Source organism: Glycine max, chromosome 10, assembly GCF_000004515.6.
Source record: "Glycine max cultivar Williams 82 chromosome 10, Glycine_max_v4.0, whole genome shotgun sequence".
Classification (NCBI taxonomy): Eukaryota; Viridiplantae; Streptophyta; class Magnoliopsida; order Fabales; family Fabaceae; genus Glycine; species Glycine max.
Window position 1 is genome coordinate 2,516,079 of NC_038246.2, and position 55,677 is coordinate 2,571,755.

The following is a 55,677-nucleotide window of genomic DNA, read 5'->3' on the forward strand; positions in this document are numbered from 1 at the left end:
AAATTTATCATTCCTATAGTTATTTTTCAAAAATTACCCCACCCCTGTAAATTTGTCCAAAAAAACTCTCCACAAAGGAGGCAAGCCTGCCATAAACATCCCACAGGCAGGCTCAGTGCACCACGATTAGAATAAATATATTAATATATTTCTTCCTAAAATAGGTGTACATCAAAATTTTCTAATAACAACAAATAGTAGTATGCACAATTGACATTATTAGAAGTCAAAAGTTCCGTGAGCAATCCCACCTAATGATCCCTCAAGATTTTTAGTGCCGGAGATTAAAAAAGTTTCATGATTCAAAATAGACGTGCTAGCTGTACTTTTGTGTGTTTGTATGCACAAGGAGTTAATTAAGCCAATTTTTCTAAACTCATACTCATCTTTAAATTCAAACAAATTCAGCGATATATATATGATCATAAAGGACTATTAGATTGTTTTTTTTATCTGCAAATCAATTTGTATTAATAAAGAAATTGGTACCAGCAGTATTAAATACAGAGCTAGCTAGTTGCTGCCTTGGTTAGACTTAATTTACCACTAGTAAGCAATAAATAAAGATAAACCATCCTCCCAATACAAAAGTAGCCCATGTATCCACCCAAACCCAAAAATAACTTCCCTATGTCTCTGAGTTTTATGCGCATCAAGTGGGTTTTATTATTTTCCATGCACAATATTCTGAATACATGCTCCTGTTTGTGCTGGCCATGCCACTGCGTGAACGCTGGGACTCCCTCCCCTGTAATGTTTTTCAACCAGAACAGGTGAAAGGACTACTATACTGTGACTTCGAGATTTTAAAAAATAGTACTTTCCCTTATATTGTAGGTTACCTTTCCCCAATCTTAGACTCCATATGAAAGATCATTCAAAGTATATAAATAGATTTTAAAAATTTTAATTTTGGAAACCAAAATTTTACAGAGTCCCTGAATTTAAATTCTGAAACACGAACCAAAATGGGGAAAAAGTACCATTTGAATGTCATGGGAATAAGTGTAACAATAGGAGTATTAAAAAAGAAAATAGGTGGTGCATGTGGTTTAAAAACATTGTGTTAATAGACCTTTTAGCTAGTTTATAATGAAATACTCATTATATCATTTTAAAACCTTAGTAAGAAAAACAAACCTTTTTTACCAAACTTTTGAGCAAATGTGATTAGGTCTGATAAGAAAATCTACAATAAATATGTAGACCAAACTGATGCCTTATAATTTAAAATCAATTATCTTTTTTTTCTTCTCAAAAATCAGATAAAGTGTAGACTTTATAAACACTTGAGTGATTTGACACGTTTCCACCTAAGCCACACGAATGAACACAATTCATATTGAACTTTTTAATTTCTTTTTAAGACAAATAATTGTTTGACTTTTTCCCACGGGATTTATCCTAGGAATTAAAATCAAAAGTCAAACATAAAATTATATATATATATATATATATATATAATTATTTAAAACGTCTTTAATATATACAATCCTGCATAGATAAAAATGTAAACTAATGGTGTAAAAAAATGTAAATTAACGTATAGAAAAAATCATGTGGTTTGATTGTAATCTGGATTTAATGTAATACTATTTAAGATAATTATATTTTAAAGCAAAAAATTATTAGTTGAAACAAATACTATAGTTATTAAAATTAATGTAATCATCTCAAACAATATTTATTCTAAATGAATTTAAAATTTATTAACTGACAATGTAAAAAGTTTTATATTATCCACCGGTAAAAAATTTATAATTAATATAATTTATTATTATAAAATTTAACAAACATTGCCTTTTCAAACAAAAACAAAAAAAAGTTAATATATATATATATATATATATATATATATATATATAATTATTTATGATTGAATTCTTTACGGACTCCCTCTAAAATATAAGTTTAATCAATTTGATGTAAAAAAAAAAAGTAAAAAATAAGATAGTGTATGAATCTAAAATTAATTAATGATTTTCATTCTGTATTTAAATATTTCCTCAAAAATAAATTCTAAAAAATATAAAGAAAGAAAAATGGCCGTTATCACATAAAAAACTGTCTCCTTTTTTCAAAAATTCATTTTCTTTCTCGTTTTTTTTATTTCACTTCCAGTAATTTATCTAAATCAAAAACTTAAATCAAATTGTTGACTTTTTCAAAACTATATGTAAGCAGTTTAATTAATTAATTGTTTTGATCAAACTCCGATTTCACCGGCCATTTTCGTAAGTAAAGTTAAACTGAATAAACTCAGCCTGATCGATCAAGATCCTTAATTCAGCCATTCTTTGTAATCGGAAAGGTCAAATTTGACTACTCACAAATCATTCACGGAAAGTCACTACGCTGCAAAACAGGAGTAGTAGTATTTGTTTTTGAATTTTGAGCACTGAATACATATCACACGCTTGCATGTTTTTTTCTTGGCTACGTACATTAAAAAAATACAAGAAAACAACTAAGAAATGGACAGTTTTTGTCTCGTAAGAAAGCTTCAGAGTTCAGACTTCACAGATTGTGTAGTAGTAGAAGGGACCAGATTCCTGATGGCGCATCCATGGCTGCCAAAATAGTATATACTATCTCGCAACGTATACGTGCCTCATTCCAGACGCTTGCATGTTTCACTAGACATGATCAGCAGTCACACCATAAATATGAAGATAATGCCAACGTTACTTCTATATCCACCACGTACTCAGATAAGGTTGGTCAACGACACACACACAACAGCTACATAATGTCATGGAAACCACATATCATCAATACATTAATTAATGCTAATGTATATATTTACTTCTTTAATTTCTTTTATATTTGGCTTATAAAAAAAACATCAATCTACCTACCTTTTTTACTCTTTTTTTTTTCTTCATAGTATTTTGTTTTATATCTTTACAAATATGACCTTTTGTTTTTAATTTATTCCACACATTATTTTAAATAAATAAAAAAATTATAACCAATAAAGTCCACCACACTATTACAACCATTATGTTACCAATCAATACTATTATTAATATGAACATATAATTATAATTATTGTCTTCATCATTATTGTCACTGTCATCACATGATAGTGAGGTGATATGATGATAATAACAACAATAATCATAGAAATAATACTAATAATAATAATAATAACAATAAAAATTTGAATAACAACGCTAAATGTAACAATAATAATGATCTCATAAGATGAGCTTCTAATTAGACTTTAATTCTAGTTGCAAATTTTTAAATTATGATTGAAGGATTAATTAATTAATTAAAAGATTTTAGTTCTGAATATTGTAGTGAAATTTATTGATATCATTTCTCAATTGACCGGCTAGCTAGCACAAGTAAGAAAAATAATATTATTTCCTTTGTGAAACTATTCCAAATATGGGTGAATACATGTGAGTGTAAAGAGAGATTAAAAAACTCACATAAAATCTAAAATGAATTTTTTTTATGTGGTCAAATGAGATTAAGTTGTTCAATGACATGAAAAAGGTGGATTAAGTTTTTTTGTGTGTATATATACCATGAATATATATGAGATTTGGTCCCTTTTAAGGAGTGGAGATTACAGTATAAACTAAGGTTATTTGTAAATAAGTTTTTAGTATTTATAGGAGAAAAAAATTAAAAGAATTTTTTTATCTGATAATTAAATTTTGTTATATGAACTAAAACCATATATGCAAGTTAAATGATTTTAGCGTCATAAAGTTGATTTCAGCTTATAAATAAGTTTATTTTAGCTTAAAAGAAAATCTTTTTTTATTTTTTATTAATTCTTCTATAAATATTCAGGGAGAGAAGTTTATTTAAACATGACTTAAGAATAAATGAAGAGGAGATAAAATGAGTGTAGAATAGTATTTGCACTCATTAAATTTATAAAAAAAAATGGTGAGATTTTCAATTATGTTTTAAAATATAATATGAAATAAACCATATTCAACTTGTATTACCATATTTTAATTTAATAATATAATTAAGACTTAAATATGTTTAAGGTTCTTTAAGTTTTATTTTAAATTTTTAATAATTTTTTATTATTGTAATCTTGAAGATATTATATAAGATTTTTGTTTTCGAGTCTGTATCATCAATTAAGTGATAATTTGTTATCTTACAAATTCTTTTTTTTTTACAAAAGTTTAATATATCAGATACTTACAGCCATGAAAAAATTTATAAGGGCTCAAAATAAAATTAATTATTTATTAGAAATTTTAAATATATTTAAACCTATAAGTAAAATATTTACCGGATAGAGGGATGGTTTAGAAAAGGAAAGAAAAAATCTAATAATTCAACATATATATTCCTTAATTTTGTTATTCGACTATTAATATTAATAGTCTGTTTGCATACATATAATTACTTCTTCCAGATCATACGCTTAAATTATTTAAGTTTGTCGAAAAAGCTGACCAAGAACATCCTCCCGTGACTAATGTGACAACGTATATAAATTTTTAATAGGCCTGCTTTAATTTCAACTTTTGTGATATTATGAAGCGGAGAAGGAAAAGTGAGAGCTTGCATGATCGCATAAAAAATGGGACCAGATGAAGATTATTAATTAGTTTTGAATAATTAATCTGAGCGCATATATGCCATATATATACATAGTCCAAACTTTACTGCAGAATTAATGAAATTAACAAAATTCTGTGTTAGATGCACAGCACTGTGTCAAGGTCACAGTAGATAAAGCTATTGATACGAGTAATATAAATTTTTAAACTCGATAAGTATGAAAGTAAACATGCAGTACAACGACGTCAATGTCAATGTTAAATATGTGAATTCTACAAGACTAGAAGCTTTGATGTGTGGTCCGTACTAGATGGTCCTGCATTCTGCTTTGTAAGTACGGTATGTATGAATAATTGAAATTAAATGGATATGGTCGGTGATTTCATTCCGGTTCAGCTCAGTGGCCCAGCTGCCACTCTTGGTGCTGCAACTAATTCTAGTTCTACCGGAGCTTCACCCAGCGGCTAGGATTCACTTCCCTAGTACAAACAATTCTGTACCCACATTTTCTTTTCCAGTTACCGATATAGCTAGTCTGATATCAATGCACCATGCACGTTAATATACTATTAGTATATCATTAATATTTTATATACTTTTCTTTATAACAGCAAACAAACTCATATTCATTAATTAAGGAAGAGGAAAGGGTACCCTTTCCCTTGCACAACTAATAAAAATACACTAGTTCTGTAGTGCATTTATATCCTCTGACCCATTTGAACCCATTCAATCCCCTAACATATGCTTAACTCAAAATTTAAATTAAGAGAAATAAATTTATATTTTTTTTATTGAATAATCATCTGTTTAGATACAAATTTGTTGTAACAGAAATAAGCAACAATAATTAACTTCCTCCGTAATAACCTAACGTAGCAATAACAAGCTACTAACCTAACAACTATTAAATAACAGAAAATAAAATAACTAATCCTAAAAACTTAATCAAATAATTAATAAAAAATAACAAACTAACGCGTGTAAATGCTGATATACATCCAACGATAAAGACAACAGTATGTATATAAAATTAGGTACGTACCCATCCATAAATACGGTGTTGTTGCTCCATATATAATCTGGAATGAATTTGTCATGTTATCTGAAATATATACTTAATTATCAGTTAATTGAATCAGTGTGTTGTAAGGGAATGGTGGACTAATTATGCAATATGTCAATGTGTTTATAAGTTTTTAATGGACCGATATTCAATATGTCAACAAATTCTTCATTCTTCATACATGATATTAAGGTATATATTATGTTCAAGTTCTTTATCATATGTATAAAATACAAAGAATTAACATGAATATTTTTACAATTTTTTTATATCTACACTTATTTGTCATATATATTACTAGTAATTAATTCTTATAATAATTAAAAAAAATTACCCATGCATTGCACGGTCCAAAAACCAATTATTTAAAACAAAGAGAAGAAAACCAAAAAGTTTCGGGTGATCATAGATAATATCACAGATCTTCATAATATAGGTCGAGATCTTTTATCTATTAATTACTTCATACTTGATTTATTAGTCTTCAGAACTTATATACCTGTTTGATTATGATCCAATTTTATTTTTTTAAAAAAACTATTCTAGCTATAAGAATAAATGTTAGTGACACGCACACATTTAATACTCTTTTTCATTAGTATTCTCTCTCTGACTGGTTTAAATATTTTGTGTGGCTCACATTAGTTTGATAACGAAGCCCACTAATTAACAAGAAACAATACCCCTGTTTAAAAAAACAAGAAAAATTAAATATGTTTGGTAAGTATTAATTTGAAAACAAGTTTAGACTTTAGAGATAAAAAATAAAATCAAACTGTTTGGTAAATTTACTTTGAGAACATGTTTTTTTTTTCGTTTAGTTTGTTGACATCTCTCTATTTTTCCTACAATATATATATATATATATATATCTTTGTTTGCTCTACAACATATCTTTTTTTTTTTACTAATTTAATTTTTACAACTCAGCTTTCAATCTCTATTCATCCTGTCTTACAATTGTACGTATTAATTGTTCTCACGTTTAAGTGATACTTTTTTGCCCATCATAAATAACATTCAAAACATTAATCGCATATAATAAACAAATATTGCAAAAAATTGTATAGTTGGACTTATTGCATTTTCTAACCATTTAAATTTTATAATACTACATATCATTGTAAACCAGTAGTTGGTGCGCATGTCTATGCCAAGGTCCTAATTTTTCTACAAGGGAGATGTATGGAGATCATAATCTGAATTGATAATGACGCACGTATTCTAGATCTCAGTTTTAATTTTCTACACCAGTAGCATCAATAAGGGTTTATAAAGAGAACTATATATATATAATATTTATTTGCAATAAGATAGGAAAATCATGAAAAAGGTAAAAGGAAATCTCACCTAGCAAATAACTATAGCTACTTCATATGGGGACTTTGACGACAATTTCTTGATACAATTTTATAAACTGCGTGAATTGTTCCATCCATATCTTGTCATTCCCTTTAATTTGTTGCTTTAAAAAAATATATATATATATATTGTGGTTGGAAAGAAACAGGAGACATTGAAAGGGGTATGATACGCTTTAGAACACACCATCACGCTTTCTTCAAATTCTTTACTAATTCTTGAGGCCTTTCGTTCTGAAACAACTTCAGTTATGTTCCTAGTTTATTGTCACTTGTCACATTAATTGTACTAAACTATAACCCACCACCACCACCACCACCACCACCTGTGACTGGAAAAAATCGAAAGGGATGTGATCGATATCAGTACAAATCCACGCATCACAAATGCAATTTGAGTTGAGCAATGGTCCAACCGTCCAATCCCATACATAATTAGAAATCCTGTTTGGATTTTCTGAAGAGGGCATCACCTGCAATTCTGCAATGTGCAATCTCTAACCATGCTGATTTATTGACCCCACCGAATTATTATAATGCTAGACATTTTTCCCTTTAATATATGTTCCATATCTCATAATAACACCTAGTTCCATAATAATTATTTATGGTTTGCAAAAGTTTAGGTGAGGGTTCGGGGGGCAGGCTTATGACAAATATCAATGTTTAAAGAATGTTTAATTAAATAAGTATTTGTAGATTATTCATTAACAATATTCTCGCATCCATAACGCAATTAAATTTACGTTATTTTGAAATACAAATATATTCGTTACCAATTAGATCATTTTTTATCGGCAGTAAAAATAAATTTAAAGTTTAATGTCAGTCAATCATAAATCTTTATTGGTATATATACTTTTTTAAAAAAATATTTTTAAATTAATAAAATTATCACATATAATAATTATCTAAAATTATTGTATATTATTAATACACAACGTATTCTTAAGTTTAGAATAAAAGATTATCGATTATATCTTGGTGTAAACCGAAACTAATCATTTTATCTTGTCCTCAAATTAATGGTTTATATTTGTACAGAAGAGATCTAAGCTTGTTCTATATTAATCTAGTTGAAAACTAATTCTTTGATACCTCTTAAGTGCTTACATCTCAAAGAGAGAAAATAAGAGAAGAGTGTTTACATCTCAAGAGAGAAAATAAGAGAAGAATGATAAGTTATTAATTTAATTAATGATTTGTAGTAATAGAAAAAATAGATATATCAATAAAGTACTTGTAATTTATGAGTGCCTAAATTCATCATACTAATTAATTTGCTGACTAATTCCTAAAACAGGAATTTGGTTCAAAATGAGAACCAGAATTGTACTACTATGTTAACAACCACAACCATAAAAGTTGTTATTTCGACCCACCTAACGCCACATATAGTGCTTTCTCACTGACGTAGCATTCGTAGTGATGATGATAGCCATAGCCCATAGTATAGTGGACGGTGGCTTTCAAGCTTTTGAATTTTTTTTTTATTTTTACTATTTTAAAATTCAGAATAACTATTATTTTCCGTCTTTTAATTAATTTACAAGTGAATTTTCAATACTAAAGTAATGGTTCATACTTCTTAATCTAACAACTATTTTGATACATTATTATTTTTTATTTTACGAAAATTACAAACAACAAAGATTAATTAAAAATTAGAAGACATATAAACAAGTTGCATAGAAAAATAATACGGTAGATTTTACAAAAGTTTAAACTGTTTGACACTTCTTATTTACTTTCACACATAAATACAACAAAAATGTGTATTATCTTGAAAATGATTACAAGTATGACAACTTAACATAAGTTGTCTATCACATTAATACAAATCGGAATACCTAAGAGTTATATAAGAAATGATAAATTAATTTTCACAAGAGTTCCTCTCAGTGTCACCACAAGCACACTTGTTCTTCTCTCTTGGACTTTGATGCGGGATACTTCAACATGTTACAGGACCTCTTTTATATAGTAATAAAATGGATAAATGTCAATCAAATGCCTCTCACATTTTCAATACCTTTCAAAATTTTCCATCTCTCCTTTCAGAAAAGGATGTAAACTTTCATGAGCCAATTAAACTTTTCCAGCAAATTTATATCACCGAGACAGCTCCAAGTTATATATCATAGAAAAGAAGCCAATGTTTGTGTAGCTGTTATCAACTCGTAGTTTCCATCTCCCCAATACACAAAACACAAAAGACATAATTTTGTTGCTTTTGCGTTCCAAGTATCGGAACGAGAAAAATCCGTTGCAACGTGTGCTCAAACATGTCCTTCCATGTTTAACATAACAAGTGAATTACTATGATTACAGCAACTTCTTCAACCTTTTTAAGTTTCAGTTCCCTTACAACATATCTACTATATAATTAGCAACTAATTCCACTTCAAATAAGAGATCCAACACACATTATTGATATCGATTGTCATTTAAGTAGCTGACAGATGTCTTAACAAAAATCTTGACTCGGTCAAAATAAGAGATCAAAACACATTATTGATATCGATTACCTAATTATTTTTTTTAATCATGTATTCTTTCTTTCTTTTTTATTCACTATTAGTTTCTAAACATTATTCGAGTGTCCGTGTATGTGAAGGTCAAAATATGGGCCATTTGCCCATTTTGTAGCTTGAAGCACGCCATAAGAGCATTGTTTGCCCAAAATGGGCTAAAATGTTGGCGTATAAAATAAAAGACTTTTGCTGTTTCCACTAGTTTATTTTTGCTAAGTTCACTTCCCTTCCCCTTTTCTTAAATTCAAATTCACTTAAAAAGCCATGGGTTCGTGACAAAAAAAAATGCCCGAGGTTAATAACAGACAAAAAAACACCGGTTTAATAAAGACTTACATGGGTGTCATGATGCCAAATTTGTTAGTATTTTAATGAAGACTCAATGGTACCAATAATATTATGAGAATTAATACCTAGTAGCATTTGTGGAGTATGAATATGCAAATAATTGTCTTGGATTATTACGACTGAAAGTGTGTCTCACTTTCCTGTCCCACGAATCAAAAGCTTCCACGTCAATTATAAGTACACGTGGATTTGAGATCCTTTTCGTGATGGTTTTTTTCACACTGTTAAACCACACGCCTATCTCTACCCTCTGATGCATCTGTGCTTCGCTGCTGCGTGTGAAGGGCTTAACTCTAGTTTCACGATGAAGAAACCAAAAGAGCCCAGTGTTGGAAGTCAATCTCTGAATCGCTTAACTCCAGTGTCACGATGAAGGAATTCTAGATTTCAACTTCCAGATTTTGAATTTAATCAATCCAGAGCTATGAAACACCGATACAAACATGGACACGTGGACACCTGTAATATCCAAAATATAGGATGTAATATGAGTGTGTGTTGGTGCCGGCACTGCCGGACACGACAAAAAACAGGAGTGTCTATGTTTTATAGATCCAGAGTTTTAGAATTCGAATTGCAATGCAGGAAGAAGAAATTTTTTTTGGAACGTGGACACTGTGTTTAGCAAGAAATTAGAAAAATACAACAATGCACACACGACAACGTCGAGAAGAGAAAAGGGGGGCCATTGAGAGACATGCAATTTTGGGGACATAGTGTCATACAGTTTGGTTCAGTATCTACGTTTACATTTTTTAATTTGTGGGACAGGAAAGTGAGACACACTAGGGGATAGGTGATTTCAATCCTCTTACAACGATCTAGGTAGTTCCTCTGTCTAACTTGAAAAATTGTTGTGGGGGAGATTTTTATTGGTTGATTTAAAATATTTACAATCCTTAGTGTTTTGGGACGTTTGTTTCGTGAATTAAATTATATGTTCGGGAATTATATTTATGGTGTATGGTTATGAGGAATATTATTTTCATTAAAGATGTACGGTAAATACTCATCATTTCTTTAAATAATTTTAAATTTGTTTGAATTAAAAAAAAAGAGATAAAATAAGGTTAAAGTGGGGGTAGTTATTTTGCATTCCCATACAAAAATTGTAGGATTTTCATCCTTTTATATAAAAAAGAAAGAGGAGAAAACATGTGTATTTTGTATCAAATATGAGAATACTACATTCTCAAATTCACATTTTCATGAGTAATTGTGTAAGATATGTTCTAAAAATAATTTTTTATAAATAAATATTAATGGTTAATTTATTAATGAAGATTTCAAATCCATCACTTATTATTCTCTTTGTATTTTGTTTATCGTTAAACCAAACTTATATCTACATCATTCAAAGGAGTGAGTGTCTCTTTGCATAAAGAGGTATTGTCTTTTTATTGGTTTTAAAGTTCTTGTAACCTTATTAGTTTAGGGTCATGGGGTTTCTTGTCTCGTGAATTTTTCTCAGTACTTTAAAAAAAAAACAAACAAATTAGATTATTATTCCCTTTGACCAAAGTTTAGTTATAACTTATGTGGTCCCCCTATGAAAGCATTTTTCAAGACCTTGTATTTATGGTTGATTCGTCCTAAGTTTGAATAGTTATTTTTGTGTTTTTCTGAATTCTAATGCTCGATGACATTGAAATGTTAAAAAAAGAAGCATGCAAGATAGGGTAAAGTGTTTGAGAATATTTTCTATTGTAAGAAGATCACGTTATAGAAACTAGGGGTAGGACAGAATATTCTTGGTTTGGACTAGGGTATTTTTGAATAATTTTTTTCAGAAAGCACTTTTTAAAAAAATTAAATGGGTTCCCTCCCGACTAATTCTCAAGTTTAATACTTTTGCATTCATGCTATAAATAGCAAAGTAGCCACAAACAACAATCTAATTAGTTAAGTAACGGCTTTAATTAGCTTATAAACATAATCAAGTCCAAAAGACGTCCCAGCCAGGAGTGAAATGAATAATACAAAAATACGATTTTGCGACTAATAATACGTGTGTATCCATTTATTTTAAACAATTCATCCATTCTTCTCATTGCCTCTATTTCTCTCATCTTACCATAATATAAATCCTATAAAATTTATATATTATTTTTTCTATTTTGATTTTTTTTTCTTAACTTAAGATTCATCAGAAAAAAAATCATAACTAATTCAAAATTTGACTTGTAGATAAAATTTAAGCCAAGTATTTTCACCAAAGATTTCAACACTTTTTTGTTTTGTAATATTAATGTTGAACTCGGATTCCTTGCCCACCCACCCACGCCCGTAAATATATTATATGCTTTTATTTAAATTCATTGCATTAAGTAAGATGATGAATGATGATAATTTATTGGAGCGCGGCAAAAGAAAAGAAAAGAAAAGGAAAGCCGAAAAGAAATAAATTAAATTCAAATAAGAACAGGAACATAAGACTAAGAGGGGGGTCAAAGTTAAAAGCGTATTCTGGGAAAATGACTCAACAGGAACACACAAAAGTAAAATAAGAGCACGGGCAAGTACGGTGGCCAAACTAACGCTCTCTCTCTCTCTCTGCACGCTTATATTCACTTCCTCTTCAATTCATTCACCTTCCTTACTTTTATTTTCTTTCTCTGCTCTCTCTTTAATTTGTCTCAACGTTGAAGTGAATTGCTTCAAGTCCAAAAATGGAGCAGTATGAAATTCTTGAACAGATTGGAAGAGGTTCCTTTGCTTCAGCTCTACTTGTCAGGCACAGGCACGAAAACAAAAGGTGAGCCCACTCACTCTTATCGTGTCTCTCTCATGTTTCCTTATTCTCACTCACACTCATGAATAACTTGCATATATATATATATATATATATATATATATATATATATATATATATATATATATATATATATATATATATATTTTCATTATTATGTTGTTATTTTTTGTGTTTGTAAAATTAGGTATGTCCTTAAGAAGATACGTCTTGCCCGCCAGACTGATAGAACTCGTAGATCTGCTCACCAGGAGGTAATACTAACACTAACACCACCTTTTTAGGTTTTATTCTTTATATTATTCACTATTGCATTTCATTTTTAATATTTGTTGCTTTATGTTTTAAAATGTGGAATGGGGTGCTTACTTTTTTTTTCTATGCTAACTAAGGATTCTGAGATGCTTTGTTTATTCTTTGTTTTGCAATTTGCAGATGGAGCTTATCTCTAAAGTTCGCAATCCATTTATCGTAGAGTATAAAGATTCCTGGGTGGAAAAGGTCAGCTTTAAAGAACCAAAAAAAACATAAAAATCAAAACTTTTTCATTTTGTTGCCATTTTTTTTGTTTTGTAGTGTTTTTGGTTTATGCTTGACAAATGGGACTTATTTTGGACTGGAAAAGTTTAATGTTTTTTTTTTTTGCTTATCTCTTTACAAATGTTGAACTTTTATTATATTAATCAATGATGATGTTGATGTTGGAGCCTCTTTTTTTTTTTGTAACAGAGAATAGAAAATGGGTTTATGATTATTGATTAATTTTTAATTCTGAAATTTGCAAGCTGGTATCTGCTCTTCCAGGGTTGTTTTGTATGTATCGTCATTGGCTATTGTGAAGGAGGAGATATGTAAGTCATAATTTCATTTAAATATTAAATTAAGTGTTTGAGGAACTCAGAACATATGTCAAAACGTTTTATCTTTTAATTGTTACTAAGTTGCTCTTCTATAATTTCTTTGTTGTGCAGGGCCGAGGCAATTAAAAAGGCCAATGGCGTTTATTTTCCTGAAGAGGTTGGCCGCTCTTGCAGCAATTCTTTTTTATTTTGAGCCTGCCATGAATAACTTTCAATCTTTCATTCCTGTGTGGAAGTTTTATGGAAATTAACTAATTAATGTCTATCAATTTTTTGCATACAGAGGCTCTGTAAGTGGCTGGTTCAACTGCTGATGGCACTTGATTACTTGCATGCAAATCATATTCTTCATCGTGATGTCAAGGTGAATGATTTCTCTAAGTTCATTTACTGAAGATGTTATGTTGCTGAGTATATAAAATCTTTGATGACCTACTTTATATTGATGTTTTATCCATGTTGCTTTCAGTGTTCAAATATATTCTTGACAAAAGATCAAGATATACGTCTAGGTAATGGCTTTCTTCATTCTGTCCTCAAATTGCACTTGCACTTCATGAATGTGTTTGGAGCCTAAACATGTCTAAGTTGTTGTGCCTTGTTTTAGTATCCAATCCTTATGTTGTGTATGTTGGATGCAGGTGACTTTGGCCTTGCTAAAATGTTGACATGCGATGATCTTGCATCCTCAGTGAGTGTTATAGCCAAGATATTCTATTGATTACTCTCACCTGATATCTTACTGTGTGTTTTTGGTCTAAGCTTAGGTTGTGGGGACTCCAAGTTATATGTGCCCTGAGCTTCTTGCTGATATACCCTATGGCTCTAAGTCAGATATCTGGTCTTTGGGTAAGATAGATTATTTTTGTACTCATGAGATCACCTAGGCTTATTTACCCTTTCCTTTTCCCATCTTCCAGTATTTTTTTCATTTGCAATTGACGTTGGTTACATCTTATAATAATTGTCAGGATGCTGTGTGTATGAAATGGCTGCTCACAAGCCAGCTTTTAAAGCTCTTGTAAGTTTCTGTCTATGGCTGGCAGTTATTTGTTTTTTTTTTAATGTTTTTAATGAAATATTATTTGCAAAACTTTTTATATTAAGGAGGGAAATTTGATGGGGATACAAATATTATATTGCATCATTAATTTCCATGGTGATGTTTGAGCTATTACATTTTGGAACACAACATGAAATCAGTCCTTTTTTTCTCCGTCTTCTATTTGAGCAGGATATGCAAGCACTGATTAACAAAATAAACAAGTCGTTAGTGGCTCCACTACCAACAGTGTATTCTGGTTCTTTGTAAGTCTTCTATTTCCTAGTAATTTTTATTTCTTTAGACTTTTTATCGGTTAATTGGTAACATTGGAAAGTGCATTGGTCGTTATCAAGTAATAAGGTAAAAGTATGAAGTTCATTCCCATGAGGATTAGATCCAAGTACCAAATCACAAGTTATCTCTATTTGAATTGATAATTGGGAAAAAGGGATGCATTTCATTGAATGGTTGCAAAGAGAAGATAATATAATACAAAAACAGAACATAGAAAACAACAGGTCTCACAATCAGTGTAATAACAATTATTACCCCCAACGAGGGTTAGACTATGTTCGATAAAACTAGTTCAAAAGTTAGTTAAAAGCTAAAAATTGTTAAGCTAATTTATTAAATCATAAGTGTTTGGTAGAATTATCTGTTAAAGTAGCTGAAAAATATAAAATGATAAAAATGGATATTTATATGATATTTTTTTTATAAATTTCAATTTTATTTTATGGGCAAAAATATATTTTGAGGTGTTATAATTTTAATTTTTTAATTAATTTTAAACTCTTATATTTTTTTTATTTATAGAAACATTATTTAATTAGATTTTTAGTTTCAATTGTTACATTTTTTCATATTATGTATTCTACTTACATTTTTCATATTCATAAAATATTTTTAATCAAGTTTAAAATAAAGTAAAAAAAAACATACACTTAAGTAGACATTATATTTTTATTATGTTCCTACAATCACTATTGAAAGAACAGTTTTTTGAGGATGATTGAGGAGGAAACGTTACTAAACATACACAAGTTAATGTACTAATATGCTTGACATGATACACAACAATTTTATAAAAAATTATATTTACAAATATATGTGACACAGTTATAGCTAAATTTCACACTTATCATCTGTCTTTTGTCTCTTTTCTCCCCGTGACTATGTAACTGCTATGTTTCTGTCTATGCCTGCAGCAATTTAAATAATGTCTGTTTCTTATTTCAGTCGAGGGCTTGTTAAGAGTATGCTGCGGAAGAATCCTGAGCTTCGGCCAAGTGTATGTTTTCTCTTGCATATTTCTTTGCATTTGTCAAGATGTGATTGTGGATTGATTAATGAAAACTAGTCTATAAAAATAATGGTGTGCAGGTATGAGATATCATTGTCTGTACATTGCTGAGTGATAAATACAAGACAATTCTGTGGTCTCTTTTCTTTAGTTTTTGTTTTTGCAATTTTTAGGCTTTTAGCTTTCATGTTATGTGGTATAAGGTAGCGGAGCAATTCTTCTTGATTGATCCCTTAGTGTTTCTTTCCCAGCCTCTAATCATATATCGTAGTACCTTCTAGCTCCATGTAATGTATATTGTGTGAACCATTTTCTAGTTAAGTTACCTGAGGGTTGGCTTCTGGAAAATGTGAATGGGACGTGAAAAATGTATGGAACTTCAGGAACTTATGTTTATTTTACACTTCTGCTTAACATGCCTGTCAAGAGGCTTCTTATAGAACCACTTATTTGTTTTACGTTTTGAGCTTACCTTTGGATGCAGTAACTTTGTTAATTACGTAACCTTATATGTATTAAGGTAGTACCAGCCTTTAAGTTTGTTCCCTTCATCTATTCCTGTGCTGATCAATATTTTAATTCCTTATTTTTCTTATCTCTATCATTGTCATCATTATCAGCTTAATTCTCACTTCTGTTGTCCTATGAAGCACAGCCAAGAATTTATATTGAAATTTTAAGTGTTAAGACAATTTCATTTGAAACAAATTTCTTCCTTACATAATGTGAAGGCCACTGCTATAATTGCAAAAGTGTACTTGTTCTCCCCCCCCAACCAAATGTATAGTTAGTTATACAAATTATGCTCGGTTAACTTCATTTTGGTGGATTTATTCAACACAAATTAAGTGCAATTGTTTTGGCAGGCTGCAGAGTTACTAAATCATCCGCATCTTCAACCTTACATTCTTAAAATTCACTTGAAATTAAATAACCCCAGAAGAAGTACTTATCCATTCCAATGGTCTGACTCAAACTATGTAAGGAGGACTCAGTTTCTCGAGCCAGGATCTGTTTCTACTCTTTCTGACAGAGACAAACGATTGTCATTCAGCAATGACAGGGCCTTGAATCCTAGTATTTCTGGAACTGAGCTAGGTTCTGTGTGTTCTACTCAAAGAGCACTAGGATTCTCTACTTGTTCAAAAGAGAAGCACTATGAACTATCTGTTGGCCTTGTCCGTGAAGAATGCAATTTTAACAAATCAAGAGACACAAAGTCCTCAACTGTTGATAGATTGCCAAGATTGAGATCAGCTAAGGAATATGCCACTCCCCGACGGCAGACTATACCATCAAAGATATCCTATACTGGTTCCAAGCGTGAGTTAGTAAGTTCCAGTTCTACACTTCTCAATACATGCGTTTATCTTTATGACAATAAATAAGGAAACAGAAAAAATAATTTGACTGTACTGAGACGATTGAATTAACTTCTCAACCTGAATTATCATTTGAAGCATGTCAATGGTATCATATATGATTCATTTAGGTTCAACATGCATGCATGTGTGAATACATTATAAATATAGGTTCTTCTATATTATCAATGTCAAATGTCATTACATGATGATTTCGTATTAATTTCCAGTGGGGGCTTAATTTGTGGTGTGGTTTCCTTAGCCTCAATTAATGGAGCGTATGTATGTTATTGAAGAATCCAGGGTGTATATCAGTTTATTTGTTTGCTCATCATTTCAGCTTCCATCCACTCCAGCAGGGGGTAAATTCACCCCACCAACTAGAAGAGCTTCCCTTCCACTGCCTACCAGAACCATGTGCACAACCACCCCTTATAGAGCTAATGTTGGTCTTCTTCGAGGTGTGGACTCTCCTGATATTTCTGTCAATGCACCGCGAATTGACAAGATGGCTGAATTCCCTTTGGCCTCTTGTGAGGATTCTCTCTTCCCTGTCCGTGGAACTTCATCAACTTCCGCTCAGTGCTCTTCTGGTTCGCCAAAGAGTGCTGACTGCTTAATCACGAAGGACAAGTGTACAATCCAAGTTGTGGACAAGGCCAGTGTCCCTTCCAGTGGCAGTGATGCTTGTCCTGCTGCTCCAGTTTCACATGGCAATGAATGCTCTGAACATGCTGTTTCAAGCCACTCCTCTGCTGAGTCTAGCAGGCACAGGTTTGACACCTCGTCTTACCAGCAACGTGCAGAGGCATTGGAGGGTTTGCTCGAGTTCTCTGCACGGCTCCTGCAGCAACAGAGGTTTGAAGAACTTGGGGTGTTGTTGAAGCCATTTGGTCCCGAGAAGGTTTCCCCAAGAGAAACAGCTATCTGGTTGGCTAAGAGCTTCAAGGAAACTGTGGCCTAAGGTTTCCTGAAGCATTTTTAGATCGTTAACAACAGTGTAAATTTATATATAATTTGAACAGTAGCTTAGCTAGTTAGCTTCTAATTATTGTTCTAGTTGACATCATTAGCATTTTCTGATATGCTGCACTCCGCAGCGCTTGCACAAGTAGTTTGAAGTTAGTTTTCTTGCTAGTAAGATCAAAAAGAGAGGGGTCTTGTTGAAGAGTTTGGTTGAGTTCAGTGCACGGCTCCTACAACAGCAGCAGAGGTTTGGACTTCGAGGAGTCCTGGAGTGGTGTTGAAGCCATTCGGGCCTGAGATTTAACCGAGGGAAACAGCTTGTTGACTAAGGTACAAAGAAATTGTGGTCTAAGTATTTCGGACGCACTTTTATGATCATTAACAACACTGTAATCTAATGTAGAACTATATATGCTAAAATATGAAGAGTAGTTTAGCTTCTTTAATCGGATTTTGCTCTTAATCTTATTGATCTAGATGGTACCATCGGCATTTTTAAGATGTACGCTTTCCGCAGCACTTGCACAGATACTCCTAAGTCCTAAGACCTAAGTTAATGATTTTCTCACCAATGCTTTAGAATTATTTAAATAAAATTGAGACAAACCACCTTTGACTGTAAATATTCTTTTTGAATGCAACACTCATTCTTAAAAAAAAAAGAATTCAACACTCATGCAATGGTGTATTATCACCTCATGTAATAAATTTGACGAGTTTAAGTCACTTGAATAAATTACTTAATATACCATTTAATGCATAAACTAAAAACTTTTCTTATTTACTTTTTTGAAAGATAAGTTCCATTAATTTCCAATCATATACCTTAATACCTTACCAAAGAAGAACTCATGTAATTTTGTTATCAATAAAAATTTAGTGGACATATCCATTTTAAGTTACCCTCAAACGTAAACCCATTTTGTGAATATTCACATAACACTGGCCCACAGTATCATTGTCGTCCTCAAGCGTTCATACTTCATTCTATACTTCTCTCTCTCTCTCTCTCTGCAACTGCAAGAGATGATGGAGATGGAGGAAGCAGAGACGATCGATCTATACGAGCTTCAATATTCAGACTTATCTTCACCTTCAACTTCATCCATGGTCGATTCCATCATGGAAGCCCTAGAACCCACTGTCCCAGGCCTCCTCGCCGTCCCCATCGCTTCCAACCTCCGCTCACACCTTCTCTCTCTCTCTCGGAAACTCGCTCTTCTCGACCTCGACACCCGAAAACTCGTTCTCAAGGTAATTGCAACTTTATATCTATGTGGATTTTGATTCTGATTCAAATTCATTGTTACACATAACATCAATCTAGGGTTTAGGTTCAAAATTAATTCAGTTTTGTAGGGATTCTCATCGTGCTTGCATTGCGTGCTTTCCTTCCTAGGAGCATAACTTAGGTAGTGACGTTCCTTTAAGAAACCCTGACAGGAGTGTATCCCCCTTTGCCATGCAACTCAAATATGCAAAATCACAACATGTTCAACAAACGGTGAGTGAATGCTATGGCATGGAATTCGAGAATCTTGGAAGGTCTTTCAAAGAGCTAGGGTTTTGCATGATGGAGCTTGGGTTTTGTCTTGCTCGAATATGTGACAAGGCTATTGGTGGCAATGAGTTAGAGCAGAGTCTATTGGATTCATGTGCGGCTAAAGGGAGACTCATTCATCATCATTCACATTTAGATGCTCTCCTCCTTAAACAACATGAGAGGAGCAGGGCAACTAGCAAGAGACGTGGTAATAATGTCAAACCATTGGAAGGGTCAGAGTCGAATTCAATTGCCAGCAATGTGAATTCGGGTGGAAATCATTTGAATTTGTGGCAGCAGTGGCATTATGATTATGGTATATTCACTGTTCTTACAACTCCATTGTTTATTCTTCCATCATATTCAGAGACAAGCAAAACGGAAGATACATTTTCTGAGTCTTGTTTTGGTGAGTGTCCATCACCAACTGGGCATACATGCTTGCAGATATATGATCCCAATAAGTAAAGAAAGGGCCATCATGGTAAAGGCCCCTCCAGAAAGTTTTATCATTCAAGTTGGGGAAGCTTTGCTCGACCCTGTACTTTGTTCATAGACCTTCCAAGTTTGAAAATTTGAGCAGAGAAAATTTTGTTGTGTTTCTGCAGCCTGCATGGACTAAAACATTCTCTATCTCGGATTATCACCATGCAAACTCTACCTTCAATGGTCAACTTTTAGTGGCTACTGATGAGGAGCAAGAGCAGTCTGAGCGGGATAGTAATAATCTAAGTCAAGAAATTAAGAAAATAGTTCCCCCTCTTTCGTCACGGTTGAAGGAAGGTATGACTTTTGCCGAGTTCTCACGTGAAACAACAAAGCAGTTTTATGGTGGTAGCGGTTTGCAGTCAAATAGATGACTAGTTTCTTCGGGTTAGTCCTGCTTCAATGTATACCCCTGCCAAAGCAATATAGATTGATTAGTTAAACCTGACTCATTATGTATTTCGGTACCTTTTTTTTGGAATAATCATATTTTTGCAAAAAGAGATGCACTTCTGATACAGTATAAACTACATTTCATTTAGTGGAATGACAGTATATTTGGCGAGCTGTTTAACAGTAAAGAATTTTTGCCTGTTAGTTTTGAGAAAATACTTATTGTTTTCATTTATTATTCCATAAATTTTTTTTATAAGATGTTACTTTATTTGTTTTTTATAGGTTAATTTATTCATTTGAAATTGTCTCCATTTTAAGTATTAGTTTCTAGACGGCTTCTAGCATGCAAAAGCTTACTAGGTCCTGCACGATGCGAAAGTTTTTTCACCTGTCAGATCCATCTGTTCCTTAGCGCGAGATGTAGGATCCATTTTAATATGGATTTGCATTATTTCGGCCTTTTTTTTTCGTGTTATCGTTATATGCTTCTATTGGTTCAATTAATTTAACTTTGAAAGTATAATCAGTTAATTGTTAGACATATGAGCAGTATTTTGAAATAGTTGACATTGTTAGAAAAAAAATGAATAAAAATAAATAATAAGAATATATAATAGGCTTAAATAATAATTTGCTGTCTAAATCATTTAAAATACGTCAATTGTATCCTCAAACTTTTAAATGCTTTAATCTGGTCTTAAAATTTTAAGACATGCCTCAATTGTATCCTCAAACTATTTAAAATTTTATATTTTCTCATATTTAACTAATTATATACAATTTATGAAATTATATTTAAAATGTAATTGAAATTTGTTTTTTCATCACAAAGATAAAGAAGGATATTTTCATTTATTTTAATAAATTTAATAAAAAAATTATCCTCGGAGTATATAACAACTCATGCATCCTTGCTTAATCAACTTAGTTTGACTCCATTCACAATATATATTTTATTTGTATTAAATATATTTACATTTAAACATATTTTATTATAAATTCTAACTATTTTTATTTAATTGAATTGCTTAATTTTTTTTTACTTTTTTTCATAGTCTTTAATATATTTATAATTAAATTTATATAATTTTTTTGTTTATATTTATTTTGTTAAATATATATTATAATTAAATGTATTTATTTATAAATAATAATTTTATTTTAAATTAATTTAACTATTTTTAAACTATTGTTGTGATAATTGTAAAGAAACAATTAAATATATTTACTTATAAATTATAAAGAAATAATTAATTTAAGTTAATTTATGTAGTATAACAGTAGAAATTTGTGATTACTTGATGAAATAAAATGGAAACCAACCAATCCGGTTGATTCGTAAGTCGTCACGATACTAATCCATGGCTTTGGTTCCTTGTGCGGGTGGTCACAAAATGACAAAGCATCCAACGTAATGAATATGAGTCTCTACTCCTATGCGTGGATAGGATACAGTACGGTAATGGATAAGAGAGTCTACTCCTAGTGCTAAGCCACAGATGAATCCAACGGGTGATAAAAATTTTGCACCGTACATGACTTAGTAAGCATTAATCTTTAAACCTTTTTGTAGCTATTTTACATTGCCAAAAAAATTTCTCTATTATTGGCTTCAAGAACTTAACTTTTATTTATGTGTATTATAGACTAAAGCTTAAACTGTGAATAACTATAGACATAGACATTAAGTGAATAGTTTAACTCTCTTTTTTAAAATTTAAACATAAAAATGTTGAAACAAAATTTTGGGCTATTTTCAATTCAATATTTCCTTCATTCTTTGTCTTATCCACCCCTTTGTCTGTTTCATACTTAGATTGAGGAGGAAACAATCACTTTAATCTATGGAAGTGGTGGACACTAGGTTATGTTGATTCCAGTGGTTACCTACATCTACATGTGCAATTCTCCAATTTTGTTCCTACTAAAAAAGAAAAAGAAAACAGCAGAAAAAGTGTCCTGATCATGGAACTGAAAAAATGTTTTTTTATCTTGCAGCTGCTAGCCGATAAACAATGGAGATGAATCTAATGCCTTCACTCTTTCGGCCTTTTCCGCGCTCACATTTTTGTCAGGATATGCCTGCCAGGGAAGGTTCGCTTCTCGGTCTTCCAAAGCTTTGGCTTAAACCAATAGAAAAACCGGCATTCTACATTCACCAGAGGAACGCTATACGCATATATAAATGCCTCTTTTTTTCTACTTGCTAAGTTTTTTTTTAATCAGCAAATTGAATACTATCTCCTCCTCCGATCTTATTTATAAGAAATAAGTTCTAATCTATTTTACGGTATAACTTGTTTCTTATGTATAGGATCAAATGTGTTATAACTTATATATATATATATATATATAAAAGAAGAAAGTTAGTTAGTATATAATAGGAATAGGTACTTATCATGAAAAGTATTACAATGAACACTCCCAGAACAACCTATTAAGGTTATGACATTTAAATGATGCAACCATAAATATTCACATAAATATTTGGATACAAGATTAAAAGTTTTTTTTTTTACAGTTTTTTAGAATTTTTCTATTGAAAAACTATATATTTTCAGTAGAAAACCTGTCAAAAACACATTTTTTTTTATCCAAACGGGCCTTAATAACCCTGTTGCTACTTGCTACGTAACTCGTATAATCACTTTATCAATGTGTAGTTGTGTTAAAATCCTTTGGATAAGCATCACATTTTGTGCAACTGACCTGGAAACAAATGTGATTGTGTTAAAATCCTCTGGTAAAAAAAATTAATACTTGTGGCGGAAAGAGTAAAGAAAAGAAAAAAGGGAGCCTATGCCTATCTATGCTTTCGTTAGTACAACGAGTTTGCCACTTACGTAGGTCTCGCTTTTTCATTTCTTAGTGGTCTTAAAGGGGTAACCAAAGTTGACTTAAAAAAGAAAATTTGAGTAGGAATAGTTTTCTGAAAATAACCTGAAGTGCAATTGAAATTCAAGGGGAACAATTGTCAATGAGAAATCGAGGCAAAAGGAACAAAATTTCCACCTTTTGTCAGTGATGAAGGAAGTGATTATAAAACCAAAAAGCTAAGGCTGTTTCTCACTGCCTTTTTCTTTTCTCCTTTGTTCAGAAAATTATGAGAGTCCATGGTGCTGAAAATTTGAGAAAACAGAAGCTGATGATGAGTGATGACGTCTCTGTGCACGCGCATTTTAGCACAGGTTCTCTTCTAGAGCAGAACACAGCTTTTGTGCCCAACACAACACTGGAGAAAAATGTTTCTGCTAAAACTTATTTTGTTTGGACTTCCTAACCTGTCGGCCGTGGGCGTTGCCAACTCCTACGACAACAAGGAACACCCATGTTGACATTTTGACATTTTCCTCTCTTCATGTCTGAGATGCAGACACTGTTTCCTCCTTCAAGAATAAGTACTTGTCATAAAATGGTCCTATGTATTACTCTTGAAACTAACGGGTATATTTGCTAATATTATCCAGAACCAGATGAAACTCATTTATAGTCTCATTTCTACTTTTCTGACTAGATTTGAATCTTCAGAATTTCAAATTGTTCTGAAAGGAAACAACTTCACGCTCCCAAACAATGAATAATATATATATATATAACATTCGACTAGATTCCTAACCCTTAATTTGTAATCTTATATTACCTCCGTTTTTTTTATAACATCCAACAATCCAACTTTTTAAATTTGTTTGTTTTTATATATAAATATCTCTAATTAAATTAAAGAATATATATTTAGAAGAATGGAAAATATTAATGATAATGATATTTTTAGAAAAATATATAAATTTAGAATAAATTTATTGTTATGAATTAAATTAATTATTTTTCTTAATCTTAATAAATTAAGTAATGATAAATGTTAACTAATATTCTTAAAACATTAATTAAGAAATTTTAAAAAAATTATTATTAAAATTTGCAAAATTATGTTAGGGACACAAAGTCCTTAAGCAAGCAAATTATAATCACCTCTCAGATGAACAGTGTTAAGTGACAGTTTCCATTTAATATTGAATGACCAAATTATCCTTTAACCTAAATCATTCCCTCACCTTTGGCTTCCACGGCGAGCCCTTGGTGACCCGGCTGCATCGTCGAGGCCACGCACCACGAGAGGACTATGGAGACCAGCGTACTCGTCATCTCTGTTTGCGGCTCCGACTCTATACCAATCACGCACCATAACCCCAACCCGATTTTCAGATCTGTGTTTTTTCTCTCAAGTCTGGGTTTGTTGATTGGTTTGTTCAATTTTGCGATGTTGGTTCATGGATATGGTACCAGAGGATATATTGGAGAAGGTGGCTGTAACCAAGCTGAAATTGGACAAGGATCGCAAGGCAAAGGGTCGTGTCGCCACCGACAAGGAGAAGGGTACCAAGTTCACTCTCGTAGACATCATGTATGGATTTTGTTTTCTTATGTTAATCAAACAATATTTTATCCTTTTAATTTCAATGCGATTAATATTTACCGTCCCTTTTGTAATAGTATTCCATTACTGTGTTTGCATTTTTGTTTTATAATTACGCCGTTAACGAAGTGCTCATAGGCTGACAATAAAAAATTAACGAAGATGGAGGCATTTTTGGGATTTTCTTTTTTAAAAAAAGTTGTGCCTATCACGTGATCATAAAAGTTAACGGAATTAACTGCGTTTATGAAAGACTGGGTGCCATAACAGAAATGGATGCATAATCAAATTAAACCTTAAGGGAGGTTACAATAATTTGTTATAAATACTATTAATATTATATGTCGGGTCCATTACTATTGTCACGTGAATTGTTATACTTAAACCATGAGTGATGATGAGTCTTATTTATTATTAGTGCTGGGTAATGATAGTTGAATCAGTCACTAATTATAGCTCAATAAAATGTTCAACACTAATTTTTCAACTTAAAAAGTAATTTTTTGCCACTTCTCTTCGTGATATCAATTTAATAATGTTAGGATCTACAAAAAAGATCGTGTTAAAATGACATTGTCACCCAATTCTCCCTACGCCCTAGTCTCTGATATCGAGCACATAGCAGAAAACAGTACTTTATTTCCAGTATGCACTTCACAGCAAAGTACTTCACAATTCACATGGTGTTTGACCAATTTTCACTGCTCTTAACCCACTTTATCACCTGCTGAGTGCTGACCAGACATTGCCCTCAGGTCATTAGCATTATTATTAGTATAATTATAATAAAGTGTTTGAGTTGAGAAAATTTTAAAATTTGAACAGGAAAAAAAAATAATATTACTATTTTTTATTTTTTATTTTCTCTTCATCAAATAAACAAATATCACCATTTTTATATTCTGTTTTAAGTGTTGGGTGGTGAAGAGATGATAAAGAAATGAAAGGAGGGCCACCAGAAAATAATAGATTAATAAAAGTGATTTTTTAAATTATTGTATTGATGTTAAATATTTATCAATTTTATTCACAACTAATTTTTGTAAAAAAATTGACTAAGCTATTTTTAGTGAAAGTTTTCCTCCTTATTACTTTTTTCATCAATAAGACTTGAATTTGAAATTTTACTTAATAAAATTAAATTTAATATTACTCAAACCAATAACTTATTGGTAAGAGTAAATTTGCTTGATATATACTCTATGGAATAAGGTAAAAAAAAAAAAAAAAGGTAGATATCACTCAAATTTATTTTCATGTAAAAATCAGGAGAGATAACAAATAATGTATATCAAATATATTTATAATTAATTTTTTATGATCGTAATTAATTTTGCATAACATTGTGTTATCGGATATCAAACACTTGCTTGTCAGATGAACTTGTAATTTGTGTATCTCTAATTTTGACTCAGTTTTTATCAACTTGTAATTTATGTGTCTCTTGTTATGATTCAATCTTTATTATTTTTTTATAACACAAATTTCTATCAACCTCATTATTTGTCTCACTATTTGAGTATGTTTTAGTGTTTTATGTCTATTTTTTCTTTATTTCTCTTAAACTAAAAACATTTATCAGTGTATTTTTCACTTATTTTATTCACATATTTCTCTCTTCTTTATCTCCATATGTTGATTTATTACCCCTTTTTTCTCGTATCAAACAGAGCGTTAATTTCTCTCTCTCTCTCTCTCTATTATCAAACCATTGAGCAATTGCATTGTCCATTGAGAACTGATTAAGTGGTTCGTAGAACTAAGAACAAATTCTTGGTTTGAAATAACATTAGAGTGGGTTGTTTTAGCAACCATGTTATAAAAACCATTATTGTACAAGTTCTTAACAATAATAGTGTGTTTAAATGTGGATTTCTGAAAAACTTGGGAGTTACTTTTACGTTAGATAATGTGAATTTTAGATAAATTTAGATATGTGATGCTCAACCAAACACTTGCTAAAATATTACAAACTACTTTTCTACCACAAAGTATACAGATCCATTTTAACTTGTTAAATAATTTTTATCATTATTAGAGTAAAGCATTACTAAATTTTTTAATCTGATGTGTATAATAAGACACACTGAAGATGACTGAAGAACATAAAGAAAAATGCACCATTAGACAAACCATCCTCAAAGATTCTACTATATATACCCCTTCACTTCAGGATGTCAACTTACCTCTCAAAGCTACAAACTTTGAAGATCACACACAGACACAGTTGTTCAACCCTGACACATGGAACCCAACCTCACAATGAAGTTTCGCAGAAATGAAAACCTTCCAACCAATGGCAAACATTTGCCAGAGAGCCCTCGAGTACCAATGGAGTTTCTGTCTAGATCATGGAGTGCTTCTTCTCTTGAGGTCTCTAAAGCCCTTACACCTCCTTCTTCAATTTCAGACATACCTTCCAAGCCTCCTAATGCACCCTCTTCTGTCAGTGTCACTAACTCCATTTCCGAACAAGCTTCAGAGGAATTCTCAACCATGTGTGGCAACCAGTTCTCTTTTGCTTCCTCTGCCACCTCACAGCTTGTCCTTGACCGCATTATGTCACAGTCCGCTAGAGAGGTAGGTCTTCACCATGTCACATTGCTTCTCATACTATGTGCATGTTTGAAAATCCTTTACAAAATTATGTTTGAGGCAAAAGTAATTTTGTTAATGGATCAAAATTCTTACTTTTGCATTTATTTTGCTTTTCTCAGATGGATTTATATTAGAATGCCTGTCACAACATATCCAATTACAAACCAAACATGCACTATGTTTCTCTCATACAAAAACCACATTATTTTTCACATTTTTGTTTTTTCTTTGTATCTATGACTCCATATTGGTTTTAAAATAATGTAATGTGTGATGTGTGTTGGACAGGAAGTGTCTCCATTAACGTCAGGTAGACTGTCTCATAGCAGTGAACCTTTGAACGGTGGTGCTTCTTTAACCGGAACGGATAGTCCACCAATCTCTCCTTCTGCCGAGTTTGACGATGTTGTCAAGGTATTTCTCTGTTCCTTTCCCCCTTTCTTTTGGACCGAGGAAGGTTGGTGAAATGACTCTACTGTTGCACTCAACAGTGCTTTCTCACAAGTACAATAATAGTTTTTTGTAAGGTAACTATTGTATTACTTTTTTTTCTTGTTCCTCTTCCCAATCTCACTTTTGAATGTAGTATCTTGGTTCCTAAGTATGTATGTAGTATATTTCAGTAATTAAGTTTGAAATGTGTTTAATTTAAGTTAATCTTAAACATAGATTTAAAGAAGGTGGAGTTGATTTTGATAATATGCATGTGGGGCCATTGCTATAACTAGCCTATTGGGTTAGGAGGGTTATGATTATCATATTCACCTGTCACCATGAGGCAAAATATGTAAAAATAATTCACAAAAGAAATTAAGAAAGGAACTTGAGGGTCCCAACAGATTCATCTGTTACTCATGACTCTTTTTAGTTCCCATGGCTGCATTGAAGTAATATCTATCTATGTTCATAGCTATTCAAAAATAAATTCCACATTAATAATGGTGGCGTTTGGTGCTTACTGCTCATGGGTTTTCCGTGAGTGAGAGACTGAGAGCCACCTTCCCTTTATTTCTCCCCATTACCACACAAAAAAGAGGGAGCTAGAGCCTAAAGTTCTGGAGGGGTTGTGACTTTTCATTTAAAAAATCAACATTTTGAAACTTTGGAGATAACCTTTGGATGGGTCCTGGTGAGTGTTGAACTATTGAAGTGGGTAAATGACACGAGTTACTGTTACTGATATGGTTTCCAGTCAACTTACCCTACCTGCCTGATGATTGTCTCATAACAAGACAAAGATTTTGACTGATTTTGACTGTCCAGTGTACCTTATCTCAGCATTCACGCAAACAATCTTTTCATTTTGGAATTTTTCCTTGGTAGATAGAAAAAAGTTCAATTTGGCCTTTTTACTAGAAAGAAGAAATCAAAGCATAGAGTTGGCACAGGAAAAGACTAGTAGGATTTATTCTCGCAACTCGAAAATGTGTATTTTTTTGATCGGCAGAAAAATATGTGTATAGTTTTTTTTTTATCTTTATTACAGGAACTATGAAATGAAATGTTTCATAGAAATTGATATAAAAAAAATGAAAAAGAACACTAGCAGAAATAATTAGGAAAAGACATGCATGCCAGTGACTTATGAGTGGCAAGGTAAATAACCATGAATAATTGAATATTGTCAGCATTTTTTTCTTTTAGAGATGGAACAATTTTATGATGTTAAATTAATCCAAAGAAGTAATCATGCCAGTCTTAATTGCAGTTTTTTCGGGCAAACAATTCCATTCACCCCTTATTCAATGTTGGACGAGCCATGAGTGGTGCTACTACAGGCAATGCCACTCCTTCCTCCGGACCTAAAACAGTTGGAAGATGGTTGAAAGACAGAAGAGAAAAGAAGAAAGAAGAACACAGAGCCCACAATGCTCAACTGCATGCTGCAATTTCTGTTGCTGCGGTGGCAGCTGCAGTTGCAGCCGTCACCGCGGCAACAGCAGCCTCATCTGCAGCTAACAAGGATGAGAAGATGGCCATGGCTGTGGCTTCTGCGGCCACGTTAGTTGCTGCTCAGTGTGTTGAGGCTGCTGAAGCAATGGGAGCTGAGAGAGATCACCTTGCTTCTGTGGTTAGCTCTGCTGTCAATGTCCGTTCTCATGATGATATCACAACACTTACAGCTGCAGCTGCCACAGGTAGAGTTTATTACTATTATTATTAGGACAAAACTTTGATGCAGTGTCATGAGGAAGTACTTTTGGTGCGATTTTTCAATCAGAATTCAGGTTTCACCTCGAAAATCTGTTTACTTTTAATGAACCTTTATTAGGCAGATTACCTTGTTGAAACTCCAATTTTGATTGGAGTATCAAAAGAACATATAAAACTGCATTTAAGTTTTGTCCTTCTTATTATAACTATTGTTAAGAAAACATTAAGCTACTGCTCCTAAGTCCTAACCAAAGTTGATACAATATGAAAGATCTCTGAATAATCCCTTAGTCCCAGATGGAACATTACTTGTACACATGGATTGTGAGAGGTAGTAGCTAATTAGTAATAGTCATGTTAAGTATTTTTCTCTCTTTGTATAGCCACTTGAAGAATATGATCCTTTATATATGCAGCTTTACGAGGGGCTGCAACCTTGAAAGCAAGAGCATTGAAGGAGGTGTGGAATATTACTGCAGTGACCCCAATTGAGAGAGGCATAGGGATTGGAATATGTGGTAAAGGCAATAACAGTAATTCTAGCACCAGTGATAGTGGAGAGATTATCAATGGTGAAAATTTTTTGGGTGCCTGCAGCCAAGAGTTCCTAGCTAGGGGCACTGCATTACTCAAACGGACACGTAAAGGTAATTTCATTAACAAACGTAGCAATATATATTAACAGTTTGAATTTTTTCTCTCATTTGCAAAATGATTAAACTCCATCTTGGTAATAATCTGCAGGTGATCTTCACTGGAAAATAGTTTCAGTCTATATACATCGAACAGGCCAGGTACTTTTTCCATCAAGAATTCATAACATTTCTTCATTTCATTTCCATCCCCAAGCATTTTCAATTTCCCTTTGAATTTTATCGAAAAATATTCCACTAATTTGCTTCCATTCTTCGTCAAATCACATGATCCATTTAGCATTACTAGAATTTCTGTTCTTTATAATGAATTATATGAAATTTTAACTGATCGCATGTATGAAATACCTATTATGGAGAGGAATAAATAAAAAGAATTTTATATTCAGCTTCAAATGAAGGAATTTGCAACAAAACAAGTAGATAGAATCCAAATTCTAATATAAAAATGGAAATGAATTGAAAATTTTGACCCAGATTTCAAGAATTTTTTTTTTCATTCTAAGGAATATAAAAAAATGCATCCCTTTTCTATCATTATTATGATATTCCATATTACAATTCAATTGGGATACCAGAAAAAATGAATTCGAGGCAGGTGGAATTGGGTACATGTATTGTTCATTCATCATAAAGCTTGCAATCATTTCAGGTGATGCTGAAAATGAAGAGCAGACATGTTGCAGGAACCATTACCAAAAAGAAAAAGAGTAAGCTATTAGCCTAGCCTGCCATTAATTACATTTCTTTATTTTTGCTTGCCATAACAAAAATTCATAATTTGTGCTCTTAAATTGCAGATGTTGTGTTAGATGTGTGCACAAATTTACCAGCGTGGCCAGGAAGGCATCTGTTTGATGACAGTGAAGAAAGAAGGTATTTTGGATTGAAGACAGAAGCAAGGGGGATTGTGGAGTTCGAATGTAGAAATCAAAGAGAATATGATACTTGGACTCACGGGGTTTCTAGACTTCTTTCCATTGTTGCACGCAGACAAAACATAAATGGGGTTTGAGATGCACACCTAATACTCATTGCCAAGATAGTCTCTTGCTACTGCTTGATTATTTAAACTATGTATTTAGCTGTATTCCATTTTTATTCAGACACTAATGGATTTTGTAACTAAATAATGAACACACTATATTTTTCTCCCTTATGTGGCTAAATTTCAGTACGCTATGACCGCTGTTGTGCATTATCAATTCTTAAAGCCATTAAAATTTTATTAGTAAAAATTTAAATGAAAGTAGCAAAAATATTTAATATCATCAGAAGAATTATATTATTATTAAAATGAAAAAAAATAATTCCAAAATAGTATATTTGATAGTCAAACATTTACTATTTAATTACTTTAATGAACTGTAATACTTAATATATTTTAGTTTTTGGTTTAATGTCACTCTTATTGTAATATGTTTTACAATTAGTTACTGAAAGTTTTATTATAATCATTTATGTTTTTAAAATATATTATTTTGATCATTTTTATTATTTGTTGTTAGTAATGTTAGGATTCTGTTCACATCTAAATTTTAAAAAAATGTTAAAATGTGATATTTTAAAAAATAAAGAATCATAATAAAATTTTTAAAACTTAATATATTAAAATGAAATAATTATAAAAAATAATGAATCAATATAAAATAATTAAATTTATATAGTAATGATTAAAAATTGTTATTATCTTTCTTTTATTTTAAAAAATAACTAGAATAATAATAATAAATTAGTGAATGAAATTATTATTATTATTATTAAATAATTAAATTAAATAATGAAAATATGATAATAAAGGTGATTGTTGGTGATTTTAAATCCATCTTTTTTCTTTACTTAATAATTTTTTATTTTTTAAATAAAAAAATAATGACTATTTATAGTCATCATTAAGTTAACTTAATTATTTTAAAATTTAAAACATTAATATTTTTTAAAAAATTAAAAAATTGAAAAAATAACATATTTCAAAAACATAATAAAAATAAAATTTTAAAATTTAATATACAAAAATGAAATATGAATAAATATTAAGAAAAAAATTAATAATTAATATGGCTAATATTAATGCAAATACACATTATCTTAAATAAGAATAACTTAGAAATTATAACGAACATAATTTTGTTATTTTTTTTCATATCATAACCCAATGCCCCATATATTTATCTTGTATTATAATATAGACAATTTACCGACAAAAATCATAACCAGAAAATAAGGAATACAAATAACAATTTTTATAACTTAATGAACTAAAATAACATGAACATAATTAATTAAAAGTGACATTAATCTTTTTAAAATAATTAAATTTACATAAAACTGTTATTATCTTTATTTATTTTTAAAAAATAAATAACAATAAATTAATGAATGAAATTATAATCATTATTAAATTATTAAAATAAATAATAATAATAATAAAGGTGATTATTTGTGATTTCAAATTCATTTTTTTCATTTACTTAGTTATTTTTAATTTTTTAAAATAAAAAATAGTAATCATTTTTAACCTTCATTATATTAAGACAATTATTTTAAAATTTAATACACTAATGATACTAATGTTTTTAACAAAAGATTGAAAGAAAAAAAAAGACAAAAATATACATTTCAAAAACATAAAAAATAAAAATAAAAATTTTAAAACTTAATATACCTATAATAAATCAAAAGTGATATTAAGAAAAAAAAATTGATAATTAATATGGCTAATATTAATAGAAATACATATTATCTTGAACAAGAATAACTTAGAATCATAACAAACATAATTTCTTAACTTTTTTTCCATATCATGAGCCAATGCCCCATATATTATATCTTGTATTCTAATATAAACAATAAGGAACACAAATAAGAAAGGGAAAGTCGTGTTTATAATCAAGTACAAAATTTCATCGCTAATCTACTATTTATGAACAACTTTTGACAATAATCCATTGTATACTAGACACCTAGCAACAGAGCAAGCCCCAAAGATATACTAGTTGACAAGAATTTGTTTTCGGAACCCACTCTCGTCCCCCACAAAAAACAAATAATGTGCAGGCAAGGAACGGAATTGCATATGACACAATGATCTAACTATCAGCGGCTCTGAAAATAGTGAGCAGAGACAGGAAGAGGTTAATGATGTCCAGATACAAGGAGATCGAAGCCCAAATGTATTCATCGTACGAGTATCTCTTGATCAGGTTGTCTGTGTCATAGATGATGTAGCCGCAAAATATAATGGCTGCCAAGCAACCATAGATCATCACGGACAATTTACCCAGTGGAAACAGAACCTGCAAGAGAAAGAAAAGGATACAAGGATTAAACCGAAATAATTACAATAGCACAATACTACATGTGAAGCAACAGTGTTTGAAGATCATAATACCTGAATCAGAGCAAAGACCATAAGAACTAGCACTGCACCAAACAAGAAGGGTCCAAGGAAGTTGAAATCATGGCCTCTCCTTGCAGCCCAAAATGTGTAGAGTGTTAGAGCAATCACCACCACAGCAGTCAATATGACAGCTTCCAGAATAACTTTCTCTGTATCAAATTATCCAGTGCCATTGGAAAAATAATCAAAACCATACACAAGTCGGCAATTTTCACTGAAGAATGCAACTTAAGTTGAACGAAGTTGCACAAGCCAAAATATACAAGGGAGTAAAGTCTTAACACGTGACAACTTGTTGTTCTCAATTTGGATTTCAAGCGTGGTTTTATACTTTTATTTCCCATTGCAGAAACGGTAGTTACATCAGAAGCTGCCATGTAAGGGAATAATCCAATCTCCTCCCTCCATTGCACTCTCAATGGAAGGAAGGAATCAGTAGATCTAAACTTAGAACCCTAATGTAACCACAAAAATAAGTTTTACTTCCTCGCTTCCTTTTTAATTGTTGGATTTTTGGAGAATTTTTGTTTCTATTACCATCTATCATTTACAAAGTTGAAGATCACATCCTTTTATCAATTATAATCATACTTGTCTCCTAATTTTAATTAATTTAGGCATGCATTTATTTGAAGTGGAAAGAAAAATGGGTAAAACACAAAAGCCCAAAACTATTTTATTAGAATCAAGAAAGATTATTGCAATACTTGGTTTCTACATAAGAAACTTAGAAGACAGATATAAAAGAACAGAGGAAATAACATATTGCCTTAATATCCTCCCAGACCGGACACAAAAATCTCTCCAACGGAGCACCCACGCATTGGAATTTGGTCACAACCCACAATGATGGATTTACCCCGAAACCCCAAGTTCAATATCAAGAGTAATCCCAATTTCCTAAATTTAATTCTCCTTTGTCCATTGTCCCGAATTAGAATCATACACATCAAAGTCCAAATTATAACCAAGCAGACCAAACTAATAGTGTCTTTAATTCAAAGGAGAAAAGGAAAGGATGGGAGCTTTAGCCGATGGGAGGAAAAACCTGAACTATTATATACCTCTATAAATGGTAAGGAAAGTAATGAAAAATAAAATTGTGGAACAATGAAGTGTAGATTTTTAAATCAAACAAGGTAAAATTTAAAAACAATTCTCCCTCCTCTAGGACCAAACACAAAGGTGTTGCAAGTTGAACAACTAAAACAACATAAACCATAATTTATTTCAGTTCTATTTTTTCTTTAAAAAAAAAACACTAACAAACAAATTCTAAATTACCACAAAGAAAAAAAGAGGACACAGACGATGAATCTTACCGCTAGTAAAGGCGCAACTCAATCCAACGACAAAACCAAGAGACACGGTGAAAACTGCTAGGAGCAAGTAATTGACGGGATGCTTCTGGGAGTAGTAGTAAAGTGGACACAATGCTGCAATTGCACGCAAAACCAACACAAAAAAAGAAAGAGAAATCAGAGAAAAACTAAAGAGGAAGTAAGGAATGGAATCGGAATGAATTAGGTTAAGAGAGACGCACTGATGAAGGGGACAAAGATGAGGACGATGTAGAGAGCCAATCCGGCGCCGGTGGTGGCGAAGAAGACGCTGATTGGGCGGACGGTGACGACGACGGCGCCGACGACGATGGTTACGAGCAACTGTATGGCGATTATGGAGTATACTTTTCTGATGAAAGACCAGCGCAGTTCGGGGCTCTCAAGCATCATCGGATACAGCGGGCGAGAACCGCTTTCCAAATCGGTTTTTCCCAATGGTTGGTTCCACATCTTGTTGCTGCAGAGAGAAAGAAAGAAAGAAAGAAAGAAAGAAAGTTAATTAGAGCTTTTGGATCTTGCTTGCGTGGATAAATGAATGAGTTTAAGCGTGAGGCTCGTGTGGGAAAGGAAACTTCGTGAGACTTCGCATACCTTACACGAGTGGGGAATGTGAAACGTCGCCGTTTGTGTACGCGTTGGACACGTGGTGTGTTTTCTGGTTGACGCGTGTACGGATTGGAAACTCTAGATTTTTCCAACGGTGATTAGCCTGTAACTGATGAAACGGGGTCGAAGAGCAAAAACAAAAAAGAAACACTACAGCTAATATTTGAGTTACATTTTTTGTTGAGCATGAGATTATTCATGAATTATTGTAAATTTGTAAATTTTCTAATATTTGAGTTCTTTTTATACATATGATCACTGCAAGATAACGAGGATAAGTATTCTAGTATAGTTGAATAAGGGAGAGATGATTAGTTTACGTTAACGCCTAAAACTAAAAGTAGTTTTATACCTAACAAACATTCACTCATTCATTTCAAGTCTTAATAGGATTCAGATTCAGCATTTCATGTGCTTATATGGTCTACTTTACAGCTCTCAAGTTTGGATCTTATCCATCAGCACGTTTTTATTGGATTTAACACCAAGGACCCGTTGTAGCACAACCAAATTTCATTTCACATAAAGCAAAATTACCCTTGAAAAAAATGTATTCCAGTGTGTCATCAACATTTGTTGAATTTAATAATTATGCACAAATAAATGCATTGTCAACTCTTTAAGCGTGTACATAATTAGTACTATATGATAAACTTAAATTAAAATAATAAGAACAGTTATTATTAAGTTGAATGTAGGAGACAAAATAGCCTAGTTCAACAAAATACAAACTAAAAGCACAGCAAATAGCAAGCTCTAGAAAAGTGGTGTCAGATGGTCACAGCCAAATATGAGGTGGAGAATCGTCTAATCCAACGAATCATGACAATATCCAAAGTGAGAGAGGACACTTTAGATATGTCTAAACTTCTCCTGCCATTTCCATTTAATCATATCATATATCTAATTTAACATAAATTTGGTGTCTTACATCATTAGCAGGTCCTAATGAGAGTCGACTTGCACCTTAATTAGTCATCGATTTTGCAACTGGATCCACCACAAAGCTTAGCCAAAGTAATGGAAGACCCCAAGTTCAAGCAAAAGAAAGCACTAGAAGCATTGCGAACCAGACAAATTAAGGTGGGAAGATGTTCAAAGATGTTGTTCTCATATTTGATTTAAATAAATTTTCGGACTAAACCAGTTTTTAATTATCATAATTTAATAAGTAAATACTAATATAGGTTAGGTCAATCGTTTGCACCATACTTAGCCTATAAGTAAATGATGGATATTGTCTACCAATATTCTTTTTAAGACAAATTAATATATTCTCTGGCTGTAGTAACTATTGACTCTATATTTTAGTTTACTATTTTTTAACTGCTTTAACTGTTGTGGCTTTTATAACTCTGGGGTTACTGCTGTATAAATAGCCCCTTTCTGTTGTCATGCAAAGGAGAAAATTGACTCCTTAAAAGAATAACAATATAATTCATCTTCGCTGTGTATATGTAAATATATCTTTTTAGTTTGATCTTGTTTTGTTGTATCCTTGCAATAAGAACCAACATTGGCATTAGATCAAATTTATGTCTATTTTACTAAAGGTTTACAGTCTATATATTTTTCATTTAATGATATTTTGTAGCAAGAAAAAAAATTAAAAATTAATTAAGTTTATTTTTCATTTAATGAGATTCATGTGATTTTTTTAATCTGAATCAAAGATAAATACCAATGATTTTCAATAACTTACACACACCATGCTAATCAAATGAACTAAAATATATGATTAATATTTTTTTTTTGTATTTAAATAAACTGCCTAAAGAGATTAAATATGTCCAATTAGTTAAAATATTAAATATTCTACCATTTAATATAATAAAATTAATATTTTCATCTTGATTATAGGGATAAAAATGACATCCCAAACAACTATTAAATTGTTATGATGATAATTAAATGATTGGACACATATAATTAATAAGATGAAGTTAAGGTTGAACCGTTTTGATATTACATAAATTTGATCATTGATGAAAATAATTTTTACCATAATTTACTTATTTCTAAATCAAATTCTGAATTAGTCAAAATCTATTTTTTCTTATGACCGGATGATTAAGACAAAAATCATAACATAAAATCTCACTTGTCATAACTACTATGACATTTTTTCAAAAAAAAAAAACTACTATGAGATGAAACATAAAATCCAAAACAAACACGTGGACCACAAATTGTTACATTTACAATTCAAACATTAAAGGGACATGACCCAAATGACAATATGGGGTTGAGTGTCCCTTCACCTCTTAAAAAAGTATACTTTAAGATTAACAGAATTACTCAACATACTCACAAGTACCTCGAGTTGGAAAACCTGTGTTACGAACTAGGTTTTAAAAGCATAATATGTCAAAATAAATAACTTCACCCAAAAGTAGTGGTCAATCCAAATTGACTGTTCAAACATTAATTTAATGGGCTAGAAGTAAAAGCCAGATGGACCAATCCAATTTTCATATGAAGCTATAATTTTGCCGTCCTGGCGTAGCTCATCTAATTGGGCCAAACTGACCCATTTTTTTCATAAGTTTATATGTATTTTACATATAACATTCCTTTATACGACAACTTAATAAAATGATCAACTTAACACTTTGTTTGGTAATAAGGAAATAAACAGAGAAAAATAGAAAAGAGAGAAATATGTTAGAATTTGGAGTTGTTTGATTTGAAAGAAATAAAAGAAAAACAATATTATGAAGTTATTTGGTTTGAATAAAAGAAGAAACGAGAAATTAGATTATAAAAAATTATTTTACACCTTTCAAATTGAAATAATGACTTGTGTCATACTTTAACTGAAATATGAGACCAGATAAACATATGGAAGTCATTTAATAGATTATATGGATATGATAATCGATTAAATGGTTCTTTCAATATGTGAATATAATCAATGATGTGATGAATATGAATTCTTTAATTTTAAATTACAGTTATTACATCACAGCTAATCAATGATTTTGCTAGATATATAATCAATAATGCACTGAATATGAGTTCTACATCAATATGTAAGAAAAATATTGGTAAGTTTAATCAATTGTGCATCAAATGGCTTCTTCCAAGTAATCAATTATAGGCACATAATTGATTATTATGTGAATATAACTTATTAACAAGAATGTGATGAAGAAAGGTGAATATATGGTCGGAGATGTGAGTAGTGCAAGACTTCCCCATAAGACCAATGGTGCAACACTTCACAACGATGAGCATCAACACGAATAGAAAAAGATTGTTGTGGGAGTTACACAAATAAGAAGAAACAGTTTACTAAAGATATGTCACTCAATTAAGTGATCCAAAATTCAAATCTTGATTGATCCTTAGGTAAAAATAAATTATATTGAAAGAAAAATACTCATCTTATTATGCACTCATAGTTTTTGACAAGATTAATCATCACTTTTGACCGAAATTATTTCATACTAATATCATGATAAAAAAAATTACAAGAAAAGTACTTTTGTCATTAGTTAACTTGGTTAGTATTTCCAACCAATTTCTTCTTTGATTTGCAAAGAAACAAAAATCTTATAGGAACTATTATTTTTACAATTATTTCTTTAAATGGTACCAAATACCATAAATTTTGTTATGACTCCTATCTATACTCTTTCCCCTCTATTTCGAAGCAACCACATAAGGTAAAAAAGAAAAAAAAAACACTTAGTGCAGGATAGTTGAAGAATTGGAGTTAGTATTACATAGTTTTCAAGAATAGGGTTAATCCTATTCTTAAAAAAAAAAGTAGTTATAAAAAGCATATGACATAAAGTTAATTTTTTTAGATTTTATTTTTAATATTTAAAATAAAAATCAATTTAGTTTTCTAATGCATGTTCAGTCATTAAAATATTTTTTAAATTCAAAACAAACATATTGTAAAAAACAAATGAATTTCAAATTTTTGTCAAGGACTAACATAATTTTCCTTATGACTAAGTTAAGTATTTACAGAAATAAAAATATTTCAAAGTAAATCAGACAATTATTGTTTGGCTGAAAGAATTGAACAAGACATCATTTTCAGACGAGGAATATATGGGCGTTTGTCATTGGCATGGGAAAAGGACTGCGCAATATCTGTCATTCTCCTGTTATTTTCCTTTTTTATTTCAATTGTTTCATCACTTGTTTTTGTTTTTAGTTCTGTTTTTTTTATCCTTCAATCAACCAAGTTTAAACTTTGATTCCTATTGATTTTGGTAAGTTCAACTTCCAACCAACAGTAGCTGCAACTTCTATGGTCTCCAACTACAACGGAAAGAAGGGAAAAGTAATTCACTTTCCCTTTCACCAACCAAAGGAAAAAGTAAAAGTTAGTTAAAGTCGAAAATTTTCAGTTAGATTCCCCCTCACTTTGATTTGATCTCTATGCCCTTCATCTCATGCTCCGAACCTTTCATTTGGTTCTGCAGATTGAAGCCACAGGTGAAGTTTCTCTCTCTCTGGCATTTTGTGTGCTGATTTGGATGAACCAGCTACAATTCAAGTGGCCATTTTTTTTTTTGTGTTGAGATCTTTCTTAGCTATTTGACCGTTTTGTCTATATATTCCTTGTTTAATGCTGAAATGAAGAGAGTAGAGTAAAATTATTATTAAATGTTCCCCCTTTTTTCAGGAATATAAGTCTTGACTTAGATTTAGTTAATGGGTATGATCATTTTTTTTAGGAAAGACCGTTACTTTGAGATTGTTTGTTCTGTTGCTTCTAAAAGGGGAACAGTTAAAGGAAGAAAGGAAAAAAGAAAATAAGTGTTTTTTCTTTCTGGGGTTGGGAATTTTTGAGTTGAGGGTTGTGGAATGTGACCTGCAGGTTGAAGCTTCTCTCTTTTCTCTTTTGGTAGGTCTGCTCCTTTTCTTTGGCTTCAATTTGTAAAGGTTTGATTTTGAAGAGGAAGCATACAGTGGTATTATAGTGGAGATCTGGGACTTGTTTTGCCTCTTATGCCCTATGAGGACTTTCTTCACCGCAGAATCGTGTAAAGAAGCACACCATAGTGCTTTGAATCCACAGTCCTGGCTCCAAGTTGAAAGAGGGAAGCTTCCCAGATTGTCATCACAGTCCTCTTCTGCATCAATGTAAGTTTTTCTGGCCAACATTTTTTATTTTGAAGCTTTGCTTATTTTAGTCATTTCATTGAAGTGGTGTATACTGTTAACTGCCACAGAGAATCCCTAATCAAGGTCCCACAGTCACCGATACTCCCATTCTTCAAACCTGTTGATTATGTGGAAGTCTTAGCTCAAATCCATGAAGAACTTGAATCTTGTCCTCCACAGGAACAATCAAATCTGTTTTTGTTACAATACCAGGTCTTTAAGGGCCTGGGGGATGTCAAACTGATGCGTAGAAGCCTCCGGTCAGCTTGGCAGAGAGCAAACACTGTTCATGAGAAAATTATATTTGGGGCATGGCTGAAGTATGAGAAGCAAGGAGAAGAATTAGTTGCTCAGTTGCTCACAGCTTGTGGTAAATGTGAAAAGGAATTTGGACCCCTAGATGTAGAATCTCATATTCCTTTTGATAAAAATGTAAGTTCCCAAGATAGAGCTTTGATGAATGGGAACGATGCTTCAGAATATGTTATCTTTAAAATTGGAGATGAGAAGATAGTCTGTGATAGACAAAAGATTTCTGAACTTTCAGCACCATTCCATGCAATGCTAAAGGGTTGTTTCAGGGAATCACTTTCTGAGACTATAGATTTGTCTGAAAACAATCTCTCTCCTTCAGGTATGAGGGCAGTAAGTTATTTCAGCTTGACAGACAGTTTACTTGACGTCCCTCCAAATCTTTTGGTGGAAATATTAGCTTTTGCAAATAAGTATTGTTGCGAAGGACTAAAACAGGCTTGTGATAGAAGACTTGCATCCTTAGTTTCCTCCAGAGAAGATGCACTGGAACTCATGGAATATGCTGTTGATCAGAATTCAGCTGTCCTTGCGGCTTCTTGTTTACAAGTTCTTTTACGTAATATTCCCAAATGCTTGAGTGACAATCGGGTTGTGGAGTTATTTATTCATGCTAATAAACAGCAGTTGGCAGTCATGGTTGGGCCTGGTATATTTTCACTTTTCTGTTTCTTAAGTGAAGTTTCTATGAACCTTAATTCTAGTTCAGACACAACAGCTCATTTCCTGGAACGGTTAGTTGATTTTGCTGAAAATGACAAGCAGAGACTGCTGGCATTTCATCAATTGGGATGTGTAAGACTCTCAAGGAAAGAATATGATGAAGCCTATTGTCTTTTTGAGAGGGCTTTAAATGTAGGTCATATTTATTCTGTTGCGGGTTTAGCTAGACTGGACTCTATAAAGGGTGAGAAACTTTTATCTTATGAGAAGATCAGCTCAGTCATTTCTTCTGTTACTCCACTTGGATGGATGTACCAGGAAAGATCACTATACTGTGATGGTGATTTGAGGCGGAAAGACCTTGAGAAAGCAACTGAACTGGATCCTACTCTTATATATCCCTACATGTATAGGACTGCCTCTTTAATGAAGTCAGGGAATGTTCAAGTTGCACTGGCTGAAATCAACCGGATTCTTGGCTTCAAACTTTCATTAGAGTGCTTGGAACTGCGGTTTTTTATCTATCTGGTCCTTGAGGACTACAAAGCAGCGCTCCGAGATGTTCAAGCAATTCTTTCCCTGTGTCCATCTTATAAAATGTTTGAAGGGCGTGTAGCTGCATCTCAGCTCTGTACTCTTGTGCGTGAGCATGTCGAACATTGGACAACAGCAGATTGTTGGGCCCGATTATATGACTGTTGGTCTGCTGTTGATGATATTGAGTCTCTATCTGTTATCTACCAGATGCTTGAATCTGATGTAGCAAAAGGTGTTCTATACTTCAGACAGTCATTGCTTCTCCTCAGGTATATTAAGAATGTTTTGATAACTGTCCAGGCAAATGCAATGTGTCACTTCCTTGTTTTTTCTCTCTCCTCCTGTCCAGTAGCATTTTTGTTGTTCTTGTATAAATGATGGATATGATGTGAATAAAAGTTGCTTTTATCGTGATGAGCATGGGCCTGTACCCTATTTTATTGTAAAAAGATCTTGAATTCCACCTAACTCCACCTATGAACCATAGGAATCTGATATGGTAATTGGTGTCTCTCATGTACATATATTGAATCATAACTAAAAGAATAGATAAATGATGGCTGTTTTTAATTTTTCAAAGTGTATGTAGAATTCTTTGTCAATTTATAAGTCACTACATCTCTGTCAATAAACATAAAACTGCAAATTCTGCTGCTTCAAGATCCCTTTTTCTTTGTATTCTGATTCTAATACTGACTGGAACTTATGTATGCTGAGTCTATAAATCTGACATTTATTTGAAGGCTAAACTGTCCTGAGGCTGCCATGCGGAGTTTACAGTTAGCTTGGCAACATGTATCAAGTGAGCATGAAAGACTTGTATATGAGGGCTGGATCTTGTATGATACAGGTCATTGTGAGGAAGGGCTTCAAAAAGCTGAAGAGTCTATTAGTATTAAAAGGTCTTTTGAGGCCTACTTCCTGAAGGCCTATGCATTGGCCGACTCCAGTTTAGATTCATCATGTTCTTCAACTGTTATTTCTCTTCTGGAAGATGCCTTGAGGTGTCCTTCTGATAATCTGCGCAAAGGTCAGGTATAGTTCTTCAATTGTTCCGTGTGTTGGAAATATTTTACTGATCAACAAAACAAGTGGACCTTCACACGGGTTAATAACAAACATCGTATCCATATAAGTTTGCTACTTTGGATACAATTAGCCTTTTGTTTTACAATTGTTTTCTTCCACTTAATTTACCAGGCTCTAAACAATCTTGGAAGTGTTTATGTTGATTGTGGGAAATTGGAGTTAGCAGAAGATTGCTATATCAAGGCCCTTAAAATCCAGCACACCCGAGCCCATCAGGGTCTTGCTCGTGTTCATTTTCTAAAAAATGATAAGGCTGCCGCTTACAAGGAAATGACCAACCTTATTGAGAAGGCAAGAAACAATGCATCAGCATATGAGAAGAGGTCTGAGTATGGTGATCGTGAAATCACAAAGGCAGATCTGGAGATGGTGACTAGATTAGATCCACTTCGGGTGTATCCTTACAGATATCGAGCAGCAGGTTCATATTTTGCTTGTCTACTCACCCACAATTCTGTTGGTCTGCTATAAGCAACTTGCTTATATGTTATTTTTATAAATATTTGATATTGTATCTTAATATTGTCGTTGTTGTGGGTGCTATTGCAGTAGTCAATCTTACTCATATCGTCATATCACATTATGGTATTGCAGCTAGTACTCAATATTGTTGATAATTTGTATATGGTGTATGTGGTTGCAGTTCTGATGGACAGCCATAAGGAAGAGGAAGCCATTGCGGAACTCTCTAGAGCAATTGCATTCAAAGCTGATTTGCACCTCTTGCATCTACGTGCAGCATTCCATGAACACAAGGGGGATGTTTTAGGTGCACTAAGAGACTGTCGTGCTGCTCTCTCAGTGGATCCATTCCATCAAAAAATGTTAGAACTTCACTGTCGTGTCAATAGCCACGAGCCATGAGTCAAGACCATGAATTCTGCCAAATGAAAACATTAACGGTCACCAAAAGTGAATTTGTAAATGAAAAGTATAGTTAAATAAGATTTAACTATCCGAAGACTCTATTTTTAGGGGTGGCCGAAATTTTAACATTTATACATTCCTTTTTTTATATTTGCTAAATACACAGCTCCATATCTCACACATCTCAATGTCTCTTCACTTTTTTTTCTCATTTGGTAATCTAATTTCTTTTTTTAGAAGGTAATTTATTTTTCTTTTTCACTATCGATAGTGAAATTTTGAGCATATTTTTATCAACAAAACATAATCTTATAGGTTTTCAAGGAATAGGACATTTACTTCCTTTAAAGATCTTTTACCCTCCTTTATGGGTATTCAAGGAATATGGTTAACTTTTAAGCAAAATGAAGGAGTTAAGGAAGAAAAAATAATTAGTTATCAATAGGAAAAAAATGTAAATCAAAACTGCGAGAAAGTAAACTAAACCAATAAATATATTATAATTTTTTACATCAATAAATATATTCTAATTGACAATAAAACGATAGTAAAGAATGCAACGTAAAAATAAAGTGCATGGATATAAAATGCAAAAAAAGAAAAAAAAAACAGTGGTCGAAAATATTATAGTAACTCGTTTGTTTGCGAGTGTTAAAGAATGTAGGGTACTTACAAGTTACAAGTTCTGACCCATTTTTACAAGGTATAAAAAAGATATTTATAGAATACAAATTCTAATTAGTAATAACTATTGCAAATTTTTAACAGATCTTCATATTGAATGACTTTTGTCTCAAATCTTATGGTTGACGACTGTCTGGCTTGATGCTCCAAATCTTCACATTTCCAGTAGTTTTATCAAAATAAAACATCATTTCGACACTTGAAATAATGTTTTTTTTTTTCTGACGAAGCAAAACTCACATCACTTTGACACCTCAATAGCATAGAATTTTGATGCTTTCACTAAAATGTGAGGACAAAATTAATTTGCCTCCTAAAAACTAAAGATCTAAGCTTGCATTTGTAATATCTAAGAATAGTGTCAAGCTGAGACCGTGCCAAGCAGGTCCTTTAATTAAACCCGTCCACAATAGATTTGGAATCCATCTCGATAAGCACCCAGTGATCCCTAAATTCACTCAGCCAAGCAATTAAATGGAAGAGGGCTAAAGTTTCTGCCTCTTCCGGAAGAATATTTCCAAAATAATGTGGACATTAACACCAACACATTTCGTCAATTGGCTCTTCAATTATTATTCTTGATCCTTGCTTCTACTTTTTTTTGTTGCACTCATTGCTTCTATTGTTACTTCTTTTCATTGCCATCCTTACTTTGTTGCTACTTTATTTTGTGGTATTCTTATTTTTCTCACATTATTTCTTTGTGTGGTCAGGTTACTTTATTCTCAGTGCCTTAATTTCAATAGTTTTATTCTCTTGGGTGAACTCTTAGAAGGTTTGTTTCCTATTATTGTTTCTCTTTCGTCCTAATCTTATCATTTGTTGGATTTTTCTTAAGTGTTTATCTCTTTTTTTATTGTTGCTACTTCTCTTTTGGAATTCCTTGCTTGTGTTGTCTTTTTTTTGTCCTTAAATTATTTTTTTTCTGGTGCTCTAACTCTTCTTCTTTTGGATTTTTCCTCTTATTTCTTCTATTCTTCTTTTGTCTTATTATCATTTTCTTGGCTTGATTGATTTTTTTATCTCATGATGTTTGAAGTGAATGACACAATTTTTTATCACTACATCCACATGGTCATTTGAATATTTGGTACAAAATATAGTATTAATATAAATTTTATGCGAAAATAATTTAAAATTTATTATATTTTATAATCTTATATATTATCTTTTAAAATACAATATATAAGATTATATTCTATTTTTGCATAAATTAAAATATATATACTTATATAAGTTTTATTTTTATTTTATATATTATATTTTTATAATCTTATGTATTTGTATCACGTTAGTCAAAACTTATTTCATATCGTAAATATATAATATAAATTTTATTATGTATATTATTTTATATAAATTATAATTTCATAAAATGACAGTATTTATTTATCTCTTAAAATATTTATATATGTGATTTAATGATAACATTTTGTTTACCTATATTAAGATATTCTTATTATTTACTATAATAATATTTTTTTATATTTAACTTTATTTAATCAGGTACATAATTTTTTTAAGAATGAAATTATATAGTAAAGATATGTAATTAAATAAAATAACATTATTTTCTATTTTTAAAAATATTTATGTATGTGATTTATTGATATAATTTTTTTTTATCTATATTACAACAAATAACATGAATATCTTAATATAGATAAAAAAAATGTTGTCACTAAATCATAAATATTATTTTAAAAGAAATATAATATATAAAATAAAAATAAAACTTAAATAATATACACATTTTAATTCATGTGAAAATAGAATTTAATCTTATATATTATATTTCAAAAGATAATATATAAGATTATAAAAATATAATAAATTAAAAAAAAAATTGAATTTTAAATTATTTTCACATAAAACTTATATTAATACTATATTTTACACCAAATATTCAAATGAGGGTGTAGTGATAAAAAAACATTTTTCTTACTTTAAAGATCACCGTTCTAATTTTTTTTTTAAGTAATTTTTTAAGTTTTTATTTTTTAAGAAAATATTAATTAACTTTATAGTTTTTAAAATTTAACCGGTTAAAACCAAGATTAAGATAAATAGGCAAATTAGAAGAACAAATTTTACAATTAAGCCAATATTTTTTGTGTGGATAAAATCTTTTTGGCCTCTTTCGATATGCATTCAATTAAGAATAACCTGTCATCTAAAAAGATATATAGACGACAATTGACAAATGTGCATATATGCAATTTCTTAAGGGGGGGAAAATTAGAACACATTGACATATGCACAAACCATGGAGAACGCCCGAATTCCACATTGAAAAGCAATGAATATATTGCCACTGAAAAGTAAAACTGAACCTTGTTGGGAGGCCATGCTGCAAAGTACAAACATATATATGGAGAGAGGATCAATACCCCCAGCATCGGATAGTGGTAGCCATCGTTGAAGCACAAATGTTCCTATCTTACAGCTTAAGTGAGTCAAACAAGTTTAGGTTATTTGGATTTTATATTTATTTATTTTTTTATGTAAAAGGAGATGTTAACACGGTTCAAATAAGTTAACACGATACGTATATTTATACCCACTTTTTTAGAATAAAGATGTGTATAAGTATAATCCAGCAAATTAGGCAACAAAAGCTACACGGACTAATAATCATCATGGAAATTTCAGTTTCCACTTTCCAGGACTAAACCCAAGACGTCAAAAAAAAAAAAAAGCCTAACATTCTTATTAGATGGTTAAATCCGTTAATTAATATATATAAGATACTATTATTTATACGTACATTCGCGTGTGACATGAATCCATTGATTAACCTTTCTTCTCATCCACTTCATGATCATAATTAATGAACAAACGAGCTTCAATTGTAATTAAGACATGGTGCAACTTGACGTGCAAATGTTTTGTCACATGTGATGTGGAGGACAGCAGGTCCCAAAGACGAAAACTACAACGCCGTGGCAAAGGCAAAAGAAAACAGGAAATTATCATTAACAAGGGAAAGGAGAACCAACAATAATTTGTGTACCAAATTAAAAATAAAATGTCATATCACACAAATACAAAATACAAAAATCTAGTACATTCCAGAATATTATAGAACTTGTATCCGATACAGCCATCTTATCTAATTTTACTCGTCATTAATTTAGGACCTTGACCTGTTGTAGCTTCTCGATCGTGACGAGTTATTCTTATCGTTTTAAGATTAAAGAAATTCAAGTTGCATGTAGTAGTTGTGGGTGGGTCTGGGAACCCAAAGCAAGATGCTTCTAGTTCTTAGTATAATATTTCAATATGCTGACTATTTCACTCACATCCGGGAGTATGGACTGCATGCACTAAGCACTATGATGCCCACTTGCACACTCTTCACCCACAAATAAATGGTTACAATTGCCTCGGCAGAGTTTTGTTTACACTTTTTAGCTGTGTGATCTTAAAATATCTGACTTGAGCTCATTATATATTGCGTATAGAATTGTACGGAAATACTGTTATATGTTTTTCGTCTCATGAAATCATGAATTAGTTTTCCTCCTACCAATCAGGCATGTAGCCACAAGTCCACAACCAACTATCAAATATTAATATTCTTTTTCTAATTATGATATTAATATTGATTGATAAAAAATAATCTTTATCAAGACCATGAATAAACATGACATAGATATACTCTTACCAACATAATTTATTCATTCTAAAATCAGTGTGACAACCAAATCCAAATCCCTCCATGCTTGCTTCTATAGCTTCCAGAATTTTCCAAACCAATGGCCCACCCACTCTTGCTATCCCATCATGGCATCATCCAATTGCTTCACGAGGAAGGGGCCAAAAACAAAGTGAATGTGCTTCCAAGAAATCTAGAACTTTCTAATCAATTATTTTTTATCCCTATACTCCAAAATTTTCTCCTATAGATATAATCCCCCTAAGGCCCTTCACTTCACAGTTCAGTTAATGTTGCTTGGTGGATTTGGGCACGAGAGACAACCAACTCTTTCTAACGACATAAACGACTTTCCTTCTCGCAATTTCTTATCCGGAAAAAATAAACTTCAATTATTCACCTTTTTTCTTCATGTTCGTTCATGATCTTTCTCTTCAGCCTCGTTTTGATTATGCCGTAGTGTTTCTCCTTTCTATAATCTTCACACTTTTTCTCCCTTCTTCTTCCCTCCCCATTCATGCTTCCCTTTTAATACTGTTCAATTTCCTACTCTATGCTGTCCAATTTGGTTATGTGCTAGCTAGTTTCCTCACTGAATTAATCACGCTGCAATAAAGTTACCAATCTACATTAGAAGCAAAAATAACAAAATTCACGTATCATTGCCACAAACCCATCAAGTTAATCCAAAAAAATATTCAAGAATGAATTATATGTATCAAGTGAAAGAAGAATACTTAGAATCATCACCATCATCATCATATCAATTAGGTGGTGAATTTCCAGCAAAGCCAATTGAAGGACTTCATGACACGGGACCCCCGCCATTCCTGACCAAAACTTTTGATGTTGTGGATGATCCTGTTACCAATCATGTAGTTTCTTGGAGCAGAGATGGCACAAGCTTTGTGGTTTGGGATCCAAATACCTTCTCTACAAGTCTTCTTCCCAGATACTTCAAGCACAACAATTTCTCAAGCTTTGTCAGGCAACTAAACACTTATGTATGTATTATCTTATCACAATCTTTTCAATTCAATTAATTTTCCTTCAATATTTAATGTCTATGTTTTTTTCAATCGGAAAATATTAGTTTTTGTTAGCAGAGGAGATTGAACTTACAACATTTTTCCTGTTTCCTTCTTCCTTAACCATCCAACCCACCTTATATCTTCATTTTTAATGTCTATGTGCTTTAAGATTTTGCTTGTGAAGACAAATTAACAAAGAAACCAGTTCTATTTTCCCTTTGAATGACAATTAACCCCCTTCTGCTTGCTTTTGTAAATTTTTTGTTGTATCTTGAATAATTAAAGTTGTTTATTATTGCAATTACAATTCCAAATTATTCTTAGCTTGTTCAAATTTAATGTTTTGCATATTGATTGTGGTGTTCAATTTTCCAGGGTTTTAGAAAAATTGATCCAGACAAATGGGAGTTTGCAAATGAAGGATTCATCAGAGGGCACAGGCACTTGTTAAGAAACATAAGGAGAAGGAAGGCACCTTCCCAACTAACACAAGGTCACCACTGTGTTGAGGTTGGACGTTTTGACTTAGACAAGGAGATTGATCGTTTGAGGCATGACAAGCTGGTGTTGCTGATGGAGCTTGTGAATCTAAGAAAGCAGCAACAGAAAGCCAGAATGTACATTCAGGAGATGGAGCAAAGGTTACAAGGGACAGAAATCAAGCAGAAACAGATGATGGCATTCTTAGCTAGAGCTATAAAAAATCCAACCTTCATACACCAACTCCTACAGAAAGAGAAGAGTAAGGAGCTTGAAGAAGCTTTCACCAAAAAGAGAAGGCAAATTGAGCAAGGAGCTAGAGGGTTTGGAGAATCAAGCAGTGTTAAAGTTGAGGCTTTAGAATTTGGAGAATCAGAGTTGGAAATGTTAGCTAGGGAAATGCAAGGTTTTGGAAAGGGAGGGATAGACCGGGAGGTAGGACCTGAGGCACTAGAATCACAAGAGAGGCTGGATAGAGTACTTGATGAAGAGTTTTGGGAAGAACTATTGTTTAGTGAGAAATTTGAGGGTCGATTAGATATTCCAACTGCTGAAGATAAAGATGAAGATGTTATCAAAGTGTTGGCCAATCAACTTGATCTTTTGGATTCAAGTCATTAAGTGCCCCACTGAATCATTTAACCCTTTCCATTCCGTTCACTACTAGGTTCAAGACTTCAAGACCTGCCAAAGTCAATTATAAAGGAGGCGCATACGGTGGAGTCATATTATATAATGCTATAATCTTTGGTGTTTATAATTCTAGCTAACTCTATTATATGTCCTTTTGTAGCACATGGTGAAACCCCGGATTCTCACTTCTCTCACTTCAATAGTTTGATGAGGTAGGTTGCTGCTGGTGCTTGGATAAGAGTATTTGGTAGTGATAGCGATCACTATATACGCCAAGGTTCAATTTTTTAAACCCCCTTCATGTACCTATGTATGTGTAGTTGATATGAATCTGTCAAGGTCTAATTATTTCAAAATATCAGTAGTGCTAATGCATCATATCAACCCAGATATGTTATTGATTGTTGTAGGTAATTTGTTTATTACCTCAATGAATGTAGAATGGACAAGAAGTAGCTGTTCTCGAACAATAGTAACTGAAGATCAAGAGCCACCTGGTGGTTAAGGTTGTCGGTTTGTTTTTTTATCCCCTCCTAAAATTTGTGTGTATATCCTTAGCCATTTGGTCAGAAACTAGAGAGAGAGAGACCACAGTGGACTCTTTTATGGATGATGTTACATTATAAGTACTATGTACTTAGGTTTCATTATTAGTCACCACATGTTAATGGCTCATTTCTCGTAAAAAAAAAAAATCATTTGCAGACTTCAAGATGAGTAGTGTGTGGTTATTAGCTTATTAACATTTGAGATTTCAAGCTTCAATGCCGGAAAAAACTATATCTCAAAAGTGCAGTTGGTTTTCGCACACATTCATGCAGTTATCAAAATATAATAAGATAGTTATGGAGTATTTTATTTCGGTAAATCGAATTTAAAGCATGCATTCGGTATCTGAACTTCTCGTCTTCATTTAATAGTCCGAAATTCTCTAACTGTGAATGTGTGAAAAGTCCAATTATAGCTATTTTTCCATTTAAAATTCCGTAATCACGTTGAATTGTGTCGAAAAGTGTACAAACGTTAAAACAAACACACATTGTGTCTGAGTCCAATTCATTAACAACTCAAATTAATAGCTAAATTAAATCTGCCACTAACATCTGCCGTATCACTATGCATAGCTAGATAGAAACCAGATTCGGTGCAATTTAACCTTCCACACATTCACACAGAAAATTGTAATCGTTGGACGAAATGCTTAGATGAGGATTCTGTGCAGTCAAGGAGAGAAAGAAAACCGGAATCTTAACTCAATTTTATTTTTCAACTTTTATAAAATTAATAAAATACTACAAGTATTTTAGTCTATATAATAAATAAGAGAATGTTAATTTTATATAACTAAAATTTATAATAAATAAATATTTTTAAATACATAAATTAAAATTATAATTAAAAATTTAATAAATGTATAGTTTTTAATATATAAATTATAATTTTTTATATATGATAAACAAAGTATATTGTGATACAAAATTATTTTTAACTATTGATAATTTTTTAAGAAAAAATGTTAATTTATAAATAAAATCTAAAACATTCTCACTGAATGAAAACTCCTACGATATTAATAAATACTCCTACGATATTAATGAAAACTCCTACGATATTAATAAAAACACTCATTAGATATATTAATAAATATTTAGTTTCAAAAATATTGCTGAAAAAAATATTTCTGCTAGCTCATGTTATTGGGTACATCAAAGATTTCTTATTCTTCTGGACTCATGCAAAATTGAAGCACTTGTCGTCAGTCCTTTCTCAACAATGTTGGGTTATTGTTTCCTGCACTTTCCAAAATTGTTTTTTTTTTACTCCCCTTTTACCTTTTGCAATGACCAACCCGAAATGTAAAGTTATATTTGAGAAAGTACACCCTTTTTTACTTTTGAAATGACCAATTCAGAAGGTCAAAAAATCTTTCCAAAAAGAGTGCAGGAAACAACTTTAGAAATGCAGGAAAATTTCGGGCTTAGAATTCTATTTGTGCTCAGTTGTTTGGTTGTTCAGGCCTTTGAACTACATTTAAGTAATATTATCTTTTAGCTTTTCATGAAAAAACAAGGATGTTGAACTTTTTTTTTCTAACGATAATATTGTTATAAAGTATTTTTTCTTGAAAGTCGTTATAATTTGTGTCAAATCATTATTTGTAGGCTGTTGAATTTGAAACACGAGTGACAAGTCAAGCCTTTTACGAAATAGGACATGCTTTCAGTTATTTGTGGTGCATCATCAAAATGTAGTTACCTAATAATATTTAAAAAAAAAAAAAACAGAAATCTGCCCGAGTATTGAATTATATATCTGTAAAACTTTGTAGCTAAACCTGCAACGTGGAATTCAATGGCCTCTCCCATTTCTAACTGTGACAAGCTGCTAATGTAAGAAACAGATGGAGCAACAGTCTTTAGTATTAAAATTGCGAATAAAAAGTGACAAAGAATATACGACAAACATTGATGGCCTTTGTGAAAACTAATTAATTTCTCAAAATGAAGTGACGTTAATTTCAAGATGGCTAACAATGCTAGTAATTTCCTCCTTCTCAAGCACAATTTGCAGAGGTAACTTAATTCTGTTGTATCACAGGTGAGGGTGAGGTTGTTGTGCTGATGCAGAGTTGCAAAACCATACTATAGACTGTTATAGACATAGACTTTATTAGCCAACTATAGAGAAGGAACTAATTCTATTTAATTATATCAATTAGTTAGAGCTAGAGACCCTTGTAATTCATTGTTCAGTCCAGATAATCAGAATTGAATTCTAACTCAATTACTAGTCACATTATTTTAGGAGCCGATGTATCTCGGTGGCTTATGAGTCTACTATTTTTTTTTTTATCTGCAAATATTAATTGTTAATTTGATAATTTTGTTAGCAAAAAATTCAAACTTGTTATCTATTCCTCTTTCATTTTATCCTTTACCAATCTTATATCTCCATTATTCTACTATCATTAATGACTAAACCATTTGGCAGAGGCTAAATCGTACTTCATTCAATTCATCAAAGTGCGTACGAATATTTTGTACTGTGATGACCGTCTCTGGAAGAAAATGATTGATCCTTACTCTGTCTTAAAAATTGAAAGCAACCAATCCTTGTGCATGTTGTTCCAAGCATTAACAAATTGGGGTTTTAGAACAACAAACAGCAACACAGCATGCATGAGTCATTTCCACTGCAGCGTTATTTGACAGATACTGTTCGCAATCATTCCTCCAACAATCATGGGCAACTACACTCCCTCATTGTTCATAATCATATTAGTCTCCCTTCCTATTTTAATGATAATAAATATCCTGCATTCTCATGGAAATATAAATTATTTTCTATAATAATAATTGTTACTTATCTCTACTTCTTTCTTTTACAATTCTTCTTTCATTTTTATTTTTCAATTATTTAATTAAATAAATGTTAAAATTATCCAAAATTATTAAATATCAATCAAACATGTTCATGAAAATAGTATTCATAGTCACAAATACTCCCAATTTTTTTTATTTACAATCAGGGGTGGATTCATTTTTTTAAAATAAAATTATAAACTTTTAAAAAATACATAATTTCATAATAATAAAAGTTACTATAATTTCATAATAATAAAAGTTACTTTAATGCTTATAGTTTTCTTGATGACTGATAAGTTGATGGATTTTCAATGTCAATGTGACATTATCACTTAATGATGTTATTTAACCAAAGGGATTAACAAAAATCTTTAAAGGAGTAAAATCAAAACAAAAAATTTAAATGATTAAAATTTAAAAAAAATCTCCTATTTTATAGAGACCAAAGATTATTTAAGCTTAAAATAATTAATGATCAGTCTCGCTTAAGGGCTTTTGCAAAAAAAAATAAAAAATTACGATACATATTTTTAATATAATTAAGTGAAATATTTATTTAGCACTTATCGTTAATTGGTTATTACATTTATTTGGTGGATGTAGACTCCAAAGTTTTTCCTAATTTTATTCCAAATGCCTTTGGTAGAAAAGAACTTTGTTTGGACCTTCAAGTATCTAAAAGTTTATTACATAAATTATTTAACTCCTCTTCCAATTGAACAGTGTGAACGGGTAAATTCCAGTCACCCGACAAATATTATTGCCGTTTTGATCGTAAAGTTCAATTCTTTGAGTATGTTAAATAGTCAAGGATGTCATGCTAACTCAGGTCAATTCGTATGAAGCACAACTCGGGTCAAAAACATGGGATTATTTCATTCATTAAAACTACTTTTCTTTTTCCTTTGAATTTAAATTCAACCAATATGAGCCCACATGATGTTGAAAAAGATAGCAAAACCAAGTTAGTCACTCAAGTTTTATTCTCCATATTGGTTGTATAGGCATATTTTATTGGAACAGTACGTGACCTTCATTTCTTTTCTACTTTCAAATTTCCTTTTCGTGACCATCATTTTGCCCACATTTTACAGGACGTTGAGAAACGCCAGCCAACTTGGGACTGCTTGAGAATTAGGGACCCATAACCCGAATAGTCAATCATTTACACCAACAAGGCCTTCTATGAGGTTGGGAGGGCCTTGTATCTATCTATCCATAACCATTGACTAATTGGGCCTTGCAAATTTCCTAACTTAGGCTCTATAATGACAGTGAAGGAACGAAGATAACGCTTAAAATCGGCAACCCAAAACATATTTACAAGAAAAAAAGGGATAACCATTAAAGGAAGGGAAAGAAATAAATGAAGGCAATAACGGCAAGTTGGCAGGTTGTGTTTGTCAGGAAAGAGTTATTATATTTTTACAATTAAAAATTTTAAACTCCCAATCAATAACTCTCTTTTTTTTTTTTTTATCACACTACATCATCAAT

At 31.6% G+C, this 55,677-nt stretch overlaps 6 protein-coding genes and 1 long non-coding RNA gene across 14 annotated transcripts; 5 read left to right on the forward strand and 2 right to left on the reverse strand.

The window, feature by feature from the left end:
• The first annotated feature begins 12,284 nt into the window (after positions 1-12,284).
• LOC100810347 (serine/threonine-protein kinase Nek2) lies at positions 12,285-18,587 on the forward strand. Its single transcript, XM_006588582.4, has 15 exons — positions 12,285-12,373; positions 12,503-12,609; positions 12,794-12,860; positions 13,042-13,107; positions 13,411-13,457; positions 13,578-13,623; positions 13,750-13,830; positions 13,936-13,978; positions 14,108-14,157; positions 14,234-14,315; positions 14,438-14,487; positions 14,701-14,774; positions 15,751-15,802; positions 16,681-17,145; positions 17,516-18,587. Exons 2-15 carry the CDS (start codon positions 12,524-12,526, stop codon positions 18,137-18,139), a joined length of 1,833 nt encoding a protein of 610 aa, XP_006588645.1. The 5' UTR covers positions 12,285-12,373; positions 12,503-12,523; the 3' UTR covers positions 18,140-18,587.
• A 408-nt stretch (positions 18,588-18,995) lies between these two features.
• LOC100810874 (uncharacterized) lies at positions 18,996-20,781 on the forward strand. Its single transcript, NM_001365146.1, has 2 exons — positions 18,996-19,395; positions 19,541-20,781. The coding sequence occupies exons 1-2, from the start codon at positions 19,168-19,170 to the stop codon at positions 20,150-20,152; spliced, it is 840 nt and encodes a 279-aa protein (NP_001352075.1). The 5' UTR covers positions 18,996-19,167; the 3' UTR covers positions 20,153-20,781.
• Positions 20,782-23,491: 2,710 nt separating this feature from the next.
• LOC100820156 (uncharacterized) lies at positions 23,492-24,989 on the reverse strand. Its single transcript, XR_416207.3, has 2 exons — positions 24,619-24,989; positions 23,492-23,952 (listed from the first exon to the last, which is right to left on the reverse strand). It is a non-coding gene; the product is annotated as an uncharacterized lncRNA (long non-coding RNA).
• A 2,119-nt stretch (positions 24,990-27,108) lies between these two features.
• LOC100811415 (VAN3-binding protein) lies at positions 27,109-31,542 on the forward strand. The gene is made up of 7 exons (XM_003536865.5): positions 27,109-27,560; positions 27,867-27,992; positions 29,287-29,716; positions 30,149-30,379; positions 30,477-30,526; positions 31,038-31,095; positions 31,186-31,542. Exons 1-7 carry the CDS (start codon positions 27,225-27,227, stop codon positions 31,398-31,400), a joined length of 1,446 nt encoding a protein of 481 aa, XP_003536913.1. The 5' UTR covers positions 27,109-27,224; the 3' UTR covers positions 31,401-31,542.
• A 1,623-nt stretch (positions 31,543-33,165) lies between these two features.
• On the reverse strand, positions 33,166-35,691 carry LOC100527528 (uncharacterized). The gene is made up of 4 exons (NM_001250411.2): positions 35,329-35,691; positions 35,108-35,221; positions 33,777-33,934; positions 33,166-33,681 (listed from the first exon to the last, which is right to left on the reverse strand). The coding sequence occupies exons 1-4, from the start codon at positions 35,576-35,578 to the stop codon at positions 33,475-33,477; spliced, it is 729 nt and encodes a 242-aa protein (NP_001237340.1). The 5' UTR covers positions 35,579-35,691; the 3' UTR covers positions 33,166-33,474.
• A 4,135-nt stretch (positions 35,692-39,826) lies between these two features.
• On the forward strand, positions 39,827-44,488 carry LOC100782033 (ETO1-like protein 1). 3 transcript variants are annotated; one of them, XM_014762926.3, is made up of 6 exons: positions 39,830-40,189; positions 40,575-40,840; positions 40,930-42,642; positions 43,117-43,408; positions 43,574-43,883; positions 44,106-44,488. In XM_014762926.3, exons 2-6 carry the CDS (start codon positions 40,713-40,715, stop codon positions 44,324-44,326), a joined length of 2,664 nt encoding a protein of 887 aa, XP_014618412.1. In that variant the 5' UTR covers positions 39,830-40,189; positions 40,575-40,712; the 3' UTR covers positions 44,327-44,488. The 3 variants fall into 3 exon arrangements, with proteins under 3 accessions (XP_040862198.1, XP_014618412.1, XP_003536706.1); XM_003536658.5 differs by having other exon boundaries at positions 40,606-40,840; XM_041006264.1 differs by lacking the exon at positions 44,106-44,488 and having other exon boundaries at positions 39,827-40,189; positions 40,606-40,840; positions 43,117-43,403; positions 43,574-43,650.
• Positions 44,489-48,832: 4,344 nt separating this feature from the next.
• Positions 48,833-51,462, forward strand: HSF-21 (heat stress transcription factor 21). Of its 6 annotated transcripts, none has more exons than XR_005886568.1 (4): positions 48,833-49,675; positions 50,078-50,899; positions 50,976-51,092; positions 51,226-51,462. XR_005886568.1 is itself a non-coding variant. In NM_001289320.1 (2 exon segments), coding segments are annotated over 2 exon segments (1,026 nt in total).
• Positions 51,463-55,677: the final 4,215 nt, after the last annotated feature.

Bases quoted from the DNA above. Each gene is read 5' to 3' on its own strand.
- LOC100810347 (XM_006588582.4), top strand. From the start codon at position 12,524: ATGGAGCAGTATGAAATTCTTGAACAGATTGGAAGAGGTTCCTTTGCT. The intron at 12,861-13,041 runs GTAATACTAACA...TGCAATTTGCAG, and splicing joins GTAGATCTGCTCACCAGGAG to ATGGAGCTTATCTCTAAAGT. The intron at 13,979-14,107 runs GTAATGGCTTTC...TGTTGGATGCAG, and splicing joins AGATCAAGATATACGTCTAG to GTGACTTTGGCCTTGCTAAA.
- LOC100782033 (XM_014762926.3), top strand. From the start codon at position 40,713: ATGAGGACTTTCTTCACCGCAGAATCGTGTAAAGAAGCACACCATAGT. The intron at 40,841-40,929 runs GTAAGTTTTTCT...TAACTGCCACAG, and splicing joins CAGTCCTCTTCTGCATCAAT to AGAATCCCTAATCAAGGTCC. The intron at 43,409-43,573 runs GTATAGTTCTTC...TTAATTTACCAG, and splicing joins ATAATCTGCGCAAAGGTCAG to GCTCTAAACAATCTTGGAAG.
- LOC100810874 (NM_001365146.1), top strand. From the start codon at position 19,168: ATGATGGAGATGGAGGAAGCAGAGACGATCGATCTATACGAGCTTCAA. The intron at 19,396-19,540 runs GTAATTGCAACT...TTTCCTTCCTAG, and splicing joins CCCGAAAACTCGTTCTCAAG to GAGCATAACTTAGGTAGTGA.
- LOC100811415 (XM_003536865.5), top strand. From the start codon at position 27,225: ATGGAACCCAACCTCACAATGAAGTTTCGCAGAAATGAAAACCTTCCA. The intron at 29,717-30,148 runs GTAGAGTTTATT...TTATATATGCAG, and splicing joins TACAGCTGCAGCTGCCACAG to CTTTACGAGGGGCTGCAACC. The intron at 30,527-31,037 runs GTACTTTTTCCA...CAATCATTTCAG, and splicing joins ATATACATCGAACAGGCCAG to GTGATGCTGAAAATGAAGAG.
- LOC100527528 (NM_001250411.2), bottom strand. From the start codon at position 35,578: ATGTGGAACCAACCATTGGGAAAAACCGATTTGGAAAGCGGTTCTCGC. The intron at 35,222-35,328 runs GTGCGTCTCTCT...GTGCAATTGCAG, and splicing joins CATCTTTGTCCCCTTCATCA to CATTGTGTCCACTTTACTAC. The intron at 33,935-35,107 runs GTAAGATTCATC...AATTTGATACAG, and splicing joins GAGTTGCGCCTTTACTAGCG to AGAAAGTTATTCTGGAAGCT.